Source organism: Oryctolagus cuniculus, chromosome 1 (genome assembly GCF_964237555.1).
Source record: "Oryctolagus cuniculus chromosome 1, mOryCun1.1, whole genome shotgun sequence".
Taxonomy (NCBI): domain Eukaryota; kingdom Metazoa; phylum Chordata; class Mammalia; order Lagomorpha; family Leporidae; genus Oryctolagus; species Oryctolagus cuniculus.
Genome location: NC_091432.1, coordinates 204,102,005 through 204,166,270, shown reverse-complemented (window position 1 = coordinate 204,166,270; position 64,266 = coordinate 204,102,005). Strand labels below are relative to the sequence as shown.

General features: G+C 46.6%; 1 protein-coding gene across 7 annotated transcripts; it reads right to left on the bottom strand.

Moving 5' to 3' along the window:
* Positions 1-5,643: 5,643 nt before the first annotated feature.
* Positions 5,644-34,251, bottom strand: MSANTD3 (Myb/SANT DNA binding domain containing 3). 7 transcript variants are annotated; one of them, XM_070054915.1, is made up of 6 exons: positions 34,008-34,251; positions 30,862-31,005; positions 29,874-30,074; positions 28,596-28,855; positions 19,197-19,647; positions 5,644-6,802 (listed from the first exon to the last, which is right to left on the bottom strand). In XM_070054915.1, the coding sequence occupies exons 5-6, from the start codon at positions 19,612-19,614 to the stop codon at positions 6,393-6,395; spliced, it is 828 nt and encodes a 275-aa protein (XP_069911016.1). In that variant the 5' UTR covers positions 19,615-19,647; positions 28,596-28,855; positions 29,874-30,074; positions 30,862-31,005; positions 34,008-34,251; the 3' UTR covers positions 5,644-6,392. The 7 variants fall into 7 exon arrangements, with proteins under 7 accessions (XP_069911016.1, XP_069911015.1, XP_069911019.1 ...); XM_070054914.1 differs by having other exon boundaries at positions 28,596-30,074; XM_070054918.1 differs by lacking the exon at positions 29,874-30,074.
* Positions 34,252-64,266: the final 30,015 nt, after the last annotated feature.

The following is a 64,266-nucleotide window of genomic DNA, read 5'->3' as shown; positions in this document are numbered from 1 at the left end:
AAAAAATCTGAAATTTGTGGATACCAACTTTCTGGTGAATCACTGCAACCCAACTGAAAGAAAGAACCTTGGGGCAGGCATTGTGGCTCAGCAGGCTAAGGCACTGCTTGGGATGCCAGCATTCATATCAGAGTCCTACCTCTGCTTCCAATCAAGCTTCCTGTTAATACACACCCTAAGCGTCTCAGTACCTGGGTCTGTGCTTGCTACCTATGTAGGAGACTCAGATGGAGTTTCTGGTTCCTAGTTTCAGCTTTGCCCAGCCCCGGCTGTTTTAGGTATTTGGGGAATGAACAGGTAGATGAAAGATTCTCTCTCTTTCTGTGTCACTGCTTTTCAGATAAAAATCTTTTATTATTATTACTTTTTAAAAGTGTTTTCTGATCTCTTTAGTGGGATGTCAATGTAAGAGAATGGTGACTGATGGGCCACCAACTTCACTGCAGATTAATGGTGGCAGAGGCAGCACCAAATGAGTGTGGTATCCAAGGAGCCAGCAAGAAGGGGCTCAGTGTCAGGTGAACAGGTGGAAGTGGCAACACAGACAGCTAAAGAGGTAGATGTCAGGGCAAAGACATGACAGCCAAAGAGGAGATGGGTACAGAGGTGCCAGTGTTTGGGACAGAAAGGGAGGTGGTAGCAGTAGCTTGTGTTTAAGCCCCTCCTAGAACAGGTCAGATCCAGAAACGTATATTTTTCCTTTATTTATTTATTTTTTTTGACAGGCAGAGTGGACAGTGAGAGAGAGAGACAGAGAGAAGTCTTCCTTTTCCGTTGGTTCACCCTCCAATGGCCGCTGTGGCCAGCGCGCTGCGGCCGGCGCACTGCACTGATCTGAAGCCAGGAGCCAGGAGCCAGGTGCTTCTTCTGGTCTCCCATGCGGGTGCAAGGCCCAACAACTTGGGCCATCCTCCACTGCACTCCCGGGCCACAGCAGAGCTGCACAGAAAGAGGAGCAACCGGGACAGAATCTGGCACCCTGACCGGGACTAGAACCTGGTGTGCCGGCGCCACAGGCAGAGGATTAGCCTATTGAGCCATGGTGCCAGCCATATTTTTCCTTTATTTCAATTAGCAGCATCATTCTTTAGGCATCTAGCTTTAAAACCTTACCCTTCCTTTCCAAAGAAAGCAATCAACTAGCAACCCTTCCTGCTTGCAACGCTGGCCATGACCTTCACACTGGTCTCTTCTGTTTTTACTAAACATCCTCTGGGTTCTCCTATTATCTCATTCTAACCAGAGGCAAACCTTCCTACCTGGTATCCCCAACTCCTCTTCTCCGCACTAAGTTCGGTCTTCTCATCTTCCTGCTGGAGTACCATTCTGATCAGGTTACTGATCTGGAAACTCCCCATGCCCTTGCTACCCCCAGGTCATGTGTCTTTATCAGCTTGAATCTTCAACAGGACCCAGCATCTGGTGACATTCCTCTGCTCTGAATCTCCACTTGTCAAAATGCCACTTCCTCCACAAGGCTTTCCTTCAAGCTTCTCAGCTCTCTGCTCCAAGTGCACTTGAAGACACACATTGATCAAGTACTCGATAGCTGTATATACAAGCCTTACCCTACCACTTGGCAGGATAGATGGTGAATTGTGTCTGAGTATTTATCAACCTATTCCCTGCCACACCTACCAAGTAACAGTTACTGCATTTCCACCTCAGTGTAAGGAACTGCTCAAAGTCAAATGAATTGGGATGCACTCTAGATGTTCATGAACGAAGACACTACAACAAGTGCCCTGTAAATGTGGTCCGGCTCTCAGGATAAACTAATCTATGACACAATTTCAAGGAAGGAGGCAAAGGCAGGGAGGTGGAGCTGTATGTTGCAGTTAAGAAGCTTTGATTGAGGGTCTGCTGTGCCATTCATTCTCAAGCTATTGTCCTTGCATCAACAGGTTCTTCTTTGAGCATCACTTTCTTACAACTACATGGCTTCATAGGCTCAAGGATCACTCTATGAGGGGCCAGAGCTCTGGCACAAGGGGTTAATGCCCTGGCCTGAAGCGCCAGCATCCCATTTGGGTGGCGGTTCTAGTCTCCATTTCCGATCCAGCTCTCTGCTATGGCCTGGGAAAGCAGTAGAAGATGGCCCAAATCCTTGGGCCCCTGCACCCACGTGGGAGACCCGAAGAACTTCCTGGCTCCTGGCTTCAGATCGGCGCAGCTCTGGCCGTTGTGGCCATCTGGGGAGTGAACCATAGGATGGAAGACCTCTCTCTCTCTCTGCCTCTCCTCTCTCTGTGTAACTCTTTCAAATAAATAAATAAATCTTTAAAAAAAAAAAATCACTCTGCAGGCCAGTGTCGTGGCACAGTGGGTTAAGCTGCCACCTGCAATGCCAGCTTCCCACGTGAGCAGCTGGGTCAAGTCCCAGCTGCACTACTTCTGATCCAGCTTCCCACTAATGTGCCCAGGGAAGTAATGAAAGATGGCCCAAGTACTTGGGACCCTGCCACCCATATGGTAGACCAAGATGGAGTTCCAGGCTCCTGGCTTCAGTCTGGTCCAATCTTGACTATGGTGGCTATTTGCAGAACCAGTGGATGGAAGATATCTCCCTCTCTCTGACGTTACTTTTCAAATAAATGAAATAAACCTTAGAAAAAAGGGGGGGGGGGCAGGCAGCGTTATGGTGTAGCAGGTAAAGCCGCTGCCTGTGACACCACCATCTCATATGGACACTGGTTCAAGTCCCAGCTGCTCCACTTCCAATCCAGCACCCTGCTAATACACCTGGGAAAGCAGCAGAGAATGGGGCTGGGGCTGTGGCACAGTGGGTTAATCCTCTGCCTGCAGCACCAGCATCCCATATGAGCACTGGTTCTAGTCCCAGCTGCTCCTCTTCCAATCCACTCTGCTGTGGCCTGGGAAAGCAGCAGAAGATGGCCCAAGTGCTTGGGTCCCTGCACCCACATGGGAGACTGGGAAGAAATTCCTGGCTCCTGGCTCCGGATCGGCGCAGCTCTAGCCATTGAGGCCATTTGGGGAGTGAACCAATGGAAGGAAGACCTTTCTCTCTGTCTCTCCCTCTGTCTATAACTCTACCTCTCAAATAAATAAATAAAATCTTTAAAAAAAAAAAAAGCAGCAGAGGATACCCTAAGTACTTGGGCCTCTGCATCCATGTGGGAGACCCAGAAGCAGCTCCTGGCTCTTGACTTCGGCCTGGCCCAGCCCTAGCTCTATAGCCATCTGGGGAGTAAACCAGGGAATGGGAGATCTTTCTCTCTCGCTTTCAAATAAATAAATAATTAAAAAAAAAATCTAACTCTACACTACTGGTCTCAGTCCCAGTCCCAATTATGCATCATAATGGCCTTTAAAACTTCCAACAATACAGATTACCAGGTCCTAATCCAGGTTAACTGAATTGGCATCCTCTCGAAGTTGGACCAGGTGGGATTAATGATTTATAAAATACCATTTCTAATGCATAGCCAAGGTTGGAAACTACTGCTATAAACTCATAAATACCATTAACAGTAGAGCAAAGTGCTTCAAGCTGCTGGTTTAATTATATTTGTTCAGTTAGGAATTAGTTCAATTAAAATGCACTATTGTGTGTGAGCATTTTTTGCCCTACATTGTTGCTTATGTGCTTAAGTCATTAAGTTCTGAGAGAGAAAATAATACCCAATACACTACTCTACACAAACATGTACCTAGCCACAAGTGGTTTGTGGTTTTGTTTTGTTTTGTTTTGTTTTTTTTTTTTTTTTTGAGAAGAATAAAAAAAAAACATCATTGGGCGCTCTAAAATCTTGTTCCTCAGAAATGTGATGACCATCAAGCCGAAGTGGCATGAAGCTTATATGAAATACAGAATCTGCCTATTAACAAGATTCCTAGAGATCAGTGGGTGAAGCAATAGCAAGTTTTTCTCAGTTCACATGTGTGTTCTGGGCCTGCTACTTCCCTGTCTTCATCCTGAAGGGGTGGGAAGGTTTGGAGTTTCAAGTCCTGTCTTCCACAAACCTTTTAAGCTTGAGACTTTATCCTGATGCATCGTTGTCTAACAGGTCTATTTCATTAAAACTAAAGACTACAAATCCTTATAGGAAAGATCCTTCAACTTCCAAAGATGACTTGTCTTCCCAGTCTTCCTTCAATTAATCGCTTCCTCTAGGAGACTAAAAATATTATTCCAGGGGCAGGTATGTGGCATAGCAGTGAGGCTGCTGCTTGAGACACCTGCATCCTACATCCAGGGTGCCTGGTGCCAGTCCTGGCTCCTCTGCTTCCAATCCAGCTTCCTGCCAGTGTACACCCTGGGAGGCATCAGGTAATGGCTCAAGTATTTGGGTCCCTGCCACTCACATAGGAAACCCTGATTGAGTTCCAGGCTCTTGGCTTCAGCCTGGCCCAATGCTGTATCTTACGGACATTTGGGGATGAACCAGTGGATGAAAGACCTTTGTCTCCGCCACTTAAATAAAATGAAAATATTTTAAAAATATGATTCAGAGAATAAAACGATATCCATTTAAGTTTTATACAGTGTGCAAATGATGAGGCTATGTGTACTGTACAGAACTTAGAATCCCCAGGACCCAAAGTCCAAATGAAGGAGGGAATCTCAGCCATTGCAGGAAGCAGTTGCTCCCTGTTGGCCACGCCTTGCAGACAACGAGGATGTCAGCAGTACTGATCTAAGACTGCACAGAGCACACCTCAGCCAAGGGTTGGAGCAGACTCTCAGAACCTCCAGCCCAACTCCCTGACTGTATGGACAGAACACACCACACCAAGGACTGAAAGGAGTTACCCAAGGTCACGTAAGAACGTGAAGCGGCGCCAAGCTTAGCCTTCAGGCCCTAAGAGTCCTACCTTCCCTTAGGTAGCCTCTGCCATGTACACTCCTCCTTCCCCACCACATGGCCTTGAAAACCCAATCTCAAAAACTGCCGATCTGGCCGGCGCCGCGGCTCACTAGGCTAATCCTCCGCCTAGCGGCGCCGGCACACCGGGTTCTAGTCCCGGTCGGGGCGCCGGATTCTGTCCCGGTTGCCCCTCTTCCAAGCCAGCCCTCTGCTGTGGCCAGGGAGTGCAGTGGAGGATGGCCCAAGTGCTTGGGCCCTGCACCCCATGGGAGACCAGGAAAAGCACCTGGCTCCTGGCTCCTGCCATCGGATCAGCGCGGCGCGCCGGCCGCGGCGGCCATTGGAGGGTGAACCAACGGCAAAGGAAGACCTTTCTCTCTGTCTCTCTCTCTCACTGTCCACTCTGCCTGTCAAAAAAAAAAAAAAAAAAACTGCCGATCTGCCTTGGCACAACAGTGTCACATTGCTGCTTCAAGCTACTGCTTGTTCCAACTCCCAGGAATGTTTTTAACACTAGGCTACAGGAGAAACTGGACGCATATCACAGCTCCAGCACGATATCCACTGATCAATCCGCATTTCCAACCATGTTGGTGATGGATTCCTAAAAGGGCCAATGCTGACTGTGTGATGCCAACTGTACAGCACTACTAATAGTCCCCTGAGCATGGTGAGGGAAGGGCCTTTCCTTAGGTGCCTAGCAACTAAAGCAAAGGTCGCATATTAACTCAGAAGAGGAGTTCAGGAGGAACTACAGAGGGAAGGCAAAAACAAGCACAGTTGAGAAGGCAGCACCTTTAAAAAACATACACAGTGTGACTATAAAATTTCAATTCTTTCTCTTTAATAAAACAAACAGAGAATGTAGAAATCTAAGTGAACATTTCTCCCTCCAAGTAGTTACACCCTTGGTTCCAACAACGAACCACTGCTGGGACATCATTTGGAGCTCCTCTTTGGGGACAGGCCTTCATAGGCAGTTTATGAGCCACATTAGAAAATATCCTTCCAAATGCTGGGCTGCTTGAACACAGAACATCCACGCTCAGACGGAGACACTGAAAAAGTGAAAAACGGTGCTGCGGCGCTCGTGGAGGTTTCCCTAAAGGCCTCAGCAAGTTCTCAGCAACACCAGCGCCACAGGAGAAACACGCGGCCTCCAGGACAGCCACTTTCAATGGGAGGACATTCATTTGGACAGAAAAGTTCTGTTGTCTGCTTAAAAAAAAAAAAAGAAAAAAAACAGCCACACTCCTTTATAGTCACACTTGCATTTGCTTAAAAAAAATACAACACTCGCACATGGTTCTTGTATGAATTCTAATTAAGAGACATTACATTCAGAATTATAGCACTCATAGTGATAATTTTCAAAGACTAACAGCTTCTTTGCCACTTAAGGGATACATGGGGTGCAGCTGTTTACCTGAATGTATTCTTAAATAAGTCACTACTACCACTCTAAATTTCCTAGTTGTAGCTGTGTTACAGGTTACTGACCACAAGTTCATGTTCCAGACTTTGCCCACACAGATTAACAACCAAGGAGCCAGCCCCAGAGTCTCAGGGTGAATTGGGAAAGGGCCGGTTAAATGAGGAAACAGGCCATTCCTTGGTAAAAGTTTGTAGTTTTCTTTCCCAATACATCTTCTTTTTATTGAGAACTTCCATTTTTATCCTGTGTTCCTCCTCTGCCATCTCACACTCTCGCTCTATCTGCTGGATTTTGGCCACATGCACCTCATTCATTTGTATCAGTTGCAGCTGTAAGATGGACATTTGTTGATGGTGTTCTTCCTCATGCATCTTTTTTAAAGCACCTTCCTGAGAGGTTTTGCTCCTGTAGTTTTTATTGGCTGTTATTCTGACAGCTGAACACGAGGGTTCAGGTTGAGAGGTCCCCTCACATACTGGAAAATGTATGAACTCTTTCTCATCATCGCACAGTTCTCTATTTGAAACAGCAAATGATTCTGAAAAACAGTAGCAGAAAACATGTTCAAAGATTTTACAGGCAGAGAAAAAAAAAAAAACAATCCTACTTCAAATGACAGGGTCCCTCATTATAGGATGTTTCTAAAATAATGTGCTTTGAGCTTCGTGTCTCCAGGCACCCTTGTCACACTTGACTTTTTAAAAACTCATAAATCAAAAGCAATTTTCCCTTAAGAAATAATGAGAAAGGGTTTCATTATATCATTTCTAGAACCAGAGACTATGTTAACAGTGGTCAGAGACCGTGTGTATCAAGAATCAAAGACCTTGTTTTGTTGACAGAAACTCTAAGTGAGATGTGCCCACCTCTGACAAGTGTTAAGTCCACACACCACGAGGCCAGCAGCCTGTCGACAGAGGAAAACCTCTGTCGGTCTCATCATCACCCTCTGCCAGTCTTCACCAGAGTTCTGGGAGTTTCCTGGTCACAGGTATTAACCCTCATGTTGGATGGCCATCTCATTAACGTTCTCCCTTGAAGGATGAGACTACACTCTTTGGCTTAACACATGCCATTTCTTCCACCACCACCTCCATCACTACCATTTGGGGCCAAAACTCAGATCTCAAGAACACTGTCAGCTGTCCCCTTTTGCTTAACCTCTCATTAGAATGTCACAACCCTTCCCGGAATTTCTATCCTCCATGAGCTTCTGCACCATTGCTCTCCTGGTTCTCCCATCACCTCCCTCCTCGTAGACTGCTCCTTCTCAAGTCCCCTGGAGGAACTCAGGCTCCTACCCCATCCACTTGGTTCATTTTTCACATTCCCCTGGGGTTCCCATCTCTGGCTTTGTTCTGAATCCACCCTAAGTAACTTCACAACCTGGTTCCCATCTCCCCTTATCCTTCTTGTCTTATTCTTCAAAATACCATATGAGCCTATCTCACTGTCTCCTCAGCTAGAAGTTCGGCTATGTGTCCCCCCACTCACCCTAATCTCCCTTTTTCAATCTCCCTCCTACTCATCCTTCAGGACTAGTGTCACTGGCTGTGAGAGCTCAGCTCTCTCCTTTCTCTGAACATGTTCTTTTTTTTTTTCTAAGATTTATTTATTTATTTATTTGAAAGGCAGAGTTACAGAGAGACAGAGGCAGAGAAAGAGAGAGAGGTCTTCCATCCACTGGTCACTCCCCAAATAGCCACAATGGCCAGAGCTAGACCAATCTGAAGCCAGGAGCCAGGAGCTTCTTCTGGGTCTCCTATGTGGGTGCAGGACTTGGGCCATCTTCCACTGCTTTCCCAGGCCATAGCAGAGAGCTGGATCGGAAGTGGAGCAGCCCAGACTCGAACCAACACCCATATGGGATGCCAGCACTGCAAGCAGCGGCTTTACCCACTACACCACAGTGCCAGCCCCCTAGACATACTCTTCTGTTACACACTTAACAGATACCAGCATTATTTTGGCAACATGGCTTACTAATTTCTTTTATCCTTGGGTACCAATTATGTTGCCTGGTACATAGTGGACGCCTAGTGATAATTACTGGCTGAGCCCTTGAATACAACAGGAAGAGAACATATGGATCCAAAAGGACGCCAGTTTTGGTAGGTGCCACACTTACACTGATATTCTTACGTGGCAATGACAGTAGTGTCAGTTAAGGAGTTTCATGAAGGAAACTACTAACTCCACTAACCCATGAAGTCTTGTAACTGTGACTCCATGCTTTCTTGGGAAGCTTTATATTTTCAATAATTAGAGTCTTCTCCTTGGAGAAAAATAACATCAATTTATTAACAGCGTTGATTACATTATTACAACCACTCCATTATTCTGGAAGATGGGATGCTAGGAATGTTAACGGCTACTGGGGGAACCAAATTCATAATACTGTTAATAAAAGGAAAATGGCCATTGCTTAGATCATTTCACTCCAAGGAGTAAGGTAACAACCATTACCAGTCCCTAACTCAGGTTAAAGAAAAAGTAAAAATCTTACTTTTAGAAAAGAAGGTTAACAAAAAAAAAAAAAAAAAAAAAAAAAAAAGGCATTACTATAGCAACCAAAGGTAATGAAATGTCTCCCTAGGAAACTTTGCCAACTCCAACAGGTCTGGCCTCAATTCCACATCTTTCATTCTTGTTCCCACTGCCTCCTGGGCCCACCTTCAGCAGAGCACTTGTTAAAACTGGTTTTCGGGCCAACATTGTGATGTAGTGGGTAAAGCTGCCGCCTGCAGTGCTGGCATCCCATATGGGTGCCGGTTTGAGTCCTGGCTGTTTTATTTCCAATATAGCTCTCTGCTAATGTGTCCTGGAAAGCACTGGAAGATGGCCCAAGTGTCTACCACCCTCGTGGGAGACCCAGATGACTCCAGTCAGGCCTAATGCTAGCTGTTGCAACCATCTGAGGAGTGAACCACTGGAAGATTCTCATCTCTCTCTCTTTCTCTCTGTAACTCAGACTTTCAAATAAAAAAAAAGCAATCCTTTAAAAGAAGAAGAAGAATAAAAAAGAAAACTGGTGGTTTAACTCCCTTCCCTTCAAGTCTGTGAGGCCTTTGAGACAGCGGCAGCCTTCTACAGAACCCAGCACTGAGGCTGAGACAGCTCTGCACACACAGAATCGAGTCGGGGGTGAACGGGCTGCAGCGGACCATACGCCTCCTGACACGGCACAACTACGCAGAAACAGCAGTGTTCTGATGGGGAACGCAGGCACAGGACAAAGGCATGGCAGAGGGTTCACAGGAGGACGGGGGCCTCAGATGTGAGGTCAGTTGCAAAGAGCATTACCTCACCTGCTTCCTTTCTGGCTTTCTATCTGAAAATACTTCCTTGCAAGACTGGAAATATTAGACATTTTTTGGTACCTCTGGTCTCTTTTCTCTGATTTCATTCCAGGAGATAGTTCTGAATACTCCTCCGAGTCTTTAAAATTCATCCTTTCACAATACTGTTGTCTCTCCCAATTTCTAAATGTTCACTTTTATCTCAATAATTCTAGGCTTTTAGAAACCTGATGCTGCTGCTGCTGTTGTAGCCATCAAGTCCTACATACCTAACCAGGTACAAGGCCAGTGCTTTCTTTACAGCACTGCTTCATCTAATCCTTAAAATTATCGTTTGAGGGAGATATTATTAAAGAAAACAAAACACACTAGCCCAGGTCACTTAGCTAAATGAAAGAAACAGGATTCTAATCCAGGACTTTCTAAAAAAAAAAACGTAAGCTCAACCACCACAGTCTCACCTCCCATGACTCATCTGCTCAGCTGATCACTTATATATTTTAAAATGTAGTCTCCAAGTTGTCTCCACTACAAAGCCAACTATTTTTTTTTATTTATTTATTTTTTTGACAGAGAGTCAGACAGTGTGTGAGAGAGACAGAGAGCAAGGTCTTTCTTCCGTTGGTTCACCCCCCAAATGGCTGCTACGGCCGGCGCGCTGCCCCTATCCGAAGCCAGGAGCCAGGTGCTTCCTCCTGGTCTCCCATGGGGTGCAGGGCCCAAGCACTTGGGCCATCCTCCACTGCCTTCCCAGGCCACAGCAGAGAGCTGGACTGGAAGAGGAGCAACCGGGACAGAATCCGGCGCCCCAACCGGGACTAGAACCCGGGGTGCTGGTGCCACAGGCGGAGGATTAGCCTAGTGAGCCGTGGCGCCAGCCCAAAGCCAACTATTATTAAGAATATGGCTGTAGGGGGCCAGCACTGTGAAGTAGCAAGTAAAGCCACCACCTGCAGTGCCAGCATCCCATATGGGCGTCAGTTTGAGTCCCAGCTGCTCCACTTCCAATCCAGCTTTCTGCTATGGCCTGGGAAAGCAGTGAAAGATGGCCAAAGGTTTGGGACCCTGCACCTGCATGAGAAACCCAGAAGCTCCTGGCTCCTGGCTCCCGGCTCCCGATCAGCACAGCTCTGGCTGTTGTGGCCATCTGGGGAGTAAACCAACGGATGGAAGATCTACCTCTCTCTCTCTGTCTCTGCCTCTCAAATAAATAAATAAATCTTTTTAAAAATAAGAGGCTGTATATTCTGGGGTCGGCATTTGGTATTAAGGTTAAGATGCCACATTCCCTATCAGAGTGCCTAGGTGTGAGTTTTAGCTCCACTCCTGATTCCAGCTTCCTGCTTATGTGCACCCTGGGAGACAGCAAGTATAGCTCAGGAGGCTAGGTCCCTGCCACCCACAGGGGAGACCTGCACTGAGTTGCCAGTTCCTGCTGCAGGCATCTGGAGAATGAACCAGCATATGGGAGCTCTCTGTTTCACCAACTCTCACATTAAACACTTTAATAAGAATATGGGTGCATATTCTGAATTTTCCATTTCTCTCCAGAGCTGTGAACATTAACACAGTACCTTCATGTCTGGAGAACAGATATGATTCTATTTTAAAGCTATTCTTTTTAAAATGTGTGCTAACATACATATTTTAAATAAAAAGAGCCATGACTCTTAAGAAGACTGGCAGAAGTTGCAGTTTAAAAAACCAGAGAAGTCTGATACAGTAATTATCTTTCACATAAACATTACCTCCAATCAACAGAAGCCAGGGTGCAGATAGAAGAATCTTCTCTTAATTGAAAAAGACCAGCCTGGGAATAGCAGCCTGCTGTGCACACATACCATACACTCTCTCTCCCAGGTAAAACAAAGCCACCCAAAGAAACAATTCAGTTTTATACAAAAGGATAGGAAGGCCTCTCAGCTTTCCTGGGACAGAGAACTCAGTCAAGGGGGCATTACTTCCCTTGGGCAGTTTGAGTAAGTCTAGTAACAGCACAGAAACCCGACTATGGCAGGTCAAACTCCAGCTCTTCTCAATAAAATGAATGCAATAGGACAGTGAGAAAATGGAAACAAAAGATGTGGGAGACGTATACTACAGAAGATAATGCATTAAGTAAAAGCAGCAGGTTAGATTTACACATCGTGATTGGATTTTTTTTTTTTTTTTTTTTTTTTTTTTTGACAGGCAGAGTGGACAGTGAGAGAGAGAGACAGAGAGAAAGGTCTTCCTTTTTGCTGTTGGTTCACTCTCCAATGGCCGCCACGGCTGGTGCGCAGCAGCTGGTGCAGCACGCTGATCCGAAGGCAGGAGCCAGGTGCTTCTCCTGGTTTCCCATGGGGTGCAGGGCCCAAGCACTTGGGCCATCCTCCACTGCACTCCCGGGCCACAGCAGAGAGCTGGCCTGGAGGAGGGGCAACCGGGACAGAATCCTGTGCCCGGACAGCGACTAGAACCCGGTGTGCCGGCGCCGCAAGGTGGAGGATTAGCCTATTGAGCCACGGCGCCAGCTGGATTGGATCTTAATAATATTATTCTGGGGGCTGGTGTTGTAGCATAGTAGGTAAAGCCGCAGCCTGCGGTATCAGCATCCCATATGGGCGCCAGTGAGTCCCAGCTGTTCCACTTCTGATCCAGCTCCCTGCTAATGTGGCTTGGGAAAGCAGCAGAAGATGGCACAAGTGCTTGGGCCCCTTCCACCTATGTGGGAGACCCAGAAGAAGCTCCTGGCTCTTGGCTCTGGCCTGGCCCAGCCCTGGCTGTTCAGCCATTTGATGAATGAATTGGCAGATGGAAGATCTGTCTTCCCCTCTCTCTGTTACTCTGAATTTCAAATAAATAAATAAATCTTTTTTTCTTTAACATTTTATTTATCTTACTTGAAAGACACACACACACAGAGAAAGAGAAAGAGAGAGAGAAAGAGAGAGAGAGACTTCCATCTGCTGGTTCACTCCCCAAATGGCCGCAACTGCTGGAACTGGGCCAATCCGAAGCCAGGAGCCAGGAGCTTCTTCTGGGTCTCCCACACAGGTGCAGGGGCCCAAGGACTTGGGCCATGTTCTACTGCTTTCCCAGGCCACAGCAGAGAGCTGGATCGGAAGTGGAGCAGCCAGCACTCAATCCGGAGCCCACATGGGATACTGGCACTGCAGGCGGCAATTTTAACCGCTACTCCACAGCGCCGGCCCCATAAATAAATATATCTTTTTAAAAATATATATATAATTCTAAGTCAAAAAAGAACAAAAAAAATTATCTAGGGGCAGGTGTCATGATGCAACAGGTTAAACCATTGCCTGGGATGTCCACATCTCATGTTGGAGGCCTAGGATGAAGTCTCAACTCCTTCTGGTCCCATTTCCTAATAATGCACCTTGGAGGCAGCAGATAATGGTCCAAACACTTCAGTTCCTCACCAACATGGAAGACCCAGATTGGTTTCCTGGCTCCTGGCTCCAGTCTGGTGCAGCCCCAGCTACAGCAGGTATTTAGGAAATGAATCAGTAGATTGAAGATTTTTTTTTTTTAAAAAGGTATCTATAGGGGCCGGCACTGAGGCATAGCGGGTAAAGCCGCCATCTGCAGTGCCAGCATCCCATGTGGGTGCCAGTTCAAGTCCTGGCATCTCCTCCTCCAATCCAGCTCTCTGCTATGGCCTGGGAAAGTAGTGGAAGATGGCCCAAGTCCTGGGGCCCCTGCACCCATGTGGGAGACCTGGAAAAAGCTCCTGGCTCCCGGCTTCAGATTGGCACAGAGCCAGCCGTTGTGGCCAATTAGGGAGTGAACCAGCAGATGGAAGGCGCCTCTCTCTCTCCTCTCTCTCTCTCTCTTTCTCCCCCACTGCCTCTCCTTCTCTGTGTAACTCTTTCAAATAAATAAATAAATCTTTAAAAAAAGGTCTCTATAGCATAATTTTTAATCTATATAACATAAAAACATATGCATGGAAAACATGTGAGAGAATGCATAAGCATATCTGAATGATATGGGTGGGGCCAGCGCCGTGGAGCAGTAGGTTAATCCTCCACCTGCTGCACCAGCATCCCATATGGGTGCCGGATCTAGTCCCAGCTGCTCCACTTCCAATCCAGCTCTCTGCTATGGCCTGGGAAAGCAGTAGAAGATGGCTCAGCTCCTGCCATTGCAGCCATGTGGGGAGTGAACCAACGGAAGGAAGACCTATCTCTCTGTCTCTCCCTCTCACTGTCTGTAACTCTACCTCTCAAATAAATAAAATCTTAAAAAAAAAAAAAAAAAAAAAAAAAAGAATGATTGGGTGGCCAGCACTGTGGCATAGTGGGTAAAGCCACCGCATGAGTGCCAGCATCGCATATGGGTGCGGGTTTGAGTCCCGGCTGCTCCCCTTCTGATCCAGCTCTCTGCTGTGGCCTGGGAAAGCAGTGGAAGATGGCCCAAGTTCTTGGGCCCCTGTACCCATGTGGGAGACCCGGAAGAAGCTCCTGGCTCCTGGCTTCGAATCAGCGCAGCTCCAGCCATTGCGGCCAATTGGGGAGTGAACCAGTGGATGGAAGACCTCTCTCTCTCTGCTTCTCCTCCTCTCTCTGTGTAACTCTGCCTTTCAAATAAATAAATAAATCTTAAAAAAAAAAAATGATTTGGGTGTAGGAAGAAAAGAGAATGAAAATAGAGGATGGGGATTAAAAAGGAAACAAACACATAGCTAGCAACAAAGAGGGGCTGTGCACAGCCCAGGGAAGCCTGTGTACTGGGACTGGAAATACAACTCAGCCTTCTGTATCAAAGTTACCATCACAAAGAATAGGATTGGATCAAATGGTGATAACAATGGAATTTATTAAGACACGTTCATGTTATAAAATTCTGGCTTTATAGTAAAAATAAGAACATTTGAAATTGAATGCAATTGAATGCAAGACATTTGAGTGATATGTGAAAGCTTTGTTTTCTTAAATGCATTTGACCTTCCATTATCCTATCCTATCCTGCCAAATTCTGATGGCTTCACTAGCATGTTCTGCACATTTGTTCCTCAAAGGTAATGGAACACATGCGTCAAAGCCAAATTACCACAGATCATAAATCTGCCAGGTGTAATTTGTTCTAATATATTTATAGGGGGAATACTGGGTTTTTTCAAATACATTCATAAGTGTTAAACTTCAAGACTACTGTGTTGAAATGCAGATGAACATTTGGGGAAAGTCACTGATGAAATTAAGAATGCCCAGAGATGAAGATCAAGATGGCCCAGTGGAAACCAGCTCACACCAGAAAGTAGGGGGAGGGAGGCCTCTAGTGGAATACCAATAGAATTCACCTTGTGTAACATTTTTTCTAATAAATTCTAACAAAACACGGAGCACAGAATTCTGTTAAGAACCCTATGCAAGAACAATAGCACTGCCCAATAGAAATACTGGGGAGGGGATCTGGCCTAGCAGTTATGATGCTGCCTAGGACACGTGCATCTTGGAGTGTCTGGGTTTGGGTCCCATTCTACCCCTCATTCCAGCTTCTCGCAAATGCACAGCCTGGGAGGGAGGCACTGGTGATGGTTCAAGTAGTTGGGTCCCTGCCACCACACTGAAAACCTGGGTTGGGTTCCAGGCTTCTGGTTTCAGTCTTATGCTGGCTGTCACAGAATAAACCAACAGATGAGAGCTCCCTCTGTTACCTGTCTCTCTCTGCTTTTAAAATAAATAAAACACATTTTTAATTCAAAAAAGAAATAGGGGCTGGTGCTGTGGCATAGTGGGTAAAGCCGCCACCTGCAGTGCCGGCATCCCATTTCAGGGCCCGGTTTGAGCCCTGGCTGCTCCACTTCTGATCCTGCTCTCTGCTATGGCCTGGGAAAGCAGTGGAAGATGGCCCAAGTCCTTGGGCCCCTGCACCTGCCTGGGGGACCCGGAAGAGGCTCCTGGCTTCTGATCAGCACAGCTCCGCCTGTTGAGGCCAATTGGGGAGAGAACCAGTGGATGAAGGACCTCTTTCTCCCTGCCTCTCCTTCTCTTTGTGTAACTCCTTCAAATAAATAAATAAATCTTAAAAAAAAAGAAATATAATACAACTCTCATAGTCATTTAAATTGTTCTTAGAGGGGTCAGTGTTGTGGCACAGTGGGGTTAAGCCTCCATTTGCAATGCCAGTATCCAACATAGGAGTGCTGGTGAGTCCGGCTGCACAACTTCCAATCCAGCTCCCTGCTAACACATCTAGGAAGGCAGCGGGAGATGGTGGGAGTACCTGGCTCCCTGCCAACAATGTAGGAGACACAGATGGAGTTTCAGGCTCCCAGCTTTGGCCTCGCTCAGCCGCAGCCCCAGCCCCAGCCCTAACCATTGGGGGACTGAATGAGCAAATGGAAGATCTCTTTGTCCCTCCCTCCCTCTCTGTCACTCAGCCTTTCAAATAAATACATCTCTCTCTTTTTTAAAGATTTATTTATTATTTGAAAGAGTTACACAGGGAGAGAAGAAGAGACAGAGAGAGAGAGAGAGAACTTTTATTCACTGCTTCACTCCCCAAATGGCTGCAACGATGCAAGCAGAAGCCAGGAACCAGGAGCTTCTTCCAGGTTTCCCTGACATGGGTGCAGGGGTCCAAGCACTTGGGCCACTCTCTAGTGCTTTCCCAGGTACATCAGTAGGAAGCTGGATCGGAAATGAAGCAGCCGGGACTTGAACCGGCACCCATAATGGAGACCAGTACTGCAAGCTATGGCTTAATCCACTGTGCCACAGCACTGACCTCAAAGTATATCTTTAAAAAATAAATGTTCTCATAGCTACATTTTAAAAAAAGGAATAGGTAAAATTAATTTTAATCAGTATGTCCAAAATATTATAATTTAAACATATAATCAATATGAACTAAGTAATGAGATATCTTACAGCCTTTTTTTAGTACCAAGTGTTCAAAATGCAGTGTGTGTAAGTACAGCACCCCTCTGTCTGGTCTACCTACTTGCCTTCAAGTGCTTATTTACTTCAAGTGGCTTGTGGTTCCTGTACTGGACAGCGTGGTGTTAGAAATATGAGAGAGAACAAATCTACAGACAGTCCAGACATCAAAATACATACAATGTAATGAGGGTCTTTATCCTTGAGCAGATTTTTCCATCTTTTCCCACCAAGTCCCCAGGAGGAATGACCGACAACTCCAGTCCTTTTTTTTTTTTTAAACTTTCCTTCAAAGTAAACTGAAATTCAAAATGAGTGAGATGAGACAGCCTCCAAAGAGTTCTAACACCTTACCTACCAGGATTAACTAATTACCTTGGTCATATTCTCCAACTGATAAAACACTGAGGTTCTCCACTGCCCTCCAGATTGGACCTGGAGACAAAAGCAGGCAGCACTGGGCTGTGCTTTAATCATCACCCGCAAGCAGGGGATTCTCCTGGGCCGCACACGCACAAGCATCCTATTGAGAGTAGTCTTCTGCTACACCTGAGTCTCTAGCAAACGTCACTACAGGAAGGACACTGAGAATAAAAATGTCCTCCCTATTTGCTGGAAATTTATACACGGTGTTTATGAATAAATTAATTGCATCGTTTCTTCCAAAAAAGAAAGAGGTTAACAGAAACTGTGGGATGAACTTTCTAGCTCTTGTCCTAAAACTTGAAAACGGGAAAATAAAGTCTGTCCTCTAAAACTAATCCTATGAAATCAATATGGAATAATCCAGATCCCACATTTGCAAAATGGACTGAAAGCAGCACATGCCAACATCTTCCTCAGTAGCATCTCCCAGGAACAGAGACAATGTGAAAAGCAGACTGGCCCTCTCTCTCCTTCACCCACCCCCTCCCTACACTGCCTCACAGAGACCCAGTGGCTCCAGGGCCAGCAGGATGTAGAGGAAGCTACAGTCATCTCCAAAGCAAGGACACTGTCTGTTAGCAGCAGGGGCCCATGCAGCAAAGCAACAGCAGTGCAATAAGGAGTGGTAAGAGAGGGGGCAGGCGGTGCCCATTATAAACACTGTCTGCTTGCTAGGAAATGGCCTGCTTGGGAAATCAAGAATCCGGTTCCTACAGCAGCAAATGATGTGCTGACGTTCATGACATTAACCAGTATGGTTACCCAACTGGCTCCCTGGACTTAACCTTGACCAAATGGTCAGCAAACAAATATTTGATCACAAGTTAGTTTCCCAATATATTCTGCTTACAGGGAAAACAAAAAGTGCTAAACAAAAGCTCGCCTTTGGTTCACTTGGTAATTACCCTTCATTCTACAGAGATAACACTCTTGGTTTCAGAGAGTTCCTTGTGACTTTTAATTAACAGGAGACAGTCCCTCAGAGCTCAGTCTACTCCAGGGACACTGGTAAGTTAATTTCTCATCCGGCGAGCCAACAAGGAGATTTTCTGGAACAAATGTTTGCTGGGCCCATGGGATGCCTTAAGACCAACCCTCTGGCCTCTCTAGGAACCTTCCTTTGCTTCCGGTGCAACCTGCAATGAACCTTTATGTACACTGCCACTTCCTGTCTTAAAAGAGGCAGAGATTGCCCAGAGCTTTCTCGGTGTTCGTTTACACCCACCCTTTTCCGGGGGACACTTCAAAGGCCCTTCAGTTTGAAGCTGGGATACCCTATCACCACATCCTTGACTATATGAGTCCTTTCCTTCCCCAAGAATTACATATAACATCTTCTCATATTAAAATTAATTCTTCCAAGATCCCTGGGATGCTACAAACCAAAACTGTGGATCACCATATTATAATGGGTAGGTGCTGATTTTTAATCTAGGTGAATGTTATATGTGTATTTGCTATATGGGTCTCTGTGCTTCTTTTTAAGTCTGAGATACTTCACTCTTAATAGGATCTTTTGAGGAACTTAATGCAATGCCTTGTACATAACAGGCACTCTGAAAGTAGTTTTTGGAAAAAGATAACTGGGGCCGGCGCCACGGCTCACTAGGCTAATCCTCCGCCTTGCGGCGCTTGCACACCGGGTTCTAGTCCTGGTGGGGTGCCGGATTCTGTCCCGGTTGCCCCTCTTCCAGGCCAGCTCTCTGCTGTGGCCAGGGAGTGCAGTGGAGGATGGCCCAAGTGCTTGGGCCCTGCACCCCATGGGAGACCAGGAAAAGCACCTGGCTCCTGGCTCCTGCCATCGAATCAGCGCGGTGCGCCGGCCGCAGCGCGCTGGTCACGGCGGCCATTGGAGGGTGAACCAACGGCAAATGAAGACCTTTCTCTCTGTCTCTCTCTCTCACTGTCCACTCTGCCTGTCAAAAAAAAAAAAAAAAAAAAAAAAAAAAAGGAAAGGAAAACGATAACTGAATAAAGATAAATTCTCACCAAATTCCCTTTTCTATGGTTGACACAGGTCAAGATAAACAACTGAATTATCTCATTAATAACATCTCCATTAATATAGCCCCTTATTTGCTGCATAAATAATAATATGTAGCTCTAAGAGAGCGATCACAAGGAGTTAAACAAGCACTTCTGTTTTTATGTGCTATTTGACTTTGAATGTCCTAGGTCATCCTGAGGTTTTTGAAATAAGAAAACCAAGTTTAATATGAAAGCCTCTCTCTTTGGAATTCCCTCAAAATGAAGGATCTGCAACTCAGACTGTGAAGGAGGTCCCCAGGGAGACCGTGCAAAGGGCCCGGGGCACGGGTACCTTGGGCTGCAGCATCAGGGCGGTACTCGGGCTCCTCCTCGGGAGGGCTCTGCAGGAAGTAGAGCTGCTCGGGCAGCATGCTGGCAATCTTCTCCTTCCCCAGGACGTGCGTGCCCAGCAGTGGGCTCACGCTGCGCTTCACCTTCTCCCTCCTCTCGTGGGCCATAATTTTTTTGGTCCGAGCCTTGATGTTCTCCCAGCACTTCTTCAGCTGTTTGAAATCCCGCAGGGACACGCTGGGCTGAGAGTTGTACTCGTGGGCCAGCGCCTGCCAGGTGCGTTGCTTGAGGGCGATGGTTCTCGCATCGCTTTTCTTACACTCCAGCACATATTTGTACTTTTCTACCAAGGCCAGCAAGATGCTCTTTTCCAACTCGGAGAAGTATTTGGCAGGTTTTATGATTTCGTTGTTTTGCATTTTCCACTAGATTTCTCCTGGCCGTTCGCTATTCTGTCAAAGGAAGTTTGAAACAATCATTACCAACCCTTCGCAAAGAACTGTGGGTGAAGTCTGATTAGCCTGATTCCTGACTTGAGCCTCTTGTCTGAAACACAGCACTTGCTTCTCCACTCGTGTGGAATTAGGACAGTCTCGGGAAGACCGTGAACTCTGCTAGGAATGGGGTTCTGCTCCAAAGTAGGCTGTCAGTAGGTCCTTTGTCTTGGCCTTACTGTGACTACCTGGCATATAACAGAAAAGGTTGAGTATCTATCTATGTGGAACTCTACTTTGTAAATTTACTTCCACTTAGTGTTGGGGAACCAGTTATTCCCATAAACATAATATTACTCAGCTTTGGAGCTAAACAGTTTTCTCACACTTTTGTCAGAGCAGAAGACAAGAGAAGCCACAAAGCAGATGACTCAAACACCACCAAGGGTTCAGAAACATCAAGACCTCACTGCAAAAGATCCAACATGTCCATCACAATGCCTGTGACCTTGAATAGTCAAGCTCCCACACCAACCAGTTTCTTTGTCCTTAAATTGAGGGGCTATAGTCTGCAATCCCTCAGGTGTCAGGGCCACTTTTCTTTTTTAAGATTTACTCATTTATTTGAAAGGCAGAGTTAGAGAGAAAGATCTTCCATCCACTGGTTCCCTCCCCAAATGGCTGTAACAGCCAGGGCTGGACCAGGCGAAGCTTGGGTCAGGGGCTCAAACACTTGAGCTACCTTCTGCCACTTTTCCAGGCATATTAGCGGGGAGCCAGATCAGAAGTGGAGCAGATGGGACTCAAAGTAGTACCTATAAGGACGCCAGTGCAGCAGGAGATTACTTAACCCACTGCACCACAGTGCAGGTCCCACTGCCACTTTAAAAAGTGTAGAATTTTAATTTTTTTGAAGGATGTATTTATTTATTTGAAAGGCAGAGTTACAGAGAGACAGAGGCAGAGAAAGTGAGGTCTTCCATCTGCTAGTTCACTCCCCAGATGGCCATAACAGCCGGAACCAGGCCGATCCGAAGCCAGCAGGCAGGAGCTTCCTCCAGGTCCCCCAGGTGCGTACAGGGGCCCAAGGACCTGGGCTATCTTCCACTGCTTTCCCAGGCCATAGCAGAGAGCTGGATCGGAAGTGGAGCAGCTGGGACTAGATCCGGCACCCATATGGGATGCTGGCACTGCAGGTGGTGGCTTTACCCTCTATGCCACAGCATCAGCTCCAAAAATGTAGACTCTTATGCAAACAGTCTGCATAATTTCAGAAGGAAAAGGGCTTGGGAACTCACAGATCCAGTCTGATGCCCCTTTGACTCTTGAAGGAACTAAGGGCCCAGAAAGGCAAAGGGAATTGGCTGCCCAAGATCACAGACAAGGATCTAGAAAGTCTAAAATCTAAAGTACTCTACTCCAGAACCACAGTCCCATTCCAGAATGGATTATACCATTCCACCCAGGACTCCCTTCAGTCACTGGGTCACACTCCACAGGTACCTAGTAAATGTCTTATTCCACCGAAGCGTCTGAAACCATGTGCATTTTGGGGACCTCACACCTTCTAATCAGAAGCAGCTTCTTGTAAGAAGCTTTAACACATGATGGCAAGAACGTCGCTAAGCAACACTGATGCAGCGATGTGGCGGGCGTAAGATGGGAAAGAGCCCGCATGCTCTTAGTCCTTCTTGTGCTCTCCCAGCCCTGGACCTTCCCAGGAACAGGCAAGCATCCAGATAATGATGCTGGCAAAGCAGTCCACTTAAAACTGACCAACCCACATCAAAAGAATTAGGGACCAACTTAAAAAGGGTTCTACTAGCCAGAAATGGGATGTTTTGAATATCAAGAGGGATGGGTTATTTTATCGGTGTTTGTGTATGCTTGCAAACGTCCATTATTAAAAGTTCAGGGAAGGAGGAAAGCACTGTGGTGTAGTGGGTTCAGCTCCCGCTTGCCATGCCGTCATCCCACATGGGCTCCCAGCTGCTCCACTTCTGATCCAGCTTCCTGCTAATGTGCCGGAAAAGCAGCAGATGGCCCAAGTATTTTGGGTCCCTGTACCCAATGTGGGAGACCTGGATAAAGCTCCTGGTTTCTGGTATACACCTGGCCCTGGCTGTGAACCAGGGTCAGAAGTGAACCAGGGGATAGAAGTGAACCAGCGGATAGAAGACCTATCTCTCTGTGTTTCTTTCTCTCTCTGCAACTCTGACTTTCAAATAAATTAATAAATAATACATCTTTTAAAAAAATGTTTGAAGAAGAAGGCTGTAGCTTTTTAATTTATGGTGTACTTTTTTCAAAGATTCAGTTTATTTACTTGAAAGGCAGAGTTACAGAGAGAGAGAGGAGAGAGAGAGAGAGAGAGAGAGAGACAGACATCTTCAATCCACTGGTTCACTCCCCAAATGGCCACAACAGCCAGGACTGGGCCAGACCGAAGCCAGGAACCAACAGCTTCTTTCAGGTCCCCCACATAGGTGCAGGGTCCAAGAACTTGGGCAATCTTCTGCTGCTTTCCAAGGCACATTAGCAGGGAATTAGACGGGACGTCGTGCAGCCAAGACTCAAAGTGGTGCCCATATGGGATTCTGGCATCACAGACAGCAGCCTTACCTGCTACATCATAACACCAGCCCCTATGTACACTTTTTTCTTTTTAACAGATTTATTTATTTATTTATTTGAAGGGCAGAGACATAAAGAAAGAGAGGGTACAGAGAGAGGGAGAGAGATCTTCCATCCACTGGCTCAGTCCCCAGATGGCTGCGACAGCCAGGATTGGGCTATGCTGGAGCCAAGAGCCAGGAGTTTCTTTCAGGTCTCCCACGTGGGTGCAGGGACCCAAGGACCTGGGCCATCTTTACTGCTTTCCCAGGCACATTATCAGGGAGCTGGATTAGCGGAGCAGCCAGGATTCAAACTGGCACCCAGCAGCTTTACCCACTACACTACAATGCCGGCCCCAAACTGTTATTCCTTTTTACAAGAACAAGTTGGAGATGTAACATAAGTCCTAACTGTTTATCTTTTGTGGCAGCCATTCTGCTTCTAGGGTTTCCTATTAAATAATCAAGATAGGAAAATTTTATTTAGAAAGATTATATGTATATATATATAATATATGAAATAGCATTGCATATAACAGAAAGAATAGGGAGTAACTCCTTTTTTCATTTGTGAGTCAAAATTCTGAACCCTTATAGCAGTGGTTCTGGAAAAGAATGGGGGCCCAGGGAAAGTGGGCCCTTCCACCTCTCCTAGGGGCAGAGGAGCGGGGCTGCAGGAGCTGGAGCATCATCCGCTTTGGGAGCCACGCAGCTGAAGAAGATCCAGTGCGCCTATTGCTTCCTTAATATAAACCGCAGAAAGTGAGTTGGACACAGACATCTTGGCAGACAGAGATAATGTGGAACTAATAGAATGTACAGGGCGTGGGTCAATAAATTTCAGCTTGGGGAGCACTGATTTACAGGGAATGGAGGTATTGATGGTGAACAATTCATTTTAGGCCTTTGGAGAAAAAAAGGTCTGGATTGGGTATCGTCATTGGTCTTTTAGAGCAACCTGACTGAAGTACAGGCCTAGAAATACACGTTTGCAGGGACACATCCCCGAAGATAAGGGCTCCCTCACTTAGCTTGGCTAAGGGTCCGCTCGCCAAACCATTTTGACAAAAGTTCTCAAGCCCTGATAACTTGACACGCCATGTGAATGTACCCGGTATGTGGAGAGTGCTCCCACTAGCACTTTACTGTGATCCTAACTTTTGGGATGAGGCGGTGCAGAGTGAAGATTCTGATTAGGTTCCATCACCCTCGTGGAAAGTCCACACTCCATTCCAAACAGGTCTGACGTATTTCAGCCATTCCCAATAACAGCAGGCCCTCCCCAGTCGTACCGTGTGACTAGCTGTGTGATTTTTTTAAAGTGTGCCATAGGGGCCAACGCTGTGGCACAGCAGGTAAGGCTGTTGCCTGTGACACCAGCATTCCATATGGGTGCTAGTTTGAGTCCCAGCAGCCTCTGCACCCACGTGGGAAACCTGAAGAAGCTCCTTACTTCTGGCTTCAGATCAGCCCAGCTCCAGCCATTATGGCCACTTGGGAAGTGAACCAGTGGATGGAAGACTTCTCTCCCTCTCTCTCTCTCTCCCTCTCTCTCCCTCTCCCTCTCTTTCTCTCCCCCCCAACTCTGCCTTTCAAATAAAATAAACCTTTAAAAAAGTACAACAATTTACATGTCTTTAACTTTTGTTAATATAAGGAGAACAGATTTTGTACATTGCACAAGTAGTTCCAAGAAGACAACCACACTTCCCTCACTTCTACAAAGTAGGAACAGTCCATTTCCCCACTTGTTTTACTCTTGCTATTTTTTGTTTGTTTGTTTGTTTGTTTGTTTTACTTGACAGGTAGAGTTACAGACAGTGAGAGAGAGAGAGAGCTAAGACACTCTTCTGGGCCGGCACTGTGGCCCACTAGGTTAATCTGCCTGCGGTGCCAGCATCCCATGTGGGCGCCCGTTTTAGTCCCAGCTGCTCCTCTTCCAATCCAGCTCTCTTCTGTGGCCTGGGAAAGCAGTGGAGGATGGCCCAAGTGCTTGGACCCCTGCACCTGCATGGGAGACCGAGAAGAAGCACCTGGCTCCTGGTTTCAGATAGGCGCAGCTACAGCCGTTGCGGCCATTTGGGGAGTGAACCAACGGAAGGAAGACCTTTCTCTCTGTTTCTCTTTCTCTCTCACTGTCTGTAATTCTACCTGTCAAATAAATAAATCTTTTTTTTTTTTTTTTTTTTTTTTGACAGGCAGAGTGGACAGTGAGAGAGAGAGACAGAGAGAAAGGTCTTCCTTTGCCGTTGGTTCACCCTCCAATGGCCGCCGCGGCCGGCGCGCTGCGACCGGCGCACCGCGCTGATCCGATGGCAGGAGCCAGGAGCCAGGTGCTTTTCCTGGTCTCCCATGGGGTGCAGGGCCCAAGCACCTGGGCCATCCTCCACTGCACTCCCTGGCCACAGCAGAGGGCTGGCCTGGAAGAGGGGCAACCGGGACAGAATCCGGCGCCCCGACCGGGACTAGAACCCGGTGTGCCGGCGCCGCTAGGCGGAGGATTAGCCTAGTGAGCCGCGGCGCCGGCCAAATAAATAAATCTTTAAAAAAAAGAAACATACTCTTCTATTTCAGCTATGGAGGTAACAATGTCACCTCCTTGTTTAATGATATGTCAATTTCAGTTCTCGGGCAAATAAGACACACTGTAAAGAATGTAGTACCAAAAAAAAAAAAAAAAAAAAAAAAGTACCTGTGAGACTGGGTGGAGTTGAAACCAAATGGAATTCATTGTAAGCCATTTGGTAATTCTTCCTCACAATGTATGCAGTACCTCTAGCTGCCACCAGATGGTGGTGGACTTGACCGGGAGTCTAAATTTCACAAAGGATCTTGCCCTAAAAATGGCCAGTTGAAGCTCAGTGTAGTAGTAGCAATAATAAAAGAGCAAATAACTTTTATTGAGCCTTTACTGTGTGAGCTAGACACTACACCAAATGTTTCATATGCACTACATCATTTAATCCTCCCAAAGGAAGTCCCTGAGAGCATTTGTTTCCCTGCAGTTTTTTCTGTTAAAAAAAATTACCAGAAGAAATTATACAACTGCTCTCAAAAGCAAATGCTCAGAATTACCAACACCTGGGGACCATTAATTGCCTATTAACTAAACTGTTATTTAATCACTAGCTGAGTAAACCCACAGTTACCAATTTACTCTGCTTAATTTCGTAGAACAGCAGGCCTCCCTGGGCCATGTGGTCGCATTCTGCAGGGCTGTAAAGGGATTCTGGCACACGGCACCAAGCCAGGAATCAGAAGTTCCTGATGGGCTCTCAACAGCCTCATGAAGTGGGCTGTTTATCTCCACCAACCAATTATTATGCCCATTTCTCAGACAAGAAAACTGAGACTCAGTAACTTGCTACAATCACACAAATAGAAAGTGGCAGAACCAAGATTTAAACTCAGGTCTTGACTCCAGTACCCATGTTCTTCTCTGCTCTGCTTAGCTCCCTTATTTCAGACCTGGTGACAGTCGCTATTCCCCTGTCAGTTAATGAGCACTCCAGATGTCAGCTGGGCAGGGCAGCGGGGGGGGGGGGGGGGGGGGGGACACACGACTGTGCCTGTTCTGCGTCCTCCATTCAGGCTCTGCCCAGCCCGCCCTTCCTCAGCTCTCCCCATGACTTCCATGACCTCCCTCTTCAAACCTACAGCCCATAGCTCTCCAAAAGGTGTGCCTCCCTCACCCAAATCAGAGCCCTGAAGTAAGTTCTGTTGTTGATCTGCTCGGAATGAATGCTCGGAGAGGAGCTGCACAGGGCACAGGGAGCTTAACTGGTCCACACTGCACGGCAATGCTGCCGGTGTGTTTGAACACCTGACCATCAAGACTTGGTAAACCTACACTCACCAAAGGAAAAGCTCTCCCAGACAATGCTTATTAAGACACCTGGAGGCCAGAGGGCACGTTCTAGCTGAACACCATTCAGCAATACCCACAATGGGGGCTAGGTGACAAGCCTTCCCTGCTGCACCAGCGGGTAGCAGGGATGGACTGGCCTTCTCTCCCCCATCTCCACTCCTTAGCTCTCAAATTTAGGCTTACTGTTCTGCCAGGCAGTGTGCTACACACATTCTATGTGTGGTTGTGGTCCAACAAGCGACCCAAAGACCCTCACAAAGTAGGCCCCCAGTAGACGCTGAAAGAATACACACATTTTTTCTATGTAGGGGTAAAACTAGCTACCATGTTTAGAACAGCACATTCAACAAAACAATGAAGTCATGAAAAAACCACAGTAAAGCTAAAATAGCAAAACCCAAATGCAATGGACGTTCCCCTAGGGCTTGGCAAAGACCCATAGATAGGTCTACATAACAGAGCAGAATTCTAATACCATCAAAGAACAGAGAAAATGATTAGCATAACTCCCAAAACACTAACATTGTTTAAACCACCAAAGACTGTGATAAGTACATTTAATATCCACCTAAAACCAACACCCATCTGTTTATAAACTGAATCTCTGTGTCCTCCCCAGATTCAAATGCTGAAGGCCTAACCCCCAGAGTGGCTGTATTTGGGGATTAGGCGTCTAAGGTTGAATGAGGTCATAAGTATGGAGCCCTGGTCTTATGCCTTCATGAGAAGAGACATCAGGGCACTTGCTCGCCCTCTCCACATGCACAAAAAGAGGCCCTGTGGTGCTGGCGCTGTGGTGCAGCAGGTTAAGCATCCACCTGCGGCGCCAGCATCCCATACATATGCCGGTTCGAATCCCAGCTGCTCCTCTTCCGATTCAGTTCCCTGCTGGTGGCTTGGAAAGGCAGTAGAGAATGGCCCAAGTGCTCAGGCCCCTGCATCCACATGGGAGACCCAGAAGAAGCTCCTGGTTCCTGGCTTCGGATCAGCTCAGCTCCAGCTGTTGCAGCCATTTGGGGAGTGAACCAGTGGGTGAGACTTCTCTCTCTCCCTCTCTCCTTCTGTAATTCTGCCTCTCAAGTAAGAAATAAATCTTAAAAAAAAAAAAAAAAAAGGTCCTAAATAGGTCCTATGAGTATGCTGAGAGACAGTAGCTACCTACAAGCCAAGAGAAAGGGCCTCAGAACGAAACAGTCCTTGTCCTCACCTTGGACTTACCAGTCTCCAGAACTACGAGAAATAACTTTCTATTGTTCAAGCCACCTAACCTGTGACTTAACGATCTTGAAGTCCACCAACAATGAGACTAAGCCTGGCACGATTTCACTTCACTGCCTTTTGGGGAAAAGGGAGTTCTTTGAAGTTAATACTCAGATTGAGCATAAAAGAGCTGTAGCACGGAGACCTGGGACAGGAGTCACGACACTAATGAACTGCTACTCAAATGTCCTGACACCTGAACGTACACCCTACCTGTGGCACCCACTGAGTCGTGTAGTCCATATGGCTCCATCTGTCCATGGGCGCTAGTGCCCCTGAACCTGCCTTGTTCCCTCTGCACAGCAGTGCTGCACGGTGAGTGAAGCAGCAGCCTGGATTAGGGCTTCAGACACGGCAGCTCCTTCTACCCCCCCACCCACCCACAGGAAACCACATCCAGAAGTGAATAGCGGCCCCTACAAAAAAACAAGTCTACGCTTAAGGGAATTTCAGCTCATACATACACAAGTCAACAAGCACGCAATGAACTCCTGCCAAAGGCTCAGCACTGTTAGAGAATGCGAGCTGAACCTCACAGCTGGAAAGAGCACTGACACACGTAAACTGACAAGTGACACGGGAAGCACACTGAGAGAGGACACAGCCCTGTGTGTGTTCAGGGAAGAGGTGAATCTGCCTTCCTCACAAAAAAGAGGAGATTTGAGCTAGATCTTCAAGAATGCATAGGATACAGGGCCAGTCCTATGGCACAGCAGGTGAAGCCGCTACCTGCAGCACCAGCATCCAAAATGGACGCCAGTTCAAGTCCCAAGGGCTCCCTGCTAATGCGCCTGGGAGAGTAGCGGAGGGCACCCCTGCACCCAAGTGGGAGACCTGGAAGAAACTCTATCTCTTTGCTTCAGCCTGGCCCAGTCCTGTCCATTGTGGCTCTTGGGTTGTTAACCAGAAGATGGAAGACCTCTCTGTCTCTCCTCTCTCTGTGACTCTGCCTTTCAAATATACAAAATAAATATTTAAAAAAAAAAAAAAAAAAAACACAACCACATAGGATGCGAATGGAGAGAGCTGAAGGACAGCACTCAGAAAAATGACTGAAGAGAGGCCTGGACTCAGGAGGACTACAAAAACAGTAGTGAGAAGGGACACACTCAAGACTGTTTCAAAGGAAGAAATGACCAAGACATGCACGTGGGTGTCTACATTGGGGTCAGAATCCGAGGAAGCACCAGCAATGGGGAACGCAGGCACTAACCAGCACCTACCCTGGCGGGCATCAGAGAGAACAGTACTGCTGAAGATGCAGAGGATCCCACTCCGCGGAGTCCCCAGCCACGTGAGGACACAAGGCCACACAGTGACTGGGACACAGGCTGATCATAAGACTGTGACAAGCACGGTGACAGAGCTGCGCCCAGGGACACTACTCCAGTATTGTGTCTGGAATAGAAACCTTCCTCCGTATAAGAACAGACTGGAATTAGAACTTGCGTTACAACAAAGCAGGCCACAGCTTGGAAAAGACCTAGAAAATGACACAGAAGTGGGGGGTGAGCTGAGGAAAGTGGCACCCATTTCCCCCCCTGGGGAGGCCTGCCAAAAACTTGGGTTGGGCAGCTTGTGCTAAAGAGATAACGGCTGTTTCCTATCTGGGTCTGGCAACGCTGTCTCCTCAGTCAACACCTCAAAAAAAAAAAAAAAAAAAAAAAAAAACACACACACACATTTCTTTGAAGCCATGCAGACCCTGGCATGTTTAATGAAGGACTTCAGTCCTACCTCTCACTTTACAGAAGAGGAAACTGAGTCTCAGGGCAAAATGTGGTGCTTGCTGCAACCCTAGTGACAGAGGTTGGTCTCAAATGGAAGCTTCATGCTTTGCTCTACACCCCTGCACCCACAGCTCCTCTTCTGGAATCTTCGTTCCCCTATTGCAAGGTACCCTCAAGCCTTCCCCATCAGCCACCTGCACACTCAAAAGCATTGCTCTCAGGGGCTCGTGCTGTGGCACAGCAGGTAAAGCCACCGTCTGTAGCACTGACATCCCATATGGACCCCGGTTCGAGTCCTAGCTGCTCTACTTCTGACCCAGATCCCCAGTATGGAGCCTAGGAAAGCAGCAGAGGATGGCCCAGGTGTTGGGGCTCCTGCACCTGCATGGGAGACCAGGAAGAAGCTCCTGGCTTTGGTCTGGCCCAACTGCAGCGGTTGTGGCTATTTGGGGAGTGAAGCAGTAGATGGAAGACTCTCTCTGTGTATTTTTTCCTCTGTCTCTGCAACTCTGCCTTTCAAATAAAATAAATAAATCTAAAAAAAAAAAAAAAAAAAAAAAGGCATGCTCTCAACTCTGTCACTCATTTTGTGACACCAGGCAAGACTAGGCAGTCCTCTTTCTTCCCTGCCAGTACATTCCTCATCTGTCAAGCAGAGCTGAAGTGGTGCTCTCTGAAGTCCCATGCAGTGCTGGCAATCTGCATTTGCACTACTGTCAAAGTGGTTTTCCTGCAACCTCATTTCCACAGTTCACTGCCAAAGACACCTACATGATTATTTATGAGGCTAGTGGAGCCACTGGCCAATGAAAGAGAACACTGCAACAGAACAAGATGATCTCAGCACTTTACACAGTCTTGCTGTTTCAAGGCCCACAGTCAGGTCGGACGCTGGCAGGCAAGTAATTGCAGGTGACGATGACTGAAGCAGGCGATCCAGGCTCCTGTTCACTGCAGCTACTTGAAGGCTGCCTGGCACACAGTAGGCACTTGATAAATATTTAAGGAACGCGTGTTGAAACCAACCTACTTGCCATTTGTGTTTCTGTTTTTTTCTACTAATTGCAGCTGCATGTTCCACTATTTAAAATGTCTTCTCTTATAAAGGATTTAACCATTAGAAAGAATCATTTCCTAGCTGCTTCTTGTAAATACCAGTACTGTGCAAAAGCAAGGAGAAACGCCTCTGGTTCGAGAGCCTTCTGTGATGCCTTCAGGACTTCATCCAGAGGTAGGAGTTCTCAGACACCACGCTTACAGGTCCAGATCTGCCTACCCAGATGACCACTCACCTCCCGCCTTCCTTCTTTCCCTTAGAGCATTTCTGAGCCTTAAACCTAGTGCTGAAACCCACGCCCCTGCTCCCTCTCAGCAGCCTTGTCCCTTGGAAGTGTTTATTTTTACCATCTGTGTCTGAGTGTGACTATGAGCAGAAGCAGCCTTGTGTTGAAGGCACGGCCCCCTGCTACCCCCTCCCCCGTCCTCCCACCCTCATGGGCCCCTTTATAAACGAGATGAGGGTTTTTTAAAGTCCTGACCCCTTCCTTCACCTCCTCCCCAGCTCCATCTGAAACCAGCCCCTGCCCAAGGGCTTCCCTTTGGAGTCTCTGTTAAAGTACCTTCCACGGAAGGCATTTCGGAAATACAGAAGCTGCCCCTCCGTAGTCGTCCCCTCTGCAGCCTGCTCCCGGTCTAGGCAGACCACTCTCCTCCCACGGCCTCTAAAACCTCCTCCGGGTCAAGGGCACCAAGTGTTTACCTCTTACTGCGGCCCTCTGAGAGTTACTCTGCACCGCGACCTATCGGCATCCTCGAGGGTCTCCCGTAACTGAGGGTGAGCTCCTGAGGCTTGGAATGACATTTTATCTGTATCTTCAGCACACAGCAGATGCTCAGTAAGCGTCTGTTCAAAGGAAAGCATGGATGTCAGGGAGAACCACTCTGTCCAGACATCTAGCAACCACTCCATTCAGCGGTCTGTGATGGGCCCTTCACACACCTCCATTTCTTCAAAGCCAAACTTAGTACTCCCCCACCCCAAATCTCCCGACTTCTGATGACTTCGGCCACACCAACTTGACTTGCCAGAGTAGAAACCTCACTGTGCTCTTGGGCACACCCAACCGGTTAATCACACCTATTACACATTTCACCTGCATATCCATTCCCTCCCTTCCCATTCTCATTGCCCATGTCAGAGGTCAGACTCTAACCTTCAAAACTGGTTTCCCCAATTTGCAGGCCCTCTTCCAGTGATCATACCACAGCCCTGCACCCACACCTCTGAAGGTGTGCCTTGATGTCCTGTCCACTGCTTGAGTGACACGTGAGGTCCAAACTCCTCCAGAGGCACTCAGGGCCTTTCTGGGTCTGGCCCCAATTACAGCACCCTCTCTATCCCACCATCTCCATGTATTTTTCAGCCTAACCAGACCAAACACACTCTCACTCCCTTGAATCTGCTGTGTTCTCATTTCCCTGTGCACACCAGGCTTCCTCTGGCTGCAATCCTTAACCCAAGGTCTACCGAAGGCCCTTCTTCATCCTCTAAGAAATAACTCCCACACAATTTTTGTGATGCCTTCCTCCATTAACACCCAGGCTGTTGTGTTTATTTATAACTACTTTCTTCTAAAGTGGGTTTGAAACAGCTTAAAAATTGTATACATAACTGCAAGCAGTTTTGTTGGTGTTAAGAAAGAATATCAGGGCAAAGACAAGACAAGGTAAAAGATATAAACGCTGGGGGGTAATGGAGCATTCAAAATCTTTGTCATAAGGTCTCAGATGCATCTTGGTAGCTCTCAGTCTCTGTTTAGAATGACTTACTATTCTATGAGCTGTAGCCAGTTGCATATGCCTCTAGTTCTGTCGCACTTCCCATATTTTTTGTAATTTGCTCTTCGTGTCTGTCTCTCACTGGCCTGGGAAATTCCTAAGAGAATGCATAATTTCTGACTCATCTCTGTGCCCGGCATGTAGCATATGACTCAGCACACGGCTGGTGCTCAGCAGACCTTCACTGAATGAACGTCTCACAGATGGGAACACAGTATGAGGGGGTGCTTGTTGGGCTCCCTGGGAGGTATTTGAAAAACAAAAAAAATCTCATCCTCATCAGAAAATTACAAAGCTAAGGAACAGCAGGGCTAGGATTCGAACCCTCAACCCTCTATCTCTACAAAGCAATTCCCTCTTCACTGTGTGTGGCACTGCCTGTCTTCACCACCCCACCCTCTCCTTCAAGGCCATGTTAAAGCAAAACCAAACCTCTTCTCCCAGTAGACTTTCCTACTCACTCTCGATCCAGGTGAGGCCACGTCCCTTCCCTGACCTTCCACATCATGCAGAGAGCCTCACAGATCAGGTGCGTCCCTGGTCGCTGAGAACTGAACATTCGCTGGGTTTTCTGCAGACCGCACAGCGATGTGCCAGTGACTTACACTGCACTCCTCGCTGGTACAGTACCTGAGCCTCTCCTTCTTCAGAGTTCAAAGCCTTCCAGTTGTCCCCAAGCCAAACTGAACCCCAGAACAATCTCCTCAACTCACTGCTTCTCTAACCCGGTGAGCGGCGTTGAACGCACACTCCTCCACCGCATCAGTCAAGCCTCTGTATTTGAAAAGTTCACCTTTGGGGCTGGTGAGCATGCCCATTGCCTGAAAAGAACTGCAGGTGCAGCCCGAGAAAATATAAGGACATTTTGAGAAACCCAATTTCCAGGCTCCAACCCCTCCCTTCTGAATGCTCTCGGGGTTGCCTGGCAGTGGGCTCCCTTTGGCCTCTAGGGGCAGGGTGGGATCCTAGTTCAGACAGCTGCCCCCACTCCCTTCCTCCAAGGCCTTAGACTATTTCCCCTCCCCCACCCTACCCCCAAACTCTCATGGCAGTCCTCCATCCCAACTCAGGAGTTCTGTTCCGGAACCCCTATTGGACATTCCCTTGGTAACACAACCATCCTTCCTAACACAGTGAACACACACTCCTTGGCCCCCACAGGATCCTACCTCCAGTTCTCAATGTGTGACAAATCTATTGCAGCTCCCCACAACCGGCTCTCCCAAACCCGGCAGGAACATGCGTCACCTTAAACATTACCATGTCTAAGAAACACACAACCTCCCGAATTCCGGGGCGGACACTACTGTTCTTCACTGCTTCCTACTCCGAAGGAAAGATTATTCACGCAATTTACAGTAGCTATCTCCTACAGCACCAGTGCAGGAGATGGCAATGATAACTGACATCCCTGTTGAGTACCCAGAACCCGGTGCATAGAAAGTACTCAAAATTTAGCTATTATCATTTACATATATTATCTTTCACAATAGGACCTGGGAGTAGCTACTACATCACGCCCCCCCCCCCCCCCGCCCGCCCCAACTCGCTTCCATTTACGCAAACAGCAGCCCAGGCTCCGAGTAAGCTTTCCCAAGGTCAGGGGATGGGATGCTCTAACCTTTGCCTCCCAGGGAAGGCCCCCTCCCATTACGACCTGGGACGAAGCTCAGGGGTCTTAATGGAGACAAGTATGAAAAAGCGCCCAGCACGGTGCCCCGCACACAGTGGAGGACCCCGGGATGGGAGACCGCGGGGCCGCGGATCACCTGGAATCCTCCCAAGCGGCTCCCCCGGCCCCAGGGTCCCGATCTCCCCGCCCGGGCTGCGTCCCTGAGTCTCCAGAGGCCCGCGCCCTGGGGCTTTGTGCGCAGCAGGCCGGCCGCGCTCTCCCGGTCCCACAGCGGCGCGCGAAACCGGCCGGCCCGCGCCCGGCCTCCAGAGCGGGGGTCGCGGCGGCCTGGCCCGGAAGACCGCTCCGCCGGCCCGCGGCCCACGCACGCCCGGCCCGCGCCCCCCACCGCGCCCCCGCCCAGCCGCGGCCGGCCAGCCGCCGGAGCCTCCTACCTGCAGCGGCGGCGCGGCGGCCGCGACGACCGGGGGAGGGGCCGGCGAGGCGCGAGCGCGGGCGGCCTCCGCTCCTCTCGCGGGCAGGGCGGCCGGGAGGGCCGCGGGCTCCGGAGCGCCGGGCGGCGGCGGCGGCGGTGGTGGCGCGCCCCCGGCCGGCCAGGCCCCGCCGCGCGCGCCGCGGCCACAAAGCCCAGGCGCCGCCGCCCCCTCGCGGGCCGCCAGCCGCCTGCCGGTCGGTCGGCGCCGAGGAGGGCGGGAGCGCGGCCCCGCGCAGTCCCCACCTCCCCCAGCCGCGGCCGCCGGCCTCCCTGGGGGGCTGGGCGGGGCGCGGGGTGTCCGCCGCCCACCCTGAGGGCCGCGCTGACCCGGCCGCTGCCGTCCTCCGTGTGACATCCTCCATCTGATTTCGTTCCCTTTTCCCAGTTTTGCCGTAGAGCCCCCGAAGGGCCCTGAGAAACCGTGTTTCCCGAAACAACAAAAGAATGCGTTTGTCACAAGGGACTTGGCAGCAGGGACACAGGCCCTGTTCTTTGGGGACTCTGTGATGCTTGGAACAGCCAGCGCCTCATTAATGAGTTCACCACAGACTTTCGTTTTTTTAATTTGTGGGCTGTGCCTCCCCCTAGGCTGTGCGCTCCCCCAGGGCCGGGACTGTGCCCCCGGAGCCCAGGAGCTGGCTCAGTGGGAACTGATGCGTGTGCAGATGAACGCACAACAGATCCAAGGGCGGTCGGACATGGCACCCTTCCCGCCCCTCCCCCCAGGATGCTTGGCTGGGTGTTCCTCTGGCCCTGGCTCCGTGAGGAATATTCCAAGCCCCCAAAAGGGCAGAAGGAGCTGTTTTTTTGTTTTTGTTTTTACTGAGGTGAAATTCATATCACATGAAATGAACCACTTCAAAGGGAACAATTCAGTGACATTTTTACATTCATTATGTTAAGTAACCACCGCCTCTGTGTAGTTCTGAAATGTTTCTGTTACCCCAAAAGGAAACCTGACACCCATTAAATTGTCACTACCTCCCTCTTTTCTCAGCCCTTGGCAACAAGTATTTTCCTGGATGTATAGGTTCATATTTTCGGATACTTCATATAAGTGGAATTAAACCATATGTGCTCTTTTGCTTCTGGCTCCTTAGCCTAATATTTGCAAGGTTCATCCAGGCCCTAGCATGAATTAAGACTTAGCCCTTTTTATGGCTGAATAATATGCCATTGTATGGAAGAGCACACTGCAAAAAGTTCATGATAAATGGAATGAAAAGGTAAGTTTATTTGATGCAAAAAAAAAAAAAAAAAAAAAAACTTTGAAATCCATGCATAGTTTTATCCTGATGGGCATGTGGTACAAACCTTTGGAAGTACCCTCATATATACCATGATCTGTTTCTCCATTTATCCAGTGATGGATATTTGGGTTATTTCCACCTTTTGGCTCTTGTTAACAAGTGCTGCTCTGATTATTCCTGTGCATGTGTTTATCTGAACTGTCTCAGTTAAAGACCTAGGAGTGGAATCGCTGGGTCATACAGTCACACGATCAAATGCGTAACTTTCCAAAGAACCACCAGAGTGTTCAGTGGCTGAATGACTCTTTCACCTTCCCAGCAGAGATGTCTAAGGGTTCCAGCTTCTCCATGTCCTTATCAACACTTGCTACTTTCCATTATTTTATTTTGTTCCTTGAACATCTTCGAGGTCATCACCTGCCTCTCCAGCTCTCACCACAAACAGTCCTAAAGCAAAGGCTGAGATAGATCTTTAACTGCAAAAAAGCACCAAAACACTTCTTGGGAACAGAAACACCAATTAAAAAATAAAGACCCTACTGGGGTGAGGAATGTTTCACTTGGGAGCTAAGATCCAGAAAGTCATTTAGTCTGGCCCTGAAAAGACGAACACATGTAGATCTTGAAATTCAATAAATCTGTAGCAGACTAATTTTTTTATAAGATTTATTTAGTTATTTGAAAGGCAGAGTTACAGAGAGAGGGAAGGACAAGGAGGAAAGGGATCTTCCATTTGCTGGTTCACTCCCCAAATGGCCACAACAGCCAGGACTGAGCCAGGCCGAAGTCAGGAACCAGGACCTTCATCTGGGTCTCCACGTGGGTGCAAGGGCCCAAGGATTTGGGCCATCTTCCATGGCTTTCCCAGACACATTAGCGGGAGCTAGACTGGAAGTAGAGCAGCCGGGATGCTGCAGGCCACAGCTTTAACCCACTGAGCCACAGCGCAGGCCCATGGGCTAATTTTTAAGTTGATAATTTTGTAAGGCCTGTAAGTGGCACAAAAAAAAGTTCTCCATCTCTGCTAGATTAAGAACTATATGGCTCCTTGTATATTATCTTATATTCATATTATTTTATATTATTATACTTTATATTATTTTAAAAGCACTAGAGTTAACAGATAGACTTGGGTCTAGATCCTTTTCTATACTGCGTATTTCCCCATGAACTAAGTTTGAAGTAGGCAGGCATACAGGTTAAAATTGATCAGATTTGTGAACTGGAAGACCTTGCCTTTGCCACACCCCTGAGTGGCCTCATGCCCCTACATGATGCTTTTGCCACACCCCTGTGTGGCCTCATTCCCCTACCTGGCCACACCGGGGTATCCACCAGCCAATCAAGTTAATTAAACACTCCCCTTTGGAAGTGGGTTAAAAGCCGGGCCACGGTGTGGCCGGGCCTGCTCTTTTTCCCTGGCCTCTTGCTAGGAAGGGGCTGGCTATAGCCCCGCGCTTCCAGGATGCATGGCCTTTAGGCCATGTGCTCTAGGCTTCCCGGCCTAGATGCTCATCCATGTGGCTGGTTCCTGGTGCTTGGTATGAACCCCGATTCACCTCTCTCCCCTAAATAAGCTCTCACTCACCTATGCATCTTTCTCACTAAATAAAAGCTTAAAACGTACCATGCTGCCTCGTTTATCTGTGCCAGTATTTAGAATTCTTCTCTAAATATTAGGCAAGAACCCTCTTGGGATTATTAGTATTGGGGATTTAGTAATAAGCCCATGGTGAAATCGTAAGGCACCCCAAATTCCAGTAGCACATGTGGTACCCCGGATAGGATTTCTAGGGAACTTTAAGGGGCCACATTTCAGTGTGAATTTTAGGGGGTCTTCTCTGATTTCAAGTTGACCTCCATGAATCATAGTTTCCTCATTTTTTAAGTGGGAATAATGATGCCTACTTGCAAGATAAATGGAAGTTTTGAGTCTTGTTTTCAATAAATGATCAGCATTGTTATCGATTTAAAATGATGATGATTGGGGCTGACTTTGTGGCACAGTGGGTTAAAGCCATATGGGCGCTGGTTTGAGTCCCAGCTGCTCCACTTCCAATCCAGCTCCCTGCTTATGTGCCTGGGAAAGCAACAGAAGATGACCCAAGTCCTTGGGCCCCTGCATCCATGTGGGAAACCTGAAAGAAGCTCCTGGCTTTGGTTTGGCTCAGCTCCAGCCATTGCAGCAATTTGGAGAGTGAACCAACATATTGGAAGAGCTCTCTCTCTCTCTCTCTACCTCTCTCTGTAACTCTTTCAAATAAATAAAACAAATCTTTAAGAAAAATTGATGATTGACATGAGCCACATAAATGCTACTAAGGAGACATGGAAAACACATTTAGACATGTATATCCTCAAATCAAAAGGGTGGACTATCTCCAAAACCAATGTGACTGAAGGGGCCTGTGGCTACAGCAGGTTAAGCCTCCACTTGGGATGTGCACTTTTCACATGGGAGTGCCTGGGATCAAGTCCAACCTCCACTTCTTTTTTTTTCCTCCAAGATTTATGTTAATTTTTTAAAATGCAGAGTGACAGAGATGGTGGGGTTGGAAGGGGGAGAGAAGAGATCTCCCATCTCCTGATTCATTCTGTAGATGGCCTCAATGATCAGACCTGGTCAAAGTCAGGAGGCTGGAACTCCATCTGTGTTTCCCAGATGGGTGGCAGTGGCTCAAATACTTGGGCCATCTTCTACTACTTTCCTAGGCACATAAGCAGGGAACTGGATCAAAAGCAGAGTGGCCAGGACATGAACCAGAAATTTGATATGGGATGCCATCATGCTAAGCAGCAGCTTAACCCACTGCACCATAATACCAGCCTCCCACCTCCACTTCTGATAGCTTCCTGCTAATGTGACTGGGAGACAGCAGATGATGACCCAAATCCTTGGGTTCCTATTCCCCACATGGGAGGCCCAGACAGAGCTCCTGGCTCCTGGCCTTGTCCTGGCCCAGCCCTAGCTGTTAGAGGCATTTGGAGACTCGAGATAAGCAGGTAGAAAATTTCTCTCTCTCTCTCTCTCTCTCTCTCTCTCTCTTGCTTTTCAAGGTAATTAATTAATTAAAAACTTAAAAAAGTGGCCAACATCACTACTCAGACCTGTAATGTGGTCACTTCCTACCAAGCTATCTCTTCAATCTTTTACTTAGATTGGCAAATTACTCATCTGTAAAGTGGAGTAACTATCTATTTGATGAGATATTGTATGTAAAGGTCTAAGCACAATGCAAATCACACAGAAAATATTCAATGAATGTTATTATTTTATTATCAATAATAATGCTATTAAAACTCCTTTAGAGGAAGAGTTGATGGACTCAAGAGGGAGAGGGAGAGGAAGAGGGAGTTTCTCATGTGACTTGTCTCTTCCCTAAGAGTATGAGGCTTCCCTTAGGAGATCCATTTGATGTGGGCCTGATATCTAATTTTAATTCCAGGTTCTTGCCTCACACAAAGATAAGAATTCTAAGTGGAGCATTATACAGTACACCAGTAGGAATATGATTTATTTAACACTGATAGAGAAAACACACATTTACAGAGCCACTGGAATCCCATATGGCTTCAGTCCCATATGCTCCACTTCTGACTCAGCTCCCTGCTAATGGTCTGGGAAAGCAGCAGAAGATAACCAAGGGTTTGGGCCCCTGCACTCATGTAGAAGATCCAGAAGAAGCTCCTGGCTTCAGATCAGCCCAGCTCTAGCCATTGCAGCCATTTGGGGAGTGAACCAGCAGATGGAAGACTCTCTCTCTGTCTCTCCCTCTCTGTCTGTAACTCTGCCTCTCAAATAAATATTTTTTAAAAATTAAAGAAAAAGAAAACATACAATCATAGGTGAGAGTGGGCCTCCCCACACAGAGAAATACCCATCAGGAATGGGCCAGAGAGTTGCCCATGGAAGAAAAAAGAAAAGCCTCAACAGCACCCCCAACCAAGGTCCAGGGCAAAAAGAGGGTTCTCCCTTATTCTCTGCCTCCTTTATGAGTCGGAGATGATGCCTTAGTGTGTGTGATGCCATCTGGAGATTTTCAAGCACCCCCATATAGTTTATGGTGATCATGGCGTCTGCCCTTCTTGGTCCTGGAAGCAACACAGGGGCACCCTGGGAAGGTGGGCATTTTTCATTGACAGGTGAACAGATAACATTATATTGTGGGAATGTGAGTCTTCCAACTCCCTCAGACCTAACTAGCTGCCTACCTATTCACACCATATCCTCCACTCAGAGATTTCCATCCCTTAATCTTAAAGAGAGGCTGAAGGAGGATGGTCTGTCTTCTGAAGTTTCTTCATGTTGACTCATGGTCATAGGCCCTACATATACCAAGAATGGAAAATCTCTGCCTATCTGAACTGGTGGGTTTCTCTTAAGAGCCAGAAGAGTTCCATCAGTTACTGCCAGTGGTCATGGTCCCTGCATGAGCATTATTTCCCCAGGAAACTGTTGAACTCTGAGAGAAACAAATTTGTCAGTCAGGATGAGCACAATTGGCAAAAGACAGATCCTGGATGGGACCCCTTTTAGGAAAGGGATAGACTTTCTTTGCCCAAATTATAGAGCCATTTAGCATGGGTATAAATCTTTTCAATATCTCTTTCAGTGAACATGTGGCTGTTAAAGTGAATGTGACAGATTCCATTAGTTACTGCACACACTCCACCTTGTCCTACCAAGATGTATTCTAGGGCTCATTGATTGTCTGTGACTACTTTAGCCTGGGCATCTACAAACTTGAGTACTTACTCTAAAATCTGGCCTGTAGTCTGAGCTAAGTTGCCCAAGGCAATATACAGGTGTTTCAAAGTGCTATACTTCATTAGCTATAGCAGGATTTTCTTCTATTATGGTGGAAGAACTCACCAGGTAGTTTTCCTGCCAACAGCAGCTTTCTGAGAGAATCAGGAGAAGATAGTCAAAATATGTCTTGCCAGAAAGTTCATGACAAAAACCAAAGACTTTACTTATCTCTTTGCTTTTTGAAGAGGTATTTGAGGTCTTTAATTGGCTCACAAGAATAGACAGATTTATGCTCTGCATGCACCTATGAAGACTCAAGAGGTAAAGTTTTAGATTTAACAGCTGGGCCCAGCTAGAAATTCCCTGTAATTTAATTGCAGTAGGAGTACTAAGTAATACCTTGTAAGGCCCCTTCTATTTAGGCTGTAATTGGTCAGAAGGGAATCTTTCCTTCCAAGTTTTTAGCAAAACTGGATCTCCTAAGGAGACTTAGATCTCCTAAGGAGATCATAACTCCTGGACTCTGACACTGGGAGAATTTTGTTACCATACTCCATCAGAGCCTCTTGCATCTGACTTAGATTGATAGTATGTTTTATCTGATAAAAAATATATCGGGGTGACAAACAGTCTCTCACATAACATTTTAAAAGGCCTAAGTATTAAAGTAGCTTTAGGTGTTATTTTCATCCTGAGGCGGGCAATAGACAATAGCTTCAGCCATGATTCTGAGGTCTCTTTTCAAAGCTCAGCCAGAGTCCTTTTAAAATTATAATTAATTAGAAGCAACAACTGCCCTTAGGCATGCAGGTCATCCTGCAGTCACTGAATCTAGTTGCTTAGAAAAGCAGGCCATGGGTTGTGAAAGTAGACCAAATTTGTGAGTACATCCAAGTTTGAGTGACTATTCCCTGCTTATTTGCTACAGAGAGCAAGGTTTGCCTAAGTCCCGTAATAATATAACCTTTTGAATATGGGGTCCTGCATGGGAAGTAAGTGCAAGTGGCTCCTGTGTCAATCAAAAATTAACATTCTTGGGGCTGTGTGGGGAAATTAGTTACACGAAGCAATTCAAAGATGTTACCCAGAGGAAGTAAGGTGGGCGGAATCCAAAGTTGTTTACCACTGAAACTAATTGGCTACACAACATCAGGGGAAGTGGCAACAACTAATATCAAGTGTATACATATGGCTAGTCCTATAGAAATCGCCCAGTAAAATGACCGTTTAAGTGATTACTTGGTCCTTAGCCCTGCCCCAATGACTCTGCAGTTTTGTGCTATAAAAGGCTCTGTTAGGCACGAAATAAACGGGTTCTTGCTAGACTTGACTCCCCGCTGGTCTGATTGTCTCCGGGATCAGGAGGCTGGGGAACGGGTGAGCGGCGCACTTACCTTTCCTCGACCCAGTCCCTCCTTGTACGGGTGGACCAAGACCCTGCATCTGGCGACCAACGTGGGGCACGAGCAGTTACTTTTTGGCCGAGGCTAAGCGGTCTCTCAGGGTAAGTGAAACCCTAGTATGGGTAATGCAATTTCGTCCAATGTGGACTCGGCTTTAAAGGCCTTACAGGACTTGGGAGAGCCCAGAGACTCAGAGGAAGATGGCGGGGAAAGAGAATGGGCTAAGTTTAATCAAAAAGTAAAAACGAAAGTAAGTCAGCCTGCCTAGCCCATCCGCCCCAGAAGGGCCGGAACCCCCCCCCCCCCATACCTCCCTGGGGCAGAGGCGACCTCCCACTATGTAAAGCCATGGAGGGAGCTAAGTGATCCAGACCCTTGAGATTGCCTGGGAAGAGGGAGGAGAAATGAGGTGACTTATGCAGGAGCAGCCACTGGCATGGCGGTGGCCATGCCGCTCGCTCTGCTGGTGCTGCTGCTCTTGGGGCCAGGCGACTGCGGCCAGGCAACACCCTGTGGGAGGATCACCCCGCTGCCTTCCGGGGACGTGGCTGCCGCCTTCCAGGGTCCCTGGGTGCGCCTGTTGCGCCGCCTCGCGGACCCCGCCGAGGGCTGCTGCACGCTGGCCGCACACCTGGCCGGTCCGGACCCCACGCGGTCGCCGTCGGAACTGTGCGAGGAGCCGTGCCTGGCGCTCGAGCAGCTGCTCGGCCTGGCCTTGCCGCACCTGGACGACGCAGTGCGCATACTGTGCTGCACCCCGCAACACAGCGCATGGGGTCCAGCGGGGACCTTCGGAGTAGGAGCGACGGCGGCAGGGGCGGCCCTGGGCCAGCAGTGGCCTCGGCAGATGGCCGACAGCTGCTGCCCGCCGAGTCGACCGGCGCCATGGGAGGACGATGATGGCGGTAAGCGCTGGCGCAGGCTGCACGGGCGGGACCCCCGACGTGGGAGAAAGGGAGGGTTGCGGCTCCGGGCCCCTCTCTCCACCACGGAACAAAGCGGGGGACGCGAGGCCGCGTGAGGAGAGGCCAGGGCGGCTCGCCAAGAGGCTGCGACGGGGACGCGGGCTTGCCGCCGACCCCGGCCCGACAGCACCGAGCGAGCGCGTGCCTTGCAGCCCTGCGCCGCTTGGGCCTGGCCTGGCCGCCCGAGGCCCGCACACGCCTCGTGCTGGAGCACTCGCTGGACCTGGCTGGAGGCGGAGGGCGGTACGTGCTGAGTCGCGGGACTGTGCGGGCACCAGTTCGGAGTGCGGCGAGCGGGCACGCCCCGAGGATACCTGTTCCTGGCCCTCCTGATGCACGGGCTGGGAGAGGATTGAGCACCCTGCTGTGTAGCACCCACCCATACAGCGTCTTCCCCGTGCTGCTGTTGGACACTGTGCCCTGGTCTACCTGCACATGCTCACCATCACATCCAAGGGCAAGGAGACCAACATGCCCAGGACCGCCTGCAGCCCCACCTCCTGCAGATGCTCATTCAGCTGCCTGCCAGCTCGGACACCAAGGTCTCCATCCAGGTTTTTTTTTTTTTTTTTTTTTTTTTTTGACAGGCAGAGTGGACAGTGAGAGAGAGAGACAGAGAGAAAGGTCTTCCTTTGCCGTTGGTTCACCCTCCAATGGCCGCCGCGGCTGGCGCGCTGCGGCCGGCGCACCGCGCTGATCCGATGGCAGGAGCCAGGAGCCAGGTGCTTTTCCTGGTCTCCCATGGGGTGCAGGGCCCAAGCACCTGGGCCATCCTCCACTGCACTCCCTGGCCACAGCAGAGGGCTGGCCTGGAAGAGGGGCAACCGGGACAGAATCCGGCGCCCCGACCGGGACTAGAACCCGGTGTGCCGGCGCCGCTAGGCAGAGGATTAGCCTAGTGAGCCGCGTCGCCGGCCTCCATCCAGTTTGAGTGGACCCTGCTCAAGTGGACTGAGTACACTCCAGACCCCAATCATGGCTTCTATGTCAGCCTGTCCATCCTCAGTCCAGCTACTTCGTGAGACTGTACACGGAACTGCTGCTGGTGAGCCTGCCCACGCAGGACTTCAGCATGCCCTACAATGTGATCTGCGTGTGCTACGGCTCCTTCTCCACATCGAGGAGCCTAGCATCGGCAGCCTGGCCAAGAGGCTGGCCTAAAAGAACAATTTTTAAAACAAAAAGGGGGGACCAACCCCCATCTCAATGGGTGTGTGAGACTACAGGGATGGGTCATTGGATTAGTCAAAAGGGTCTCAGGAAAAAATGTGGAATGGATGTCAAATTGTTAATGAGACTTCGGGCCTATGGGTGGCACCCCAGAAGGGAGGGATGTTTTGGTTATGCAGGGCTACAGGACTCACACCTTTTATTTCGATAGGGGTATTGGTTTACAACAATGATTCCTGTGCGCTAGTGACCCTCATCCCCCACATATTGTAACCATACTCATAGGTTTGGGTGCCACAGGGGTTGTTTTAGGAGGTTCATTTTTAATAAAAACAAAAAAGGGGGAATATGTGGGGAAATTAGTTACATGAAGCAATTCAAAGATGTTGCTCAGAGGAAGTACGGTGGAACTAATTGGCTACACAACATCAGGGGAAGTGGCAACAACTGATATCAAGTGTATACATATGGCTAGTCCTATAGAAATCGCCCTGTAAAATGACTGTTTAAGTGATTGCTTGGTCCTTAGCCCTGCCCCAATGACTCTGCAGTTTTGTGCTATAAAAGGCTCTGTTAGGCACAAAATAAACTAGTTCTTGCTAGACTTGACTGGTCTGATTGTCTCCGGGATCAGGAGGCTGGGGAACGGGCGAGCGGTGCACTTACCTTTCCTCAACCCAGTCCCTCCTTGTAGGGGTGGACTAAGACCCTGCAGGGCTGGTATTGTGGTGTAAAAGATTAAGCCACTGCCTGCAGTGCTGGCAACCCATATGGGCACCAGTTCAAGTGCTGGCTGCTCCACTTCCAATCCAGTACCCTGCTAATGTACCTGGGAAAACAGCAGAAGATGGCCCAAGTGCTTGGGCCCCTGCCACCCACATGGGCAACCTGGGTGGAGTTCCAGGCTCCTGGATTTGTGTTGTGGCCATTTGGGGAGTGAACCAGTGGATGAAAGATCTCCCTCTCTCTCTGTTTCTTTTTCTCTCTCTGTAATTCTGCCTTTCAAATAAATAGAATAACTCTTTTTTAAAAAATTGACATTCTCACCTGTGGTGTCAGTAATATCCTAGGGCTCCTGGCTTGAGATGCCGGGCTATGGAAGTCTCCTGAGTCCTCAGCTTCATCAGTCTTCAGACAAGGCCACGAGGAAAGTGGGAGCCCTCTCCTGCCTTCAGAGTTGAGGACAATCTCTCTTCCAATGACCATTTCTCTTGCACTGGGGGCACGGAGTGTGGGGAGGGGTGGTCCTTTCACAGAATGACACACCTTGTGCCAGTGTCCCAGCTTTCCATACCTGCTACACTCTCCTGTGGGCTTTTCAACCAGACCAGAATGCCTCCCAGGCTGATTAAGCAATTTTACCCCATGAGCCTGATTCCCATATTGGAGTATCCTTTACTCCAGCTCTGTCCCTGTTATTAAACACCTGAAATGCTAGTTCTGCTATCTGGCTCATGGGAGCCTGGGATTCCTTAGCCAGTTTCCAAAATTGTACCCTTAGGAGTAAGTCCATAGGAATAGATGCAGAATCACCTACAGCTAAAAATCTCTCCAGAACCTGGGAATACATGAGCCGTTATGTTCAAGTATGTGGCTTGAGTTCATAGTATTAAGTGAGATCTGTCCCAGCCCATTTCAGGGCTCCTCACAGGTTGATCAGATCTAGGGTGATCTCCAAGACCAGAGATACAACTTCTCAATACCCCAAATATCTCTGGGGACTTCTCCCACCATGTCTAAGATTCTTGGACTCTAAAGGCACTGCTGTGCCTGAGGTCCCAATGATGTAGGCAGGCGTACAGGATACAATCTATCAGGTTTGTGAGCTGGAAGACCATGCCTTCACCATGCCCCCGTGTGACCTCATGCCAGATCACACCCGTGTGCCCACTGGCCAATCAGGTCAATTAATCACTCTCCTTTGGAAGTGGATTAAAAGCCCAGGACACTGTGTGCCTGCTTGCTTGCTCGCTCTTTCTTTCTTTCTTTCTTTCTTTCTTTCTTTCTTTCTTTCTTTCTTTCTTTCCTTTCTTTGGCTTTTTGCCATTGTGTGCCCATGCTGGCCTGTGTCTCCAGGGCATGTGGCCTTCAGGCCATCCAGCCAATGCTTCCTGACCTACATGCTCCTCCACGTGCCTGGCCTCTGGTACTCGGTATGAATCCACATTCCTCTATCAGATAGGGCCTTCACTCTCCTATGCATCTTCCTCACGGAATAAAAGCTTAAAACATATCATGCTGCCTTGTTCATTTATGCTGGTATTCAGAATTCTTCTCTGAATATTGGGCAAGAACCAACACAGGCTTATTAATATCAGGAATTTATTAATAAGCACACAGTGATATCATATGGCACCCCATATTCCGATATCACCAAGTGGATCCGAGAAGGCACTTGACCAGCACCTTAAATGAATATGTATATGTTGCAGAGCCTTCTCTATCACCCTGAATTTATTTGGGGACTTGTACTGCTGTAGCTAAGGCTTCTGACCTCTAGGGGACATTGAATCCAAGCCTAGAGTCTATTCCCAGGATGATCCCCTCATCCAAACATATTTGGACCTGAAACCATCATTCAGAGTCCAGCTTGAACCCTGAAGCTCCAGTGCTTCAAATATATTTGAGGGCTTATATTATTGCTTCTAGGGCTATTGACTTCTAGGGAGCATCAAACCCAGCCTGGGGTCTATGTCCCAGGGTGATGCCAGCATCTGAGCATCTCAGGATGTTGAAGCTAGAAACCCCAGCTTTCAGATTTCTCCAAGATGATCACTGCAGTGAAGGGGTTGGGGCTTGTTTATGGAATAATGGGCCCTAGTTGGCTAGCAGAAGCCACACCTATATGTTGGAGCCTAGAGTCAAATGTGTTTAAACCTACCTTCCTTGTGGCTACATCCCTCCCAGAGCAGAGGCTGCAGTAGTCATCATGCTTCTGATGGACCGTGAGTTGGGTACTTGCAATAAGAAAATGGGGTGGCCCACCACTCACACATTCTGGGCACCAGCAACTGTCTAATGTCCCAAATAGAGGGTCACTGTCCATCTTCCACCAAAAGAGGATGTCCTGCCCCCAGTGGCCAGATGTGGGAACCTCCATTGGAGTAGGAAGTCTCACCCCCACAACAAGAACCTGCTCCTACTTCCTCTCCCTTGGGTTAAGCAAAGGGGAGGAGCTGGGAAGAGGTTCACTCTGATATGGAGAAAAACACCTGAGATGGCCACATGGAGTCTGACAGAGGTGGCTCAGTGTTAACAGCCAACCTGTCCCACAGTGGACATTAGCTCCCAAAACACTGCAGCTAGAGCATGAGCGACCATGCATCATGGGCAGGTGGCCAGGAAACAGTATTCTCCCTTCGTGGGCTATAGCAATCACAGAGACAAAGAACACAAGTAGCCAGATTTGCATTTTAAATGGACTATGCAAGACTCAGAGTAGAGAAATAAACTTTCTAGTAAATTCTTTGGTGACCAAGAGAGAAATGGGAGGTTCATAATTCCATTGGCTGTTTCTGGGGTTACAGTCCTTTTCTAATTATTTCAAACTCCTGGCTAGCTCAGCTCTGATGATGTGGGGTAGTATTTTAATTTTCAATCCAGGTTCTTGCCTCACACAGAGATAAGAATTCTAAGCAGAGACATCAGAACATGCACCAATAGGAACAGGATTTATTTAACAATGAGAGACAAAACACACATTCATGCATGAGCATGGGCTATCCCACTTAAAGAAATACTCATCACAAGTGGGTCAGAGAGTTACCTATAAAAAAGAGAGGAAAAGCCTAAATAGAACCCCAACCAGAGTCTAGAACAAAAAAAGGGCTGTCCCCATTCTCAGCCTCTTTTATAAGGTAAGGAGTGGTATCTTAACATGTGTTGCCATCTGGGAATTTTACAGCACCTCTATGTGGAGTTTACTGTGATCATAACATCTCCCCTTCTTAGTTCTGGATGAAGATGAGACACAGGGGCATCTTGGGAAGGTGGCCATTTTTGACTGACAGGTAAAGAGATAACATTATATTGTAGGGCTGCAAGACTTCCAACTCACTTAGACCTACTAGCTGGCTGCCAGACCATAGCACATTCCCTTGATGGAAATGAATGATGCACTATCCCCCAACAGATTGCTGAGACTATCTCTAAATATGGTCTCCCTTTTATACAGATCCAGGCTCATCAAGCAGTCTTGACTTAGATGTTGGTTTCTACAGCCCAGTCAATTAAGTAACCTCCTCCTTATATCCTGGTTCATATTTACACAGAAAAAAAAAATTTCTGGCCTAACTTAGTGCATCATGTCAAGCCAGGACATAAGCTAGTATCCTATGAATTGACTGCTTTGGATTAGAAACTCACTTCTGATCAATTTAACAGTTAAGGGTTGGAAGGAAGGTTACATCAAGCACAAGAACAGCCACCCAGAATAGTAGAGAACATAAATGGGAGCAATCAGAAGTTGGCATAGATGGGTGGATACATGAACTTATTCTGTTAGCATGGCTATATTTTCTGAATCAAAAATTGGACTAAAGCACATAAAAATTATTTGGAATTCATTTTCGGGTGTTACAAGCAGTCTGGGAGATGGCGCTTTGAATGATGAAATATTGAAACTTCAAAAGTACTTCTATACCTAATGTCAATAACAAGATATGTTAAGGTTAAGCCACAGCCTGTGATGCTGGCATCCCACATGATTTCTGGTTTGAGTACCAGCTGCTCCATTTCCAATCCAGCTCCCGGCTAATGCACCTGTGGAAGATGGCCCAGGGCTTCTGTCATCCAAATGGGAGACCCAGATGGAATTCCAAGCTCCTGGCTTCAGCCTAGCCCAGCCCCAGTCATTGTGGCCATTTGGGGAGTGAACCAATGGTTGGAAGTTCTCTCTCTTTCTCTTTCTTTCTCTCTCTCCCTTCTCTCTGTAACTCTGCCTTTCAAATAAATAAATCACTTTAAAGAAAATCATTTTTGAAACTGAGACTCTCCTAGGAAAACTTAACCACTATAAAATAGTAAGTGATTTTATAAAGCAGAATATCTACATCATGGAATTGTTGAGAGGATTAAATAAGTGTGTTTATATAAATCAGTTTGAGTTTCTATAAAGTATTAACTACTATGCACTTAAGGGTAGAACCATGACTGCAGAGGCCTACATCTGGGGCAGGTTCCTGGTAACAGGACCTTTCAACAAACTCTAACCCTGATCAGAGAAACATCTGCTGTACTTTAAGGAGTGAGCTTTAAGTTGCAGGGTCACTGTAGGAAGAGTAATTAACAACCCCATTGTTTGATTCTCCTTGCATATAGATAAAAGCCAGTGTATGAATATAATTTATCCCCTTTAATTAATAATCAAGCCTGCTAACCATTACCAGCTGGTTTTTTTTTTTTTTTTTCAGTGAGGTACTCATTGATCTTCCACTACTTTCCCAGGCCATACCAGAGAGCTGGATTGGAAAGTGAAGCAGCTGGGACTCGAACTGGTGAAAATGGCTGAATTTGCAAGATATTGGTCACCGGGCTTCCTGGTGCCACAACAGTTTAATGCTGAGGTGGTTTTGATAAACATATTCCAAGCCCACACAATACATGGACATTGAACCTTTTACTATTTGTGTCTGGAGTTCTTGATTGGTACCTAAGTGTGTTAATTACTCATTGATGTGTAGCAAATTACACTAACATGCAGAGACTTAAATCAACAAACATTTATTACCTCGCAGTATCTGTAGATCAGGAAATATAGCTAAACAGTCCTGTCTTAGGATCTCCCAGATGGCTGCAGTGCAGAAGTCATCCGGGGGAAGGGTCATCCGAAGTTTTGCCTGGGATTGGAGAACATACTTCCAACAAGCCTCACACACTAGGCTGTCACGTTAGTGCAGCTTTTGGCAGGAGGGCTCACTTCCTGCTGCGTGGGCTCCTGTGCCGGCTGCTCGGATACTCACAAAATGGTCAACGTCTGTCCCTCATAGCAATGTATTTAAAGACACACCTTTATTATTTATTTATTTATTATTCGTATTCATTTGAAAGGCTGGCTTACCTCATTGCCATGCTGCTGATCCTGCTGCTCCTTCAGCTTCAGTGAGTCCTGCGCCATGATGAAAGCATGAGCACTGATGCTGGAGTTGATACGCAACTCAGGCATGTTCTCATGTGTCTTCATGGGTGCCAGCGCTTGACCACACAGGTTCTAGTTTTATCTTGATCTCATCCCTACCCTGACTTTGGGCTCAGCGCTGGACTCAAGAACAACAGCAGGCTACGCGGACTGTTCCATTATCTGCCATGATTGCATGCTGGCTAATCCCTCAGAAACATCCAAAGACAATGTGGACAGCTTGTGCTATTTTTCATAAAACCGGTTGAAATTTCTATACTTTTAAACCTTCCCTGCCACTAAAAGGCTGTGAAACCTTCAGAAAGACGTTTAGTGTCTGAAAAATGAAGAGTTTGGCTTAGATCCCTAACAGCTATTTCACCATCAGTTGCCACTCCCATACATCCTTACACTATTAAATTTCCAATCCACGGCTAGACATTGTGGTGCAATGCGTGAAGCTGCCTCTTAGGACGCCTGCCTTCCTTATCAGAGTAGCTGGTTTGAGTTCTAGCCACTTAATTTGCTTCCAATCCAGCTTCCAGCTAATGTGGCTGGGAGGCAGCAGATGATGACCCAAGAACTTGGGTTCCTGTCACCTATGTGAACAATAAGGATGGAGTTCCTGGCTCCTGGCTTCAGCCTGGCCTAGCTTTGGCTGTTTCAGGCATTTGAGAAATGATCCAGTGATGGAAGATATCTTTTTCTGTAACTTTTTCAAATAAATATTTTTAAAAATCTAATGCAAGCCGGCGCCGTGGCTCAATAGGCTAATCCTCCACCTTGCGGCGCCGGCACACCGGGTTCTAGTCCCGGTTGGGGCGCCGGATTCTGTCCCGGTTGCCCCTCTTCCAGGCCAGCTCTCTGCTATGGCCAGGGAGTGCAGTGGAGGATGGCCCAGGTGCTTGGGCCCTGCACCCCATGGGAGACCAGGAAAAGCACCTGGCTCCTGGCTCCTGCCAGGATCAGCGCGGTGCGCCGGCTGCAGCGGCGGCCATTGGAGGGTGAACCAACGGCAAAAGGAAGACCTTTCTCTCTCTGTCTCTCTCTCTCACTGTCCACTCTGCCTGTCCAAAAAAAAAAAAAAAAAAAAAAAAAAAAAATCTAATGCAATAATTCCACTTCATAATATCTCCTCCAGAAAAGCATTTTCTTGTGATTACACAGAGGCACGTTCACTGCAGGTTTTTTTTGTTTGTTTGTTTGTGTGGTTTTGTTTTTTTTTTTTGGTTTTTTGTTTGTTTGTTTGTTTGTTTTTGGGTTTTTTGACAGGCAGAGTGGATAGTGAGAGAGAAAGACAGAGAGAAAGGTCTTCCTTCCATTGGTTCACCCTCCAATGGCCGCCACGGCTGGTGCGCTGCGGCCGGCGCACCACGCTGATCCGAAGGCAGGAGTCATGTGCTTCCCCTGGTCTCCCATGGGGTGCAGGGCCCAAGGACTTGGGCCATCCTCCACTGCACTCCCTGGTCACAGCAGAGAGCTGGCCTGGAAGAGGGGCAACCGGGACAGAATCCGGCGCCCTGACCGGGACTAGAACCTGGTATGCCTGAGCCGCAGGCAGAGGATTGGCCTATTGAGCCGCAGTGCCGGCCTTCACTGCAGTTTTGATCATGGAAACTAATGGAAGGCAGGAGGGGTGTGTGTTAAAAACAATTTAAATGTCATCAATAGGGGAATGCTTCCATAAACCATAGTATTTTCTAGGAGCGATAAAGTATTGTTCTTTATGGCTTGTGGTTGCTTGTTTTTTGTTTGGTTTGGTTTTGATCCTAAAATTTTTTCTTATTTTAAAGATTTATTTACTTATTTGAAAGGAGAGTGACAAAGGGAGAACAGAGAGAAATCTCATGTGCTGGTTCTTTTTGCAAATGGCCACAACAGCCAGCTCTGGACCAGGTTGAGGTCAGGAGCCAGGAAATCCATCCTGGATGGATGGTAGGGACCCAAGACCTTGGGCCATCTTTTACTGCCTTCCTGGGTGCATTAGTAAGGAGCTGGATCATAAGTGGAGCAACCAGGATTCATTCTGATATGGGATGTCAGCATAGTAGGCAGTGGCTTAACCCCCTACACCACAAAACTGGATCCTCCACAGTTTGAAACCTGGTGAAAATTTTTAGTCCTGGGTATGTTCTCAGGGTCAAAGGACATTTTTTATCCAATGTATTGCTCTTAACTCTACCACAAATATGAGCAGTTACTACTATAGACAGCAAAAGAGCATCTCTAGTGGGAGATTACAAGATAACGTGATTCCTCTGAAGCATCCGAAAAGATTTTCTCACATTGTCCTCATACATAAAGAATTAAGTATAAACTATCAGTATTTTATCCATTCACAGCGAATATTTCTGGTAGTAACAATTAATACAAAATAAAATTGACAATGACTTAAGCTACACATGATCAGTGTAAACTCTCCTAACTCTGATTTGAGAAAACAGGACTTACTAGAAATACTGACCACAAATTGAACTCACAATAGCAGAAACTTTATTCAATTACATTTAAAATAGGAAATTTTCTTAGAAAATAACAGATCCTATTAATTCTATTGACTATAATTATGGTAAAATATGTCTAAAAATTTGGAAATCATTTAACTGTGTTAGTTGATCAAGGAATTAAATGAAGGTAATAGAGAGTTGACTCCAGAAAATACACTGTCAACAAAAATTTGGAAATGTTGGCATAATCTTCATTGATATTGTTATATTACTAAGCTTAGATTTAAAATGCCATTAAACAAAATAAATAAACAAAAGGGTTAAAAAAATCAAGGCCAAAATCCTGGTGTTAAAAAGTTCTATTTCTCAGGGCTGGCATTATGGTATAGTGAGTTAAGCCACCACCTGCAGTGCTGGCATCTCATATAGGTGCCAGTGTATGTCCCAGATACTCCACTTTTTCTTTTTTCTTTTTTTTAGATTCATTTATTTATTTGAAAGGCAGAGTTACAGAGACACAGAAAGAGACAGAGAGAGAGAGAGAGAGGTCTTCCATCCACTGATTCATTCCCCAAATGTTGGCAACGGCCAGAGCTGGGCCAATCGGAAGCCAGGAGCCAGGAGCTTCTTCTGGGTCTCCCTTACAGGTACAGGGACCCAAGGACTTGGGCTATCTTCCACTGCTTTCCCAAGACATAGCAGAGAGCTGGATTGGAAGTGGAGCAGCTGGGTCTTGAACCTGTACCCATATGGGATGCCGGCACTGCAGGCAACAGCTTTACCTACTACGCCATAGCACTGACCCCAAAATACTTCACTTTCAATCCAGCTCTTGCTAATCCTGCTAATGCACCTGGGAAAGCTGAGGAAGATGGCCTGGGCTCCTGCACCCACATAGGAGACCTGGATGAAGCTTCTGGCTCCTAGCTTTGTTCTGGCCCAGCCCTGGCTATTGTGGCTATTTGGGGTATGAACCAGTAGATGGAAGATGTCTCTGTTTCTGTCTCTCTCTGTCTCTCTGTCTCTCTCTCCCCCACTCTCTCTCTCTTTCTCTAACTGCATTTCAAATAAATAAGATAAATCTTTAAAAAAAGTTTTCTCCATGGATCCCATGCTCTACCACAATTATTCTTCATTCCAAGAGTTAATTCTTGTAATTAGTTCTGATGTTTTCATGGATCTGAGTTGGAAATTGTCTATTCTCCCAGGAACCATACACCAAAGAGTAAAATTCCACAATCAGGCAGCCTTTCTCAGTGTCCTGAAGTCTTATTTTCCTGGACTTGTGTTTTGAGATTACTTCTTGGATCTGATTGGATGCTCTTTTGGCCATCTTTGGTAGAGTTTCTTTGGTAGAGTTTGGTAGAGTAGTGGGCATTGTGTTTATTTTTAGATGTAAGTTCTCCTCGTCCGTTATGCAGAAATCTGGTGCCCATAGTTTCATCTTCAGCCAACTCACTTTTCAACCTACACCTCTACCATTTCCACAAGTGACTCCTCAAGCACTTAGTTATCCACAGGGGCTAACCCTCAGATGTCTTGGGAATAAAAGTCCTTATGGGTGGACAATAAAGAGAAATGACTACAATTCATTGTGTCCCTCTCATATGTCAAATGCTCTTCCACATACTTTATATACATTGTCATTTAATCATTAGACTGTATGCAAAGCCAGTAAGAATGAATGAAGTCATCAAGCCTCCATACTATACTATAGAGAGTGGTTCTCAAAGGGTGATTCTGGACCAGGAGTATCGCTGAGCTTATTGGAAACACAAACTAAATTCATGAGTCCCCCTTCCCCTCAACTGGAATCAACCTCTGAGCTGGGCCCCAGGAAAGCGCATTTTAACAAGCTCTCTGGTGAGTCTTTAGTATGTCAAACTTGAGAACCAGTGCTGTTAGTCTTAGGATAAGAAAGGAGGGGCCAGTATACATCAATCAAATTTCCAAAAATATTTTTCATGAAATTTGACTAATTGATTTAAAAGTTTATCTGCCAGAGAAAATGTTCAAGAACAGCAAAGAAATTTCTGCAAAACAGCCAAGATAACACTCGTTCTACTAGATAACAAAATATTCTACAAACACATAGAAATCAAACCACATGTTGCTATACATGAATGCACAGCTAACTCCAAAGAATAAAAAATGGAGCCCAGAAAAGACTTCTTGGATATGTAAGAGTATCAGACATTTAAACCACAGAGGAAAGGATTGGTTCACAAATGGGGTTGAGATAATTAGCTATCCATTTACAAAGACATACATTTCTATTCTCCATCATATGAAAAGAAGGATTTCAGATGGATCTTATTTTATTTAATAGACAGACAGAGACAGAGACAGAGACAGACAGAGAGATTCTCTTAGCCACTGGTTCACTTGCTAAATGCTCACAATAGCCAGAGCTGGGGAGGCCAAAGCCAGGATCTGAGAACTCAATCTGAGTCTCCCAGCTGGGCAACTGGGACCCAAATACTTGAGCCATTATCTGCACCCAGGGTGCACATTAGCAGGAAGCTGGAATTAGAAGCAGAGCCAGGACTTGAACCCAGACACTCTGATTTGGGATGTGGATGTCCCAAGCAGCATCTTAACCACTGTGCCAAATGCTTGCCCCAAGATGGATTTTAAAGCTTTTTAAAGCTTTATGGAAAATATAGTAAAACAGGTAGCAAAATAAAATATAGAACTTGTGGGGCCAGCGCCGTTGCTCACTTGGTTAATCCTCTACCCGTGGCACCGACATCCCATATGGGCTCCAGGTTCTAGTCCTGGTTGCTCCTCTGCCAGTCCAGCTCTCTGCTGTGGCCTGGGAAGGCAGTGGAGGATGGCCCAAGTGCTTGGGCCATGCACCCACATGGGAGACCAGGAGGAAGCACCTGGCTCCTGGCTTTGGGTTGGCATAGTTCGGGTTGTAGCAGCCACTTGCGGGATGAACCAACTGAAGGAAGACCTTTCTCTCTGACTCTCTCTCTCACTGTCTAACTACTCTGTCAAAAAAAAAAAAAAATGAACTTGTTTGTATTATCAAAAAAAGTAATACTTTCTTATGTAAGATACAAAAATCTTGCCCATAGAGGGCAAGACAGACAAAATTAACTACATAAAAATTCACTTTATACATACAGTGCCCAGTTCTTGATTTCAAATACAAAAGCCCTTCAAAAGGTTCTTGGAAAAAGGATTAAAAGGTAAGTTTATTTTGGCACAAAAAATTATGAGATTCATGTATAGTTTTTCATCACACATATTTTCCACAAACTTTTTTAAGTTCCACCATACAAGTCTCCAATAAAAGAAACCAGTATTCCTTGAAGAAATGGCTAACTCTAGGACTGAAAGAGTAAATATATAAGATGAGCTTGGAGCATTTTGCAATTTCAGAAAGTGAGGAAAAACTCACACTACATACACACACAATTATGGGGATGTGTTTAGCAGACACAGGAGTCAACTGAAAGTGCTCCCAGTAACCAAAGCTGGAGGAATCTGAGCAACAAAATAAGTCAGAATTCCATTTCAACCAAACTATAAATCAAATAACTATTGCTTATGATTAAATAATCAGAATATATATGGTGTATGGTTAAATAAATGAAGGGAAAAGACAACTCTTCCATGCAGAAGAATTTCAAGTAATTTGAAGATTTTCCATCTTCAATGAGGCAGAGCGTAACTCTTTACTCCTTGAGTATGGGCTGCACAATGACTTCCTTCGAAAGGGTGCAGGGAAAGGGAGAGGGTGGAGGAAGAGCAACTTCACAGTGGAGAACCCTGGGAAACTGACTCTGCTGGTATTCAAGGTCAGGGTCACAGGTGACAAGTCACAGTGACTGTCTACACCTTTGAAGCGATGTGACAAGAATGGCAGTTTACCTCTGGGGTTTTCCTTCCCAAAACCTAAACCCTAGTCCAATCATTAGAAAAACATCAGACAAATACCAATAGAGGGACATTCTATAAAATGCCTAACCAGTGCTCCTCCAGACATCAAGGTCAACTGGAAGCAAGGAAAGTCGGAGAGACAACCACGAGGACCACGGGAGACATGATGATGTTGAATGTGGTATTGAGAATGGATTGTGAAACAAAACAAAGGGCATTAGGCAAAAACTAATGGAATCAGAATAAAGGATGGGCTTTAGTTAATAATAATGCATTAGTATTGTCTCATCAATGTGACAAAGGTACCATTACTAATATACAATGTTACAATAGAGAAACTAGGTGTGGGGCATACAGGAACAATTTTTCTGTAAATATGAAACTGTTCAAAATATAAAGACTCATTTTTTAAAAAAATTGAATTCTATCTGATAAAGATACAAGTAATAATTTTTTAAAGATCCATGTATTGATTTATTTGAGAGGCAAAGCAACAGAGAGAGAGACAGAGAGAGATCTTCCATTTGTTGGTTCATTCCCCAAAAGGCCAGAACACCCAGGCCAGGTCAGGTCAAAGACAGGAGCCGGGAACTTCATCCTGCTCTCCCACACAAGTGGCAGGGGACCAAGCATTCAAGTACTTAGGACAAAAAGAAGTGGAACAATCAAGACTTGAACCAGCACTCTGATATGGCTTAACCTGCTATACTACAATGCCAGCCCCTGTAACAAGTTTGAAAACACAAAAACAATGAGGTACTATTTTCAGACAACAGATTCCCCAAACTGTTTATTTTTTTATTTTTAAAGATTTAATTATTTATTTGAGAGGCAGATACAGATGGAGACAGGGAGAAAGAGAGAGAAAGGTCTTCCATCGGCTAGTCACTTCCAAATGGCTCCAACGGCCAGAAGTAGGCTGATCTGAGGCCAGGAGCCAGGACTTTTTTCGGGTCTCCCACATGGGTTCAGGGGCCATCTTCCACTGCTTTCCCAGGCCATTGGCAGGGAGCTGAATCAGAAGTGGAGCAGCCGGGACTTGAACTGGCACCCATATGTGATGCTGGTGCCACAGGCAGAGGCTTAACCTATTACACCACAGTGCCAGTCCTGAAACTACTTTTTTAAAAAAAGATTTATTTATTGGAAAGTCAAAGTTGCTGGACCATGCCGAAGCCAGGATCCAGGAATTTCTTCCACATCTCCCACGTGGGTGGCAGGGGCCCAAACACTTGGACTACCTTCTGCAGCTTTTGCAAGTCATTAGCCAGGAGTTGGACAGGAAGTGGAGCAGCTGGGACAGGAACTGGCACCCATATGGGATGCTGGCCTCACAGGTGGCAGCTTTGCCCATTATGCCACATGCCAGCCTCTCTTACCAAACTTTAAAATTTATTGGAATTTTTTTTTTTTTTTTTACATTTTGGTGGGAGCATAAGCTGGAAGAAACTTTTTGGATGGCAGTTTGGTTTAAAATGTACAATCCTAGGTATCTTGAGAAATATTACTTGCACATATGGAAAAAAGGCATGAAAAAGTATTTTCTGAAGCATCATTTTTTGAAGAAGCAATTAAAAACTTAGCATCTATCAAAAGGGAAATTGTTAAACAAGCTACGGAATATCAAACTACAGAGTGCGATAGTTGATTGGCTCCAGGATTCATCAACTATATACACCATTATTTTATCTGTCATTAAGAAAAAAAAGTTCCTAATTAAACTACAACACAAAACTTTCTTACTATTTGTCATTTTTATTCTTTACTTTTTGAAGAAGCTAATCAAGGTTTGAGATATAGATTTTTAGTTCCATATAATGCTTGTGCATTTGGAAAGTATTCATGAAATACTGATAAATCCATATATAAATCCTCTTCTCAAATCTCTGAATAATATTTAGGCTCAGAATCATCAATAATATTCCAGGCTGCTAACCTGCATTCTGCAAGTTTTGGTGCATATCAAGCACATAATAGTAACTATATCCCCACCGCTGCCTAGCTGACAGCAACTAGAGATGTGCACCAGTTTTAGACGTGTACTAACTTTAGAGATCATAAACTGTGAATGAGAAAGAATAATAAAGCAAGGGAGTTACACAGATGCCAAAGGAACCAAGAAATTTCATGTATGCCACCATGAAAAGCTATGATTCACATTGCTAAGAAAAAAATAACAAGTTGTAAAAAATCAGGCAGTACAGATTTATGTATGGAGAAAATGCAAAATAAACCTTTTACATTTCTGTAGCAGATACTGAAAAACTGGCTGCTCTAGAAGGCTACCCTTTCCTCTGCTACACTATACTTTAGACACTTGAAAGGTAACTTTCCCAGAGTCACCATTTAGACATCATGGGATAACGTTCTGATAAACCAGTTGCAAGCAGAAAGTCCTGTAGGCTTCCTTTCTCTAGTGAAAACTTGAAACCCCAGGGCAGGGGGCTGGCACTGTGGCATAACAGGTAAGGCCAGCACTGCAGGTCCATCCCATATGGGTGCCAGTTCGAGTGCCTGCTGCTCTGCTTCCAATCCGGCTCTCTGCTATGGCCTGGGAAGGCAATAGAAGACGGCACAAGTCCTTGGGCCCCTGCACCTGTGTGGGAGACTCGGAAGAAGTTCCTGGCTCTTGGCTTCAGATTGGCTCAGCTCCAGCCATTGTGTCCATTTGGGGAGTGAAACAATGGATGGAAGACCTCTCTCCTTCTGCCTCTCCCCCTTTGTAACTCTGCCTTTCAAATAATAAATAAATAAATCTTTGAGACAAAAAAAGAAAACTCAGGACAGGTATTTGGTGCAGTGGTTAAGATGTGGCTTGGGATGCCTGTATTCCATATCAGAGTGCCTGGATTTGAGTCTTGGTTCACCCTCAATTTCAGCTTCCTGCTAATGCACATGTGGGAGGCAGCAGGTGATGGCCGAGGACGGAGTCCCTGCCACCCATGTCAGAGACCCACACTGAATTCCAGGCTCCTGGTTTAGGCCTGGCCCAGCACTGGCTATTGCAGCCATTTGGAGAGTGAGCCAGAAGATAGAGGCTCTCTGTTTCCATCTCTTTGTCTGTCTCTCTGCCTTTTAAATAAATAAAAAAATTAAAAATATTTTTAAGAAAGAAAATATAAAACTTTGCAAGAAGATGCCTACTGGCCTTTCTTGTGTAGACAAGATTCCTAGAGAACAAACCATCTACTCATGACTGCAAGAACAAAAGCCAAACAGGGATGGTGAACTAAAACACAAAAGGAGCCTGAGCTCCTGGTGAATCTGCTCTGGGCTTCTTTCCTTTGTTTACTAAAATGTACATGCCACAATACTTACCATTTCTCAGTGGGACTGAATGCATTCACTGTGGAACTACCATCATTCTCCATCTCCAAAACACTTTCTGTTTCTTTTTTAAAGATTTATTTATTTGAAAGGCAGAGTTACAAATGGCAGAGTTACCAATGGCCCCAACAGCTACAGTTGGGCCAGGCAGAAGCCAGGAGCCAGGAGATTCATCAGGTCTCCCGTGTGGGAGGAAGGGGCCCAATTCTGATACCAGTGAAGTAATACTATTATCATTTGTGACATTATAATCCATTATGATGAAGGTTTTGCATGTAAGGCAAAGATGAAACATTGGTGTTAATAGTACATTTTTAATGGAGTTATTAAGTGATTCATTATAGAATGACATAGGTAATTGTGATGTATTGGTTGTAATGGAAATGTTTTGCGTGCTGGTGTCTACATTGTTGTTTGTAGTGTTTCCTTCCTCATAACAATCATACTAACTCATACAAATATAGTATTGTTTTAATGTGGTCCAATCATAAGCTCATTGTCACATGGCTAAATGGTATATGCCTTTAGATGAAAACTCAAGGTACCATTCTCATGGTCTACGTGTATAAGGTTCAGGTTGAACTGAGGTAATAAGCATTGTCATTTGGTTTCTGACTGTAAGTAAAAAGTATTTCAAGACCATCTTTAATAGTGAAGCATTGTGGCATAACATCATCAGAATCCACTAGACTAGTCAGGAGTAAGTATGTGCAGTCTCTACTTTTTATATATTTGGACTATCTGGTGTGATTCTACCAGTGAGGTTTATGAAAGTTTCTTCTAGCCATACATTTCACTCTCTCAAAGTAAGGGAGGTTAAAGTTAAATTAGGGTTTAAATAATCAGGGTTGAAATTGTCTATATGGGATCTAGTTAATATTGCCTACCCATGCTTATTTAATGCCAAAGAAAACCGTGTTTCTTTATATTTTGGCAATGAGGCCAAGGGGCTGGCAGTATAGGAATAGTAGTTGACATAGCATTGGTCTTAATTAGTACCAGTAACACTGGGAGTGCTAGTACCATAATCCACTTAAAAAAAAAAAAGTATAAAGAAGAAAAGGGTTCCAGAGGCCATTATTGTAGATGGGTATTTATGACAACATTCAGGAAGTCCTAAAAGAAGCATCCTGATTCATAGGCATCCAACTGAGCAACAGCCACAGGCTATTGCATGGCATAAATAGTAGGGGGAGTTGGTATGACATTCGATTGTAGAACACCTAGATCCCATTCTACAGAAAACACTGCAGCTGTTTGATAGAACTCTGACACAACATTTAACAAATCAAGGATACAATCAGGGTGGAATTCACATAAGCCTTGAATAGTATCCAAGTTGCATCTAATTCACAAAGCCAAGTTTCAGGAAAAATACGGTAGCTAGTAGCTGGTAACAGAGCTTGTAGGTAACACGAGGGGAGGGTGTAGACTTTCTCATCATAGTTGTTTTCTTCCAAATGCTCATGCTCTTTGAGTTGCTATTTGAGTGACTTCCCCGATTCTTGTAGGCCTCTCTCTCTTCACTGGTGAAAAGTTTTGCAGGAGGGACAAATGGCCTAGCAGTTAAGATGCTGCTTGTGATGCCCAAGTCACATCATGGAATACCTAATTTTGACTCCTGGCTCTGTCTATTGACTCTAGCTTCCTGCTAATGGGACCCTGGGAGTTAGTAGGGATGGCTCAAGCAGTTGGGTACTTGCATGTAACAATGGGAGTTTCCAGTTTGGGCCTGGCCAGGCCAGTTGTTGCAGATATTTGGGGAATGAACCACTGCACGAGAACAGTATCTCTTTCTCCCCCTACCCTGCCTGCCCCACAAACAAAGGAAGTTGCCCATCTTCTGCGTAGGGAGAGCAGTAGAGTTGGGATGAGAATTAGCTGGTTAACAAGGTCAGAAGATGATGTCAGCAGACCTATAGAGGCTACTCTTGTATTCTCTCCAAATTTCCAGTTTGGGAAAAAGTAAGACATTTGAAGTGTCACAGAAATTCTCAGTGTTGGTATTCATTAAGGCCATGAATGCATCTAAAATTCTATATATTTCTACAAGTTACTTTAATTTCATTAGAAGCAAATCCAAAATATTTGTTGATGGAATTTGTAAGTACTTCAAATTCATCAATACTGATTTCACTAGGAGGTAAGAAAGTAGCATTGTCTTTAAGGTCATTTTATGATAAGTTTCAAAATGAGTATGGCTTTCATCTTGTGAATCTATAAACACGTGATATCTGTGTGTTTAATTTGGTGTATGGAAACCTTATCTTTTGTCACTCATGTTTTATTACTAGCAGGTGTATTAATTTCACCTGTAGGAAAGGTGTTATATTTTCTGATTAAGGATTTTCCTTTTGGGTATGGTATTTATGATTATCAGATATAATCTTATGGACAGTAACAATTTTACATTTTTCTTTATTTAAGAGGGAGAGAGAAAGGGAGAGAGACAGAGAGAGAGAGCTGGGGCGAGCATTGTGGCACAGCGGTTTAAGCTGCTAGCTACAAACCCAGCATTGCCTACAAGCTATAGTTCAAGTCCAGGCTGCTCTACTGAGGCCAGCCAGTGGGGCTGGGAGTCTGTGGGCCCCTTCAGAGGTAGGTAGAATGTCCTTCACAAGCAAACTGTCAGCTGTGGCTGGAAAGCCTGTCTCCAGGCCAACTGCCATCTCCCCCACTAATAGCTTCTTGTGCTGCAGGTGTGACCTTGAAGCTTTAAATCACACCTTCAGGGTGGGCGCAAGCTTTCAGAGCTGACAGGGGAAGGGACTGAGCACCTGGGAAGAGTTAGACTGGCTCCAGGCGAACCTGGCTATCTTGTGTGACCTTGCACTTTTAAACCATGCCTTCAAGTTAGTTGCATCTTCCACCCAGGGATAGCAGAGGAAGGGGCTGAGCCCCTAGGGAGACAGACAGTCTCCAGGAGACCCCTGCTATCTATCTCCTCAAGCTCCAAGCCAATCAACCTACATACGTGAACCCCCTGTCCAATGGGCACCTCCCCCCCAATAGGATGACCCAATGAGCAAACAGTAATGTCTTAAAAACCCAGGACACTTCCTCAAATTTGGACCAGATGCTTTCTGTCACTTGTCAATCAAATAAAGTTTCTTTTCTGTCTAATAAAAGTTTCTGTCTCTTTGCAAATTTTTTCCAGTCTTTTAATTTCTATACTAAGCTGAGGAAAAGAACCCATGAGACTCACTCTGGTAAGCACCCTCCCCTCCGTGACTGGTAAAATCTACCTCTTTATTTTTTAAGATTTATTTATTTTATTTGAAAGGCAGAATTACAGAGAAAAAGAGGCAGAAGCAGAGAGAGACAGAGACAGAGAGAGAGAGAGAATTTTTCCATCAGCTGGTTCACTCCCCAGCTGCCTGCAATGGCTGGAGCTGAGCCGATCCGAAGCCAGGAGCCAGGAGCCAGGAGCCAGGAGCTTGCTTTAGGTCTCCCACACGGGTGCAGGGGCCCAAGGACTTGGGCCATCTTCCACTGCTTTCCCAGGCCATAGCAGAGAACTGGATCGGAAGTGGAGCAGCCGGGACTTGAACCAGTGCCCATATTGGATGCCAGCACTATAGGTGGCAGCTTTACCCACTATGCCACAGTGCTGGCCCCTATTCTACTTCTGATCCAGCTTCTTGTTTAAGTGCCTGGAAAAGCAGTGGAAGATGGCTCAAGTGCTTGGAATCCTGTCACCAATGGGGGAGATCTGGATGGAGTTTCAGGCTTCTAACTTCAGTCTTTTCTGGCCCTGGCATTTTGGCCATTCAGGGAATGAACAAGCAGATGGAAGAGATCTCTTTTTATCTCTCTCTCTCTAACTCTCTACCTTTCAAACAGTAAATAAATCTTTTTTGAAAAGAGAGACCAGGGCCAGGGCTGTTGTGCAGCAGGTTAAAGCCCTGGCCTGTAGCACGAGCATCCCATAAGGACACCGGTTTGAGTCCTGGCTATTCCCGGCTGCTCCACTACTGATCCAGCTCCCTGCTAATGCACCTGAGAAAGCAGCAGAGGATGGCCCAGGGCCTTGGGCCCCCTGCTGCCACATGGGAGACCTGGAAGAAGCTCCAGGCTTCAGATCAGCTCAGCTCTGGCCCTTGTGGCCATCTGGGGAGTGAACCAGCAGATAGAAGACCTCTCTCTCTCTCTAACTCTTTTTTTTTTTTTTTAAAGATTTATTTTATTTATTTGAAAGACAGCATTACAGAGAGAGGTAGATACAGAGAGAGAGGTCTTTCATCTGACAGTTCACTCCCCAGATGGCTGCAATGGCTGGAGCTGCACCGATCTGAAGCCAGGAGCCAGGAGCCAGGAGATTCTTCCAGCCTCCCACATGAGTGCAGGGGCCCAAAGACTTGGACCATCTTCTGCTTTTCCAGGCCATGATAGAGAGCTGGATCAGAAGAGGAGCAGTCAGGACTAGAACAGACGCTCATATGAGATGACAGCACTTCAGGCCAGGTCTTTAACGTGCTATGCCACTGTGTCGGCCCCTGTAACTCTTTCAAATAAATAACATAAATCTTTAAAAGAGAGAACGAGAGAGAGAGAGCGAGAGCCTCCCAACTACTCCCTAAATGCCTGTAATGGCCAAGAGCAATGGCCGGGGCAGGCTGGGACTAGATCCAGGAGCTGGAAAATCAATCCAAATCTCCTAGGTGGGTGACAGGAACCCAACTATCTGAGCCATCACCACTGCCTCCCAAGATCTGAATGAGCAGGAAGCTGGATTTGTAAGTTGGAGCTGGGAATTGAATCCAAGTACCATGGGACATAGAGAGATAGTAATATTTGTTAGAGGATAGTCATTGGGTTTATATTTATTGTATAATGATTTAGAAGCCTGCCATAGAACTTAGTTCCTAACCAATCTGAACTTTTGTTTAAGTAAGCCATT

What these genes read in the sequence shown, in the direction of transcription:
- MSANTD3 (XM_070054914.1), bottom strand. Translation starts at nt 19,614, where the DNA reads ATGCAAAACAACGAAATCATAAAACCTGCCAAATACTTCTCCGAGTTG. An exon ending in CCCTGATGCTGCAGCCCAAG is followed by an intron (nt 6,803 to 19,196) that starts GTACCCGTGCCC and finishes ACTGTTTTTCAG; the next exon opens with AATCATTTGCTGTTTCAAAT.